The 72,089-nt window shown below is 39.7% G+C and overlaps 1 protein-coding gene across 11 annotated transcripts; it reads right to left on the reverse strand.

Annotated features, from left to right (window-relative positions):
* Positions 1-15,366: 15,366 nt before the first annotated feature.
* Positions 15,367-43,006, reverse strand: LOC148022010 (uncharacterized). 11 transcript variants are annotated; one of them, XM_087697582.1, is made up of 17 exons: positions 42,783-43,006; positions 42,599-42,684; positions 41,919-41,954; positions 41,784-41,828; positions 21,276-21,360; positions 21,112-21,185; positions 20,881-21,011; positions 19,722-19,970; positions 19,435-19,624; positions 18,864-19,327; positions 18,499-18,775; positions 18,251-18,414; positions 18,070-18,134; positions 17,932-17,953; positions 16,155-16,239; positions 15,823-16,054; positions 15,367-15,737 (listed from the first exon to the last, which is right to left on the reverse strand). In XM_087697582.1, exons 2-15 carry the CDS (start codon positions 42,621-42,623, stop codon positions 16,213-16,215), a joined length of 1,854 nt encoding a protein of 617 aa, XP_087553708.1. In that variant the 5' UTR covers positions 42,624-42,684; positions 42,783-43,006; the 3' UTR covers positions 15,367-15,737; positions 15,823-16,054; positions 16,155-16,212. The 11 variants fall into 11 exon arrangements, with proteins under 11 accessions (XP_087553708.1, XP_087553703.1, XP_087553702.1 ...); XM_087697577.1 differs by having other exon boundaries at positions 15,823-15,859; positions 15,949-16,009; positions 18,251-18,775; XM_087697576.1 differs by having other exon boundaries at positions 15,823-15,859; positions 15,949-16,054; positions 18,251-18,775.
* Positions 43,007-72,089: the final 29,083 nt, after the last annotated feature.

Raw genomic sequence — 72,089 nt, forward strand, 5'->3', positions numbered from 1 at the left:
CTCAATGTTTTAGTTGTGGCATGAATGATTTTCCTAAAATAAGCATTGAGGTTTCTTTTTTCCATAGGTCTTATCATTACATTGTATGTCATTCCCACCTAGATTCTTATCATTGTAGACTTATACCTAGTGCTAGAGAGAATACCATGTGTATTAGCTTTTCTTGGGTTTTTAGAACATGATCCAAGATGTCCTCTCTCCATATGTATCATTGGTAAGAACTCTTTATATAATCATCCCTAATCTAGTGTAAACATCTACTTTGCTTCTCGACAAAAGGCCATGTGTACCACATCTAGTTGTAGCAATACTTTGACCTACCATTGGCCATTGATATCCTCCACCATGATTACTCAGTTGTGCTTCAAGGTCGTAGGTTGTGAGGAACTCAATGCACTTATTATAGTCCCCTTAAGACTTCTCCATATATGTCTTCAATCTACATCGATGCATTGGCTCTTTTTCTTTTGGATATTTGGCCACTACTTCCACCAAGGTTATGAATACAATGGTACTAGAAGTGGTAATACCTCGTGATTTCTATCTTCAATTTGTATTTGGCATCTTCTCATTCCATAAATGGTAGCTAGGGATTGATGATTCTCTCCTACACAACCTTCTCTCCTTGTGTTCTACCATTTCAAATAACCTAACACATCACATGATTGTGAGATATCAAGAAAATGTATCTCTCATTAATAGTATTTTTATTCTACATTTGGTTTTATTTTGAGTTTGAGGAGTCCCTTCCCTACCTAATTGAACACAATACTTCCTAGGATTGTGAGGGGTGACTTGTGGATGTATTGATTTCAAGATGTATGGATTTTTACTTCCAATGTGCTTGCATACTTATTTATCTACATTGTGGTATAATACATGTTCAATGAGGCAAAAACCAATCATAAAAGTCAATTGCCCATAACGATCCATATCACGTGGGCGCATGTCGATATGCATGATGTAGGCAAGGATATCCACCGTTAGGAAATCACCTGAACCTTCTGCTAGCAACATGAAGCTCCTCCCAAATGATTTGGTTCCCAAATAAGTGTGGAGCACAATATTATCCTCCAACAATCAATTATGGATCAAGGCAAGCACTTGCAAGGTTGTAGATGTGATGCAGGTTAGGTCATATTAGGTAGTCTTGATTGTATAACATTGTTCAACATTGGTCATAATACCCTTCCTATCGTGTATGCAAAGTTAATCATTTTTATAAAAGCATGGACTTTGATTTTGCAACACAATCTAAGTCGAAAGATCTTCTGGCATCCTTTTCTATGCAATTGTGTTTGAAGGAGCTTATGAGATATCTTGAGTAGCAATGAGCTCTTTGGCAATAAAGGGATGCTTACTGAAGATAAAGTGAAACTCTTCCCACAAGAGCAGGGTAGAGATCTCACATCACCAGCTATAATTTCATTTAGGAGGCCTAGATCAAGTTTATTGTAGTTGTGAGAAAATAAAGTGAAGGTGTTATCAAGCCATTTAATGAATGTGATAATATCCTCACCTATATCAATGGCCATATTAGTAGTTAATCCTAGCATGGTTGGCCTCTTGTTCGAAGATTTTGGTTTGTGAGGTAGATCTAGCCTTGTGTAGCTGATTTGGTTTATGCAAGTAATTCAAGTGTGTGGGACAACGGGTGTGACTTAAGCTTGTGATGTTTTGGAGTCAGTGGTGCAAAAGACAGTGTTAACCACAAAATAGATATAATAGCAAATGGAATAGAAACCAATATCAAGTGATCAACAATCACAAAGGTGAAAGGTGCAATGTGTCACCATTATTTTAAAACTTAATCCTTTGTGATATATGCACAACGAATGTAGGGAGAAAAGCAAAGGAATAGTTGGGCGTAGTGCTTGTAATTTAGTGTTAATTATTTGTAATATTATTTTGAGAGTTGGGCATAGTGCTTGTGGAAGTTGTAATAACTTCTACCAAGAAGAAATACCTTAGCTCAACACAGGCATGGGCACTATCTTTCATTCACTTCTGCAATGATCAATGTGCTGTAAATGTGTATGCACAAATCAACAAAGCCCAACCAAGAGCCAAATCGGAGAGACAAGAACCCAACTTAAGAGAAATCCCAACTCAAAGCCCATGTATGAAAGTCAAAAAGTGAATGGATAAGCTATTCTCATTATGTGCAAACTTGGGAACATGCTTCTTCTTCTTACCTCTACTTTATCTACTTATGCCACATCTTGAGAGTGACAGAGAGTGAGAGTATGAGAGTGAGGGAGAGAGTGAGGGGGACTCAAGATGTGAAGCTTCTTCCTTGCATACACTCTTCTCTTCTTCCCCTTCTTGGGTTATAGACCAAGACCCCTTGCTATACTGAAGATATTGTTATAGACCAATACCCCTTGCTATAGGAAAGTGGAGTGCTCACATAATCATGGTGCCTCACACTTCCTGCCAGGAGTGTCTCAACTTTTCCAAGCTTTAAGAGATTGGATTGGGTTAAAGACACTCACAATAGCTTGGTTTTCTTTCACAAATCACAATAGCAGTTTGATCCATTCTTTGAACAAAAGCTCTAGGATGCCTAGCTAATTGAGCCAATGATGCACATTGTTGGCTTTAAGAGGCCATCCTTATCTACTATCCAGAATCATTGGTGTAAGGGTTATGACTAGGGCATGAAGTTTGTGAGTAACCATAATCTCTGCAAACTCATTTGAACCAAGGCACATTTGAGTGAGCATACACTATTAGAAGCATCAATAGCTAGGGGATAATTGGATCATGTAGTGCCTAGTAAGATCCTTGGAGCAGAGATGCATAAAATAGAGGACAACAACCACAACATACATTGCTGAAACTTTGTTTGTTCATAACACAATATTGATAAAAAAAATGAGAACTTAGGGCAATGGAACTATAACTCAAAGGATTTGGTTAAGAAATACAAAAAACATTTTTGTACACACACTCATTTATCATAAGAATTGGGGGAGAAAGAACTATGAACAAAGACCATAGAGCTTAAAGGACCATGTAGCCATCAAGGGTAACTAAACCACACAAGGACTTCTATATATAGTATTGAAACTACACATGAACAACTCTATGCTTGAATACACTACGAGAAGCATTGTGCAAATGAGCTATTATTCCAATACACAAATTGTATCTAATGGTGTAGCTAGAAGTTCAAACATTTACATTCAAAAGATTGGGTTAGTGGACCTCGACTCAAAAGATGATGAACTCATATCTCCTGCCTACTGCAAGGTCAAACTTACTACAAAAAGAGAGCATGTTGTTGATGCTCTTATCAATGAAGGAGTACACTTACAACATTTTAACCTATGAAGCATGAACTAAAATAATCCAACTAAAACTTACACTAGTTAATGAAATCCTCAATCCCCATGGGGCAAAACCGTACTCTCTCCTAGGAAAATGCAAAACCCTCACAACTATCGAGACTAAGAGCTTGCCCATCTTATTCCATGTACTCCCAAAACTAGGAGGGCGTGGGAAAGGAAATGCTTGCCAGTAGATCCTTCAAGTGAGCAAAAAAATGCAAGGTGATTATCTAGTGCAATGGATACATCTGATACTCTTAAATGTCAAGATAATTGCAACTTCTAGCAAGGGTAATCTCTCCAATCCTCAAGGGGAAGGCATGGAGTAAATCCTTGACTCAAAAGAAATACTAGCTAGTGAGAGAAGCACAAAAACATTGAGGAGTTGCTTCAAGCACACAATTAAGAAAGAAAACATGTTAGCATAACCATTCTTCAAACTAGGGAGTGATGCCAAGGATACAAGATGGACTTATAAAACTTGTAGAAAACTGGAAAAAAAAGGCCCAAACATCATAGACAATGACTTGATGGAGAGCTAGTATGCAAATGAATTCCACATCCCCTCCTTCTCACTCAAGTGTACTATGTAGGAAATCACTGGTTGTGGCTACCCAAGCCACCTACAAGACCACCTCTATCATGCCGCATACAAATGCCTCCCCAATGGGAAGAAAAACAAACCTAAATTTGAAAAGACCGCCTCTATCACACCACATAAAAATGCCTCCCCATTGGAAGAAAAATAAACCTAAATGTGAAAAGAATCCTAAAAGGAATAGCTAAGGAAGGCAATGTTGAAAGAAATCCCCAAGGAAAAGCCATCCACAATCAACCAAGATAAAGTCCTAGGGTAAGCAATTAAGAGCAATCACCAACAACCATAGTTAATGTGCCTAATAAAGGAGAATCTCTTGAAAAGTTGGACTTACCAAAAAAAAAAAGTCGACTAAATCATTGTAGCCTAACAATATTGCTCAACATGCCCCTGGGGAACCCCCACAAGAAGACAAGAAAAAGAGATAATTGATGTGAGCAACCCAATGACACAATGGCCAAAATAATTGAAGGTTTTAAAATGTCCTAAGTTCATACCTTCATTACCCAAGAGAAAGAAACATAAGCGAAGGAAACAATAGCAAGATATCTTCCTAAGGGAAAAATCGAGAAGCCAATAACCTTGTTACACAACCAACATCTGGACATTTCCAAGCCGACTTCTTCCAAAAGAACTAAGCCTATGAATGCTTCCATAAGATCCAAGGATTCCAAGAAATACATGCCTCCAATTGTTGTATAGACAAATCTTGATCCACTAATAATGAAGCACATGATACCGAATCAAATGTGGAAAGAGAATAGTCACAACCATTGGTTGTGACTATACCTATCACATCTAACAAGGAACAATACATGGTAGCAATGGAGCCTTAGGATAAACATAAAAACCTTGAAAGCATAAGTAATCATGTGCTTGTTTGTCCATCTCACCGTGAACCTCCCATTGTGCAAAAGTTGTGAACCTCCCACTGTGCAAAAGCCCAAAGCAATGGTAAAAAATCCCTAGACAAAATGGCAATAGAGAAAGTTCACTTAGAAAATAGGAATGTCACATAGTGTCTTATGAAATTGGATGCTAGGTTGAAGTGACTTGCATGTATCTACATCCACAATGACATGGGTATGTTACCTAAATAACATAAGGAATACCTAGAATATCTGCTAACGTCAAAGGAGCAAGAATATCTTTGCAAGCACTATGATGAGCTTTTAGACAATCTTTTGTGGCATATCTCATATGAGGAAGCTAAAGAGCACCATTATTAACATTTATATTCAATGAAATGCTTTGTCAACATGACTTTTTGAGATAGAGTTCAAACAATAAGGTGAGAGATGAAACCAATTCAAGAAATGTTAGTTTAACAATCAAGCTTCAATGGCTATCTCAAAGGAGTGATGAGCTATATGGTAGTCTCAAAGACATCTAAGTTATGTATGCTCTACATCCTTTCACATACTAGCTATTGTTTGAGGTACGGATTTAATGGGACCCATCCTAGAATATCCCTTTCTTGAAAAAATTCTAATAGAAGATGAGCTGCATATTGGTAGTAGGCTAGGACAAGGAACAGTGCTCCTCGACATTGCCTGATAATTATCCTTTCTAGTAAAGTTCCCACTGCTCTTTGATTCTTGCACTATATTGGAGTATAATCTTGAGTTCTACAATTGGCTTTAATCATCTTGGAGTAACACAGAATTGTAGAATCTAAATGTGCACATAAATCAAACATGTATTCAATTATATAGATGAAACTAGACGAGAAAACATGTATTCAATAATTATGTATAGATCAAACTAGACGAGGGAAAAAAAAAACCTTGCACACCCTACGAGCAATGATTGTCAAGTGTATACAATAATTATGTATAGATCAAACTGTGTTAAGTAGAGGTAACCAAAATCAAGGTCAACACAAACTAAAATCAAGTAAGTGCTACTTCTTTTGACACTAGGTGCACCACTTGAGGGCACCTAGGTGTCCTTAAGTTAGGTATGCTAAGTGGCCTCAATCAATTGGCTCTATCCCTAACCCCCTATCCCCACTTCCTATTTCCCCATATAAACTCAAGGCACATTAAGAGCAAGACACACTTAGGAAGTCTCGGATTGCCCTATCTCCTTAAGTCACTCACACAAGTTCTTCCAATCTTCTCCAAACTTGGTACTACCATGACAATAATAGAAAATGCATGGCAATCAGCAAGTCAATCATGAATCATGTAATCTTGTAGCCCCACTCAGCAATGTCATCTCTATTGATTGTTAAATAGGAAAATAACCTTTGTCTCATCGCATCCATCATTGTGAACCCCCATGGACCTCACAGCAACTTAAAGTTCTCCTTATGATCCCCCTTGACTCCTCTATCCCTTCAACAATGACAATACTTCCCGTCAATTGGTGCCCTACTTCAAATGGAAACCATAACAATGTCTTCTAACTATGTAGTAGCCTATGGAAGCACATGCATTTGCATAACTACACCATAACCTATACACGAATTGGTTCCTCTAGTGTGACACAACACTAGATATTTCTTGGAGTTTGACCCTTCTCCCAACCCATCCATATGTCCTATGCATTCAAAACAAACTAGCTCCCTTCTAGGGACAAAGTAGGGGAGGTTTTCCCTTGAAATAGGTACAAGCAAATTTGGTAGCTTGAAATTTCTACCTTGAGCCAACATCCTCCATGGTGACCAAAGTCAACTAGTCCATTTGATTCTTAATGGCCTTCCACTAGAAGATCCTAATCTCATAAACCCCATAACCACTTCTTGTCTGACATCCAATGTCATGCAAAACAACTCCAATTTCCAAACTGAGATTCCAACAACTTTAACATCCAAATCAAGCTCCAATAACAGTCACTACTCTCCTTCCAATGATCCCAAAACTGTTCCCAACATTCCTTGTCTTCAAGAGGCAAGCTATGTATGCTACCTTTGGTGTAGAGTGCCATGTGACTTGCACTCCACTAGGAAGGGGTAATGTTAACAACAAAATGAATGTAACATCAATTGGAAGAGGGAATTGATATCAAGTGATTGATAATGGCAAAGGTGAATGAAAGAAGAAGGCGGAAGGCATCACAATGATCTGACAATTAATTTTTGGGGATGCACCTTCCTTGAACTAATCTCCTTCCTTCTCCCAAGTCTACCAATCTTTCATCCACTCTCATGGTGTTGACTAGATTTGCAAGTTCTCACCTCTTCACATCCCTTTTGGCCCATCCTTGCATGCCAAAAAGCAATCCACGTAGCAATGTGTCTCCATCCATGTGTGGAATTTGAAGTGTCCATTGGTAATACTTATGGATATACTTCTTTGTCTTCCCTTTTCCTTTGTTGAGGTTCCTTCACTCATCCCTGACTTTGAATCATTCCATCTTTGAGATAAAGTAGTCCTTTAGTTATTCTTATATTTCCTCCCATGAGAAGATTATCTAGCTTCGCTCCTATTCCAACATGTACCAATGGGCTGCATCCTCATCTAGGTAGATAGCTATTTCTACTCCTTTTGTCTTGTCAGACACCCTATAATACTTCAAATACTTGTCAACCTTTTCTTCGGCCCACTTTTTTTAAGATCATCCCATCTCTCTCTCCCTATCATTTGGTAGGTTGAAGCATCTTCAATCTTTGGTATTTGTCTTCTAAACTCTCTCACTAGCTTCACTATTATTTGTTGTGTAGTCCTTCATCATCATCATCATCTCCTCCTCCTCCTCCTCCTCCTCCTCCTCCTCCTCCTCCTTCTTCTTGGAGAACTCCGACTGCTCCACCTTCTCTTTCTTCTTCGCTCTCTCTCTCCTCTCTAGCTTATTCTTCTTCTACCTTTGGTAATTCTCTTTTTGCTTCCTCTTGCCATCTTAGTCATTCTCCATGAGCTTCTTCTTCAACCTTCCTTTGGACTTCATTTTCTTTGTCCTTCTTCTACATGTTCTTCTACATATTGTTTAGGAGGGTTGCCATGACTCCCATTTTTTTCTCCAAGTTGGGACATCTTCTCTCCTTAGGCTTCTTTCCATTCATGTTTGCATCTCTTCTTCACTTTTTTGCTTTAACATTTGCCATGTTAGGTGTAAGGGAAGCTTCATTGTTGCTTTAGGTGGTATGCTATGGAGAATGTTGCTCAAGTACTAGTACTAGATCTTCACTCCTGCTTTCATTAGCATGCCTTAGCTTTGAGCAAGAGTCGCTCTAATACCAAGTGTAATGCACCTACACTCAACTCACTCACTCACTCACTCACCCATGCACTCAACACAACAAAAAAATAACATGAAATGTAAGAACAAAGGTATGCTATTGCATGACTCAAATTAAAGAAAGGTACAACATAGCCATATGTCTAGACTACACCCTCATGACATCACTAATGTGAGGGTTCACCACAAAATATAGAGCTCACATGTAGAGGCCTCAATTGAGCCCAACACTACTTCCATATAGGTGCATTTGGCTCTAACACTAAAGAATAGCTACAAAGCCCCAAAGGGGGGAGTGGAACCTCACCAAGGGGAAGAGATTTGGCTCTAACACTAAAGAATAGCTACAAAGCCCCAAAGGGGGGAGTGGAACCTCACCAGGGGGAAGAGATGTTTCTCTTTTTTCCAAAAAGAGAAAAATACATCGATTTTTATTAGTTTGCTTTCTTACAACGAATAAATGGTGTTAATGATAAGATCCACTTGGGACCATCCCTTCTTTTGTTTGGCTTGCTGAAAGTTGAAAGTCTTCAAAAGATAGGAAATGCATTCACTCTATATGATAGGCAGCTTCAAAGAAATCTAAGTTCAACACAAATGTAAATTTTATAAGAATGAGAAAAGAAAGGATGTTTTGTTCAAACCATAAATTCATTTTCAATAAAGGATAAAAGTATCAAGGTTATATTCAACCAAATGATATTTCTCATTCCTTGTAACCGTAAAGATTTTGGATGAAGATAGAGCACCAACATTTTTATCTCAAATCACCACATACATCCACATATGCATAATTAAGAGCTATGTCTTATTAGGTTAGCAAATTGTTGTTCAATCTCAAAACATAATTTTCCCTCTCTAACTAGGACTTTGAAGTATAAAAGATGGGTAATGTACTCAAAATGCTAGAAAAGTTAATGGTGAAAACTTTAAAAAGCAGTTGACTAGAGAGTGAGCTTCTAATGGCTTTTTGGCCTCTAGGAGCATCTCCATGGTTCCTTTCATTCTGGACCTCTTCAAAGGAGCAACACTTGTACATGATGTAAAGAATTGTTGATCCAAGCATTCAAAATCTATGTTAGCATATCCCCCCTTGATGATGCCTCTTAAACCCACCTACAAGTTCCAAGCCATCCACAAATGGCATGCATACTTTGATGTTGATAGAGACTTGGATTAATATATGTAACAAAACGCACTTACAAACTGGGTATTTGAATAATGTATCACAATAAAATAAATTCACAAAAATGATAAAAGCATATATCTAGAGCAATATAACCCAATGATCCAATCACTGCATTGATGCTCCTTTGTATTTTTGGATGAGTTGAGAAGCTTGGCAACCTGAATAACTCCTAGTTTAACCTCAAGACCAAGACCTAGAAAGATCATTTTTGAAGAGTCATCCATGTGCAGAATTTAAGATTGGGCATGATGAGAAAAATGTAAACATTTTGTAGCTCCAATAACTATGTCAAACTTGGATAAAGACTTTCCAAGCTTCAATGCAACTGTTATCACAAGTTACATAGTGGCAAAAATAACAAAGAATGGTGTTTATATGTCAATCTATAGGATATGCCTATCATATTCAAGCCATGTACCAATTGCCATAGGAAGAGAAATTCTTCTAAGCCTAAAGTTGTCATCCAACCTCCTCCAAAATTCTAACAAGAAAGGATCTAAGATACCTTGTATTTCCAATGAGGAGTGGTTTTCAAACTATAGGAGCAGCTAGGTGAAAGGTAGAATCCCTTTCAATCCCATATATTCAAGCAATCATCTCTCCTCATCATCTAAAACCATTCTACAACATTTTCCATCCCTTGTAGAAAGTATCGATGATCTATATCTAAATACTTAAAAACGTCTCTATAAAGGAATGATCTTGGACATCTATAGCATTGCTACACCTTGCAATCCAAATGTACCAAGCAATGATACTAGCAATCAAGTCCCATTTGTCCTTGAATCCATTGTATCTATGAGTAATTTAGAATGCAGAACCTGCTCAAATGCTAGCCCCAATTATAAGGAAAGAGCGGCTCCCCTAAACATCCTCAAATCTACATGTTGGACCTCTATTCATAATCCAACCCATATCTCCCCAACAAAAAGAAGATTCCTTGAATAAAAAAGTATGAGGTGCATTAGCATTACAAGGAGGTAGAGGGCCACCATAAAGCCCAAACCTAGAGTCAAGGTCAATTGACTTGTAGAACAAGAACTTTCAACTCCATGTAGATGAAGCTCCACATGTTGGTTGAGACTTCACTACACCCCATATTTTCCAAATGGTACTAAAAGAGAGGAGGGCCATTCAAGAAGAGCGCTCACTACCACCATCATGAGGAGAGAGACCATTCTCATGAAGTGAGAGTAAAAGGCAAGCGAATGTACATTTGCCACCTTATCTTTAGTCCCATGAGTCATCCAAGTATCCCCCTATTTAGAGGATACTCTTTTGAACCTCATTCATCCCCAAATTGTGGAGCTAGCTCAATATAACTTGGCCATATGTTGCCTATGTTCATTGCCATGACTAACACATGTGAATTTTACCTATGTGTGGCATGGCTCTTATTAAGATAGTTGCTTCCATATATACTAGATGAACTCTTGATGGTGGACAAACCAATCTATGATATTGGCCCACTTAATGAGTTTTTAGAGAAATTCCAATCTAGCAAGCCTTTAATAAGCCAAATCATTTTAAGTAAGGTTGTATTCAATGATGTGTGACCACAAAGGGGAAGAGGCTAAAGATCTAGCTTTCATGGAGGGTCTTGCATCCTAAACTATGTCACTTTGCAACACAAAGAAAAAAGGGGCTAGGTATGACATCATATAGAGCAACACTGTGCGATTGCCTCCCCTCTCCAAAATTAGAATAATCTTCAATCTCCAGTTTATGAGGGCCAACATCACTAGTCCATCTACCATCAACAACACACAACCACTCAATCAAAGCAAGGTAAATTTTTGAATGGGGAGGCAAGGAACTCTAAAAGACTCTATCCATGGTTGTAGGAGGGAGAAACTTTGAAGGAACAATGCTCTAATGTTGTGAGAGAGAAAGAATGGCCTATGAGACAGAAAAATGAGTACATCTGACCATGTCAAGAACAACTATGAAAATGAAAAACAACTAAAAATGCTAACACTTACAATCCTAGTGATTGCAAGTATAGACTACCATCATGTACAAAATGATCTATCGATGATCCTTCAACTAACTTGTAGTATCCCACCTTGACCAATAGGACTCTCTACAGACATATTGTACTCCCCTCGAGGCAAGAATCTCTATTGTGGGATGGTCAAAGACAACAAGTCCATTGGGAGGAGGCACGTGTCTCTGATGGTGAGTGATGATGGCTTGAATTTGCCAAAGGTAAGGATGTTGCACACAACAATGGTGTGGTGGGTGTCATGCTCTACGAAGTGTAGATGTTGTCTATTGTGACCACTCGTACTCATGGAAGGAATGGAAATGTTGTTGTAGTGGTAGTGTCTAATGAATTAGCTCTAGAGCTAGCATCAAAGAAATATATAAGAACCTGCTAGCTATCTGAATCTACCTCTATCTTTGTCTTGCTCCCCAAAAGTATATTTGTGAATCAATTGAGGCTCTAATAAGACAATCCTAGGCATCTTTGATCCTGATACTCCATCACCTTACGGAGAGGCTCAAACTCATCTCGAAAAAGATAATTGAACCTCCCTTTGATCTCATAATACGTAGTACATCTTCAAATTAAGTGCTTCTCACATTTAAGTTCCTAATGGCATATATGGCAATTGCATGTATTCTCAAGCATGTGTGTATATCATCTTGTCTCAATCCTTAGTTGGTGCCGTGTGTGTGTGTGTGTGTGTGTGTGTGTGTGTGTGTGTGTGTGTGTGTGTGTGACACAACTACATGCAAGAGCCTTCACATCCAAGGAGTCATCTATCATGCTAATTTGGGATCATGCAAGAGCCTTCACATCCAAGGAGTCATCTATCATGCTAATTTAGGATGTGTGTGTGTGTGTGTGTGTGTGTGTGTGTGTGTGTGTGTGTGTGTGTGTGTGTGTGTGTGTGTGTGTGTGTGTGTGTGTGTGTGTGTGTGTGTGTGTGTGTGTGTGTGTGTGTGTGTGTGTGTGTGTGTGTGTGTGTGTGTGTGTGTGTGTGTGTGTGTGTGTGTGTGTGTGTGTGTGTGTGTGTGTGTGTGTGTGAGGCTGCATATTAAGCATTTGGACTAGTAAGATCATGCACATCTGCAACATGTATAAGCAACATTAATCCAACCCTTCTCATCTATTGCACAAATAACTCTGCCAATGTGTTTTTTTAAATGGGAAAGAAAGGAAAAACTTTGTGGAATATAGACTTCACACAGTTTCAAAGCAAAACTTTGATAAAATAACAATTCAATTTTTAAAGAAAGTAGAGCCAAACTAAGGATAATTAATGACATTATTGCTCATGTTTTAAGTCCTAACAATTTAAACCTACTTTAAGAAGTTTGATTAATACCCTCCTTTTAGATCATTAACAACATCATAAAGAATGGGTGTCATTGTGTAGTTCCTGCTTATATAAACCTAAGCTTTGGACATCTAGTTGTCTCTTGCTATTGATTTTCTCACCCTTGGATTTAGCTTCAACCTTTGATAGAACTTTCTTTTTCTCTCTACCCAAGAGGCTTTCTTGGTAGTATGATGGTTGTACATGCTTAATCTGCACATTAATGGAAGAAACATAATAAATAGGCAAAAAAACAACTCACTTTGACACTAATGGTGTGCTTATTGACATTCCAAGTGATGCTAATGTGGATAGCATAGAACTCGTGTGGCATATCTCTATGGATGGCTCCATTCACCTTGATGTCAACGGTCATTGATTGTGTAGTATGCATGTAAATGGACAAGGAGATATAGACATTTCTCTTGTTCAAATGGAGAGAAGAGATTGTGCATGCATGGCCAACAAGCATTGTTGCACTCATGCAATGAACCTACACTACTCACCTACTTCTGAAATACCATACAAACAAATTCAGAAGCCCCATGGTGATATGCATACTAATGGAGGAGATGTAATACAAAGACAAAAGAATGTCATTTTAACACTAATGGTGTGCTTGTTGACATTCTCTGGAACGTGAATGCGGCCATCATAATACTCATGTAACATGCTCTATGGATGGCTCCATTCACCTTATGTCAACATAGTTGCTAATAGCGTAGGTGTACAAGTAAGTGGAGCTGGAGATGTAGACCTTGGGCCCTTTTAAACAGAGAAAAGAGATTGTGCATGCATGGCCAACAAACATTATTACACTCATGCAATACACCTACGCTACTCCTCTACTTGTGAAATTATTGTTTGCTTCAAGGTAATGCTACAAAGAGAGAGAGAGAGAGAGAGAGAGAGAGAGAGAGAGAGAGAGAGAGAGAGAGAGAGAGAGAGAGAGAACAACCTTTTTCTTTAACTAAAAGTTAACCAACATGTTTTTTTTTGGCAACATCCACCACCTTGTCACCACACCATTGTATAAACAAATGCCCTAAAGGGCAATGCTAAGAAAGTTTTGAAATTAATACAAATATTGAAGGATAAGCATATGCCCTAAAGGACAATGCTAACAAACTTTTAACAACAATACAAATATTGAAGAGTACACCAATGGCTTGCTACCATACTAGCATTTTCTTGAATTTGTTCCAAAGCAAGGCATTTATTTCACCTCACCTTAAGAGTATATAGTGTTTCACAGCTATGCTTCATCCTTCAATGTGACACCAAACTAATAGTCATTACTACTTCCTTTCCTCCAACTTCAACCATGAAAATACTTCCAAACAATCATGCAGTGGTGAGACCATAGTAATCAAACCCACAATGCGGTGGTTAAAAACCTTGCACTCTATCGACTGAGCTAGGTCAACCACATCACTATTTCTATGTGTACTTTAACTACGCTTTAAGTCTACAAAAATTTAGCATTATAACCCAAAAATGTTGTAGCACCAATGGACAAACAATTGTTTTGAATGAAATCTATGGATGACATGTCACTAAATGTAAACAATGTCACATTGATGGTGGGATGAACAAGTATGAACCTAAAAGTAAATCCTCTTACTCTACGAGTGTATACGTTTTCCTTGCTTGGATGATGAAGACGAAGGCCATTGCAATCTTTATTGGGAAGCCTCTTATAGAGAAAAAACACTAAATTTGATCAAATTCTTCATTAGAAAGGAAATAGACCCTTGAAAAATGTGATAAGAGGCAAATACGATGACTTTGTGCATTTGCCCTCCTTTCTTAACACCTCTCTCTCTCTCTCTCTCTCTCTCTCTCTCTCTCTCTCTCTCTCGTTCATGTTCTCATAGAGCCGATGCATTTTCTTCTTTACAAAATGCATGGCACATGACTTTAAACCATCTAATTATAGATGATTTCAACATTCACCTAGACAAACCTGGGTGCCTTTTTAAATACCTTGCATTTAACAACACACTCATCCATTCCCACATACTTGCACATACACTATGCATACATACATGCACACATTTATACATAGGTACCTTGCCTACTATATGCATGGTTGGATATATTTACACCAATGTCTCAAAACTACATATGATGATATACATATATAAAAACCACAGATTTACAATCATGAATACACATATCTACATACAGAAAGAAATTATTGCTATGTAGAATATACAAGTCAAAACCTCAATAGCTCTTTTAGTACCTTCTTCGCTACTTAATACTACATTCCTACATGTGTGCATGGGCACACACACACGCACACATCTAGCTCACGGAGTAAATATTTCTTGGCCTTATTGTGTAATCTACTATTTCTAGTCTGCTCAAAGATGAGTGCAGCCCTTAATATATCACTTGATATCTTAGTAGGTACTAGGACTGTCACGAAATTGACAGTTTATCCTAGCCATTATATAGCGTCAATGTTTTATTTTGTGAATCTTCCTCTAGTTGTTATATTTGGCATTCGTACTTTAGTAGGTAAAATCAATTTCAGGTTTTAGCTTTCCCATTCATTTTTGTCTCTGGCCATTAGTATCTTACCTTTCTTAAGCCTTTGAACCTATCCTTTGCTCGTACCTTGGCAAAGTCTTGTGATTACATCACCATGTTTTAGTGTATTTCAGTCATGTTTGCATGTGAGTTTATGATATTTCAGGAACCAGACATAGACATACTCTTTACTTTAAGAGGTTAAATAGTGGAATTCAATTGCATTAAATGGATGGATCCCGAATACAGTTTGTATGATGTAAAGGTACGAGGAAGTTATCTAAATTGAAAACTTCACTTGGTAAAATAATAGAATGACACTGGTTTACAAGAAGAGTACAGCTGGAGAACATTGAAAACTTCACTCGGCAAAATGATGGAATGACACTGGTTTACAAAAAGAGTACAAATGGACAAGAATGTTAAGACGAGTGAAGTATTTCTCTCAATAGATTTGCAGGATATTTTGTTCAGAATTTTGGTAGTATTAAAGCAAGTTTTCTTGCATTTCCAAAAATCTAGTTGCACCGAGACCCTGATTGTAACTGCTTACTCCAATTTCACTGAGCCACCTATGGATATAGTAAATGCACATTCAGTGGTGTACGTATCACAATCTAACAAAAATACAGATGCATGACACATCACTCTGCTTACCAGCACCATAATGCCAACTTTGAACTGCTATCAAGCACTGCCACAAAACCAAGCATTGACATGCACGTCATTCAAGTTATGGGGAAAATACAGGTCGGTAATGACACCAAAATCAAGCTCGCATACAGTAGCTGAATCTTTCTCAGAGCCCAAATATTTGCTGTACAGCTTTACTGCTACTTGTAATCTGAAAAGGATTCCCTTGATGAGCCAGCTCACTCAACACAGCATTCTGAAGCATAATCAACATGCCTAGAGACGTCAAAATTTAAACCGTATTGCTTCTCACTACAAAGCCATTGTAACATTAAAATATTTTTGTAGGGCATTACCAGTAAATAAAACTGCTGAAGTGAATTAAGACCATTGTCTAGTCCATCAGACAGTTGGCTATCTTCTCTTCTTCACTTTGAATACCTGTTGGAGTAAAAACTGTCAGATAATGCTGCATAAGAGCATTCCAGACAACCCATTTGTTTTATGAATTCTGTTGCATCTCAGATTGAGCCCCCATTCACTCATCTATACGTAGCTTTCACAAGACCAAACATCCCATAATTAAAAGCAAGAGATGAAAACTTGATCCTTGAGAGCAGTGATGTGTAACAGGAAAAGCAGATTCCAGCTATGCTCAGTGTTCCTCATTAGCCCTCTCATTCTGCCTATTCTGGACAGGAAACTGGAATTACCATTCCTGGAAGGAAGTCAGTGAGGTGTTCTGGTGTATTGGAGATGATTGTATCCTCTCTCTCTTCTGAAGTGTAGCAGGATATTAAAGATACATGGTGTTTAGATAGGTGTGCATACAGTTTCACACATATATGCATAACATGGAAAGTTTCTTCTCCAAACACAAACTAGGTCGCATACTGCAAGGTTCTACAGCCCATTCCTTAAGCAACTTTCCAGTATAAGGACAGCAGGGCAAGTAAATAGTGGCGACTCAGATAAGATGATTATTAAGTCCCTTCTCCATTCTGAAGTGTAGCAGGATATTAAAGATAGATGGTGTTTAGTTTGCTGTGCATACAGTGCAAGCAGATATATGCATAACCTGGAAAGTTTCTTCTCCAACAGAGACTCTATCTCGTACTGCAAGTCACTCCCAAGCACAAGGACAGCAGGGCAAGGAAACAGGAGTGACTTGGATAAGGTGATTGTAAGCACTAAGATCACTAGGAGCCTAGGTTTGAGGTCCACAAGTTTAAACATAGGATTTGCACTCTTAACATGTGGCCAACTCTAAGCCTGATTCTTATTTGAAAAACTAGATACAGTGACAGTAATAGTGACATGTGGGTAAAGAATGGCCAGTAGAGGTGATTAAAAATTTCTCAAGGCTACACTTCAGTGTTGTCCCTTCTTGTTTCATGTGTGTTCCACATGTCCCCCACATGATTGATGTGGGTATCAAACCTGTAAGTTGCCACATCTGCAGCCCGTCATACATCATGTAAGCCTCTGTGTAGTTCATCTCTAACAGCCTCTGGCTAAAATGCATGGACTGCATCTTGAGGTGCATTGTACTGCCATGACATGGCAAATACAGACCTCCACCATGGTTAGGAAACATGTCACCTGCAGCATGTACTGTCAAGGTTGTATCAACAGACTTCATTCATATAGCAGCTGCATTTCTTAGGCAATCAAGCAGCCAGCACAGTCTCAGCATTGTCTACAAAACACACAGCTATGCCTGGTCCAAACCACCTTGTTACAGCTTGTATCAGCTTTAAACACCTACAAACATCTAGAAACTATCCACTAGCAACACCTTGCTTATTTTGCCTTTCTCACTTGCCATACTTCACCCAGGCTCCAAGTTTTAGTACCTAAGGTGACATAACCTCAACCTAAGTCTTATGCATTGCTAAACACCAATCACAGTTCTCACAAATGACATGAAAAGAGACAAATTAGAGTCTCAGACAAGTTACACACCCCACTAGTTCTCCACAAACACAACCAACTCAAAAACCTTTAACATTACTCAAGTTTCCTAAACTGCATTCCAAAAACACAAGCTTGCTGCTTAAGAGAGGAAACACCAATCTCACATACAGATGGGAAATTCAAGGTGTAATACTCAGAAAAATGATGAGTTCGTACCTGGCTGGTCCTTGACCTCCTCCTGCACAAAAAAGATTTCATTCAGGCAAAGCAACTCCGTGTCGGTAAAAAGGCATGACCATCTTATGCATCCAAATTTTTTGCACTTGTAAACAGTAAACCAAGGATCAGTTTTACCTTTTGTTAGATTCTGAAACCCATAGAAACACCCCAGTTGCTATTATGGTAGCTCCCACAATAACCTGGAGAAAGAGAAACGAGCTTTGAGCAGACACACTCTTCCTCTTTCAAAAAGTTCATACATAGCAAGCTTCTCCAAATTTCCAGACTATGAGACCCGAAAAGCAGGTATCATCACCTTCCCTGTCGCCTGTAAGACATTCCATGAGTTTCTACCATCATCCTTGTCTTCCCTACTAGCTGTCCCACAATGTTGACTATCAGAAAGCTCCAGAGGGTTTTTAAGTGCAGATGTACCATCCCCATGACCAGCATCAGACAAGCATTGTGACTTATCATCACCTGCAGTTCCACTATGAGCTGCCTCTGCGGAAAGACTTGAGGGGCTTACAGAGAATTCCAGATGATTTTCAAGTGCAGGTTTACCATCCATGTGACAGGCCTCAGACAAGCACTGTGCCTTATCAGCATCTGATGATCCATTACGGTCGACCCCTGCAGAAAGACTTGAAGAGCTTACAGATACAAATCCAGGAAGAGAGTTCCCTTCCAGAAAAGCTTTAGGAGCTTCTCTTCCTTCTTCTCTGGAATTCATATCTCCTTCCAAATTCCTATTTGGAGCAACCCTCACTTTCTCAATTGAATTATGTGTCTGCAGCTTGCCACCTTGGGCAGGAAAAAGTGGGCTAGCATTAGCAACGTCCTGCAGCAACAAATCAAGCAACCATCACTGTGAGCCTGAGCGTCTAGATCCGTTTTAGTTGGCTCAATTACAGGAGACTGGTTGATACCTGAGCCAATGATTTCTCAAAAGCTTTTATTTTATCTTTAACACTTTTAGTTGTTCCATTTGAAGTGTCTAAGTTGTCAAAGCTTTGGGATACAGACTCCAGAGACCCTGTGTGTAGATCAGACAATTGTGACTCTTTTCCAGCCTCAAAGACTTCACAAACATCTATTGGAATTGCAGTTTCATCATGGCCCTTGTTACTATTGTCTTTCGATTGAACTTCCCCTGGCCCATCCAAATTAAGAGGCATAGCTGTCGAAGTAGTTTCATTTGAAAGTGGAACCAAAGGTGTTGGCGAGATTGATCCCTCCCTAGAGACTGAGAGACTCCCAATATTAGGGTCCTCGTGGGACACCTTTTCAGCTGTACCTAGTGGAGGGGTCTGCTTGTCATATTCAGCAATAGCATGCGCACCAGGGGAGGAAACAGGAGGTGACAAAACAGGATGGAAGGAATTACTAACACCTGGAAAGCACAATATGTAACTGTCACTAGGAAAGGTTCAGCTGATTCATGACATTTCCACTGGTTATTGAATTTATAAGCATACAAACTTGGATCGTTATTTAAACCTGGATCATCATTTAAACCAGCTTCTGTTTCAGTTGATTTGCCAGAAAATTTTCCTCTTGTGATTTCATCAGCACCAGGATCTCTTCCGGTGTCCAAAGCAGTGGATGTGGATGACTTTTCTGACTCCATGATGCCATCTGGGACCAGTACAGAAGCACTTGCAAACTGTCCTGGCAAACCAGGTGTATCCTAACCATCATTAAAACACATCCAAAATTACAAGTTCTATCTTTAGAAGACTTTCTTTTTACATCATGTATGCTATTGAAATCAGACTGTCCAGTACCTTTCCACTTGTTTCATCAGCGGGTTCTTGCTGTTCAATGCTTGTTTGATGTAGGAACTCAGGTAGCGTTGATGCACTGTCAGTTTCTGAGCTTCCTGTTTTGTCATCATGAGTCTCTACTGATGTCTTTTCATTTTCTGGTGGAGAGAGGATAGATGACTGGGTTCCATCATCTTCCATCAGATGTGGTAATTTCTGCTTTGTCTGCTTTGAGACTTCCTGCTCTCTCCTTTTCAAAGCTGCTGCTCTCTGCGATCCATGGGAAGGAAAGTATGAATGGAGCATACATTTACATGTGCATTTACAAATGCATACGTGTACAAGTATGAAAGTATGAATGGAGCATGACCAAGTCCCAAGACTGAAACATATGTGGCCCTAAATTTTCCCTTAATTGCCTTAGAACCAAATGTGTTGAATGTAAATACAATAACTTGTAGCTTTAGTACTATGAAGCTATGCAACAGAAAACCATGACATCTTCTTTAATCATGTACCCAAATGTGTTGAATGTAAATACAATAACTTGTAGCTTTAGTACTATGAAGCTATGCAACAGAAAACCATGACATCTTCTTTAATCATGTACCCAAAGTATGATAAGTACAAATTTCAACCAACCATGCAAGTACAATTCCCACTATGATTGAAACAATTAATCATGATAGTACTGCACACACTTTTAAGGCCAAGACCTTTTGCAATGCCAACCATCTTTTAACCTTGCAACAGTTTCGCAGTAAAACAAGTATGCAAGTCCTCCTCTGTATTGCCAACCATACAGATTAGAGAGTAGCATTTAGTCTATCCTGAGCCCTTTTAAGCCATTTATGCAAGGCCTGATTTGGTTTTTTAGTAATGTTCACACTACAAACTCACCACGGTCAAAACCGTACAAACTGGGTAAACTAATCACGGCCTCATTCTAATGGAATCACAAGTGATGTTCCAGCATGTGCTTAGAAGTGCACTTCTAAGCACGAGCCGAAATGTTTAACAACACCATGAGGCTGCTAATGCAAATATTTACCAACAAAAAGTAAATATCATTTACTAAATCATAAGCACAAACCTCACTTAACTATCCATTTCTCTGTCAGAAAACAACAATTCAGCCTACATGCAACTTGCTCAAAGCAATCGAGAATCAGCACAATACCATTACTTCAATCCTTCGACGCTCCTCCTCTGTCAGCACAAAGCTCAACTTAAGATGCACACAACCTCCACCCTTCAAAAGCAGCACTTCATCACAAAAACCCTTCTCAACAATGGAAGGAGTGATGATCTCTGAACATAGTCAAAACAACTCTTACAGCTTACAGTCACAAGCGTTGAAGAAAAATATTTGTTAAGAAGCTAACCAAAAATAAAAGGACTCCCAACTCACCATGCTTGGAAATATCCTCCCCCTTGCTTCCAAGTAGCGCAATCACTAAATTATCCCTTAGGTTAAGAACAGGACTGCAAGAAGGCCAAAAGAGCCCGTCATGATTAGTTACCCCAGAGTGAAAATTTAGCCATACTTCAACACAGGCAGTATCTCCTACATACAAGACAAAATCCGAGTTCCATGGTGGCGTCTTCCCACCATCAGTCTTGCTTGGCTTCGTCTGGAACTCCCTTTTTCCCACTGAGACTGCAAGAGAAAGATGCAGATTTTATACAGCACCATTCAAGGGACTTCATACCCAATTGGCTGATACAGCATGTGCAGATCTTAGAAAACCTTCGTCGTACAATCACAGGTTATGTAACCAACTCAAATCAATAGTGATCAATGCACATATGATGGGACGTTTCAAATAACACAGCTAGCAAATGGTTCAGTTAACACCACTAATCGTGCTAAATTACTGCGTGACACAAAGCATTAATATGGTTTGCATTAACAGTAGCATTTCTATAAACCAGGTAAAGGAACAACAAGAACCCTACAGGAGCAGAACTTACTTAAAGATCACAAAATTATTTTCCTTCTACGATATTTATTCATTTCTCTATCACTCCTTGACAAGCTGTCAGAATTAATTCAACCTCTCTCCAGAGTCCCAAAATTTGCAAGATGTTCAGGAGTCAAAAAAATTTCACCCTTTGCACTTGACCAATCACAACAAGGTACTATTAAGCAAAGGCTAAATTAGACCACAAACAATGTTACGTTATGAGTCGTGACAAATTCATGGCCAAATTTATGCCTTTGAGAATAGCCCCAAAATAGTCCAAATTTTAATCAGCTTTAAAAAGTTATTGGTGGGTGGCCCTACATCAGAGCTGAGGGGAGCTGTTCTTCATCTTGCATGATCATCATCATCTCACACATAAGTCACTAGCCCCTCCACACCAGCCATCTGCTACCGACACAAGCTCTTGCTGTTCATGACCACTCTATCAACTTCCACAAGTCTCAGCTGCTGGAGACACTGCTGCTGCCAAGACATCTCCATCTGCAGCCAAGACAGTCCCTGCCATCAAAACACAGCATCTGCTGCCTTCGATTGCTTCCATGACTGCTGCAGACTTCAAGCAACATCTGTGAAAGGGTTTGCAGAGAAAATACTGCATGTAATATCGCAACTAACACATAGTGAACTCACCCAACAACATAAAAGAAGAAGAACTTGAAGGATGAATGAATTAATGGAAATGCTCGACGAGCAGATTTTGTCCAGCAACCATTGTCTTTTATTGGAGCAGACTGAGGGAGAGAACTAGAGAGTACTGTCCTCTCCAAACAGATCCCAAGTGCAACAAACCATCAATGTCAGGATGTCAAGGGAGAAATCTGATTCAGATGGCTAAAGACAGTAGAGCAGCAGGCTGGATGTCGAAATGCAACAATCTCTGGAGCTGGAACAATGGAAATGCAGCAATGTACTGCTTGGCAACAGTCTCTGCTGCAGAAGGGCAGCTGGTCTGAAAATGCAGCAACCTGGAGATATCCCACAGTCAACAGCAGCACCAGCAATCCAAAACGCAGCAGCATGAAACCCACAGAGCAGGCTGGATGCAGGTAAGCTGAATGAAAACATAGCTGTCCAAGACCATAAAACAGTAGCCAGGCACCACCAAAAGGGCAGGCGTCAGCACCAACTAGATGGGCATTCAATGGAGGAGAATGATGACGATATTGAAAATGGAAAGCTCGCAGAGTGTGGGAATGTGGGATGAGGAATGGATGCCCACAACATGTTTAAGGAGATTTTTGGGCATCTATCCTATTGTCACAAATAAAATGCCTTTCTCCTAAATAGGTCTTGTGGGGCTGTTTTTGTAGAGTTGATGTAACCGACCTTTTATATATCAACTACTATCAAGATATAATTGGCTCAATTGCTCGAATTAATTTGATTCTAATAGAGCTTGAATATAATTTGTATATTTGTTAAGTATTTTTAAATTAGGGTTAATTCGTAGGTGATCGATGGACAGAATGCCCTATGTTACAATTGGATCATCATGGACAAGATGCCCGAGAGAACTAAAAGCTTAGTCAAGTGGTCAAATTGACCAAAGGAAGGGGGCGGTCACATTAACTAAAAGCCCACTTTTGGTAAAGGCAAGGGTGCCCTATAAAGAACAATCGCATGGCAAGGTTGCCAACGTAAAAGTATGAAGAGATAATAAGGGTAGATGAGGGTTGTAAACAAAGCACGGGCTGATAATAGAACTCAGTAGGGTTAGGGTAACTCAAGGACAATGAACACTGAAGAATGAATGAATAGATACAATGCTCAATGTAATAAACACACTATGCAAAGTGAATGCAAAACCTCATACTCCCATGTCTCTAAAGGACCAAGGCAGAGAGTACGAGCTGGAGAATGTGTCGTACTCCATATGGATCCTGAAAGGCAGCAAATAGTCTATAAATGATCAGTAGCAACACAGATCAGGGTGATGAACCTATCCAGATCAAACTCACCAATGGCAGCAGCAACAGGGTGGCCTGAATAGAGTGAAGTCGGACAGACCAGCAGCCTAAAATGCAGGACTAGCCTGCACTGGCGACTGCTCCAAAGGAGACGAAATACGTTTAATGTCAATAGACAGCTGAAAACACAGTCTTTTGGCTGCTAAATCTGGTGGGTGTTTGCAATAGAATCCTCCGAGCTGATCCTGGCATAGTTGTCTCCATACATAGTGCAGACTGATCCATACGGTATGATCCATACGATACTTTAGTATGAATAAACTGCCCCTTTTTATGATCATCGATATATGATGTATGATGTATCCACTCCCATCTATCTACTTGTAAGTTGTAGCGCATGTTGCACATGTGCATATGTAAATTAAGTTTTAGCTTGTTACCCTCATGTAGCATTGCTATTTTGGCTTTAAACATGTATTCTATCATCTATAGTCCAAAATAATCAAGTTAGTTTTTTTTTGTACTAGTATCATACCGTATCTTATAAATTCTCAAGGTACCAGTTTTATCATACTATACAATATTATACCTTTGGTTCCTGAAAACTATGGATCACAATGATTGTGTGCAACAATAAACACAAATATGGAACAACTCCTCGATGAAGAAGACAATATGGGGGTTATGTGTATAGAGCTAGACCTAAGAGACTACCATGTGAGCTGCCGCACATATGATGGATTTAAAGTCAACCTCTCTCTAACTGAGAAGGGATAAATATGCACAAGCGCATGTTTACAAGAGTAGAATGTCAATGCATGGAGTAATGCAAAGGACAATGGTATGACTGAAATGCTACCATAGAGACTACCATGCAAATGTTACAAATTTATTCATCCCCTAGATAGGCATTGTCAAGCTACTCTTGTAGAATTAGCACTCTTGGGCACAGCTACCCATTTCCTTTTTATCAAGTAGGACAGTTCTATGCAGTCTACAGGCGTTTATCAGCTTTAACGGGTAGTTGAGCAGACTCAGCGTGTTGCATAAGTTGCCACGTGGCAACTAACAGTGCTGCAAACATTTTTCTCATTATTTTATTCAACACTTGCAGTTTTACAGCAGTCGGCCAGTTTAAAATTTGGCCGACCTGATTATTTTTATCGTATTTCTTTATGCCTATTTATAGGCAGCCTGCATAGTTCACCACACTTGTCTGTTTTCAGGTGAAGAGAGAGATCGGCTCATGCAGATACTTAGACAGTCTCTTTATATATCTGTCTTCTTCATTTCAACATTCATTTGCTGCAGATTTTTGCATTCTACTGTCTATTTTCTCTCTCCCTCTTCTCTTATGTTCATCGGCTTACTGCACATTGCTGGTTTTTGCTGTTCATGAAGGAGAAAAGGCTGTGTTTTCAGCCTTTTGGAGTAGATTTTGAGTTTTCATCACCTTGGGCAATTGAAATACATTTGGGACGAGCGGAAGAAGCCCTAGCAAGCATTGTTTGCGAAGTCAAAGGGGGCTGCCCTTGTTTTTGTGTAGGTTATTCATGTGACAACGTCTTCCAAGATCGGCATGGGGCTTCATACTATTATGGACAATAAGATCCTCGTGTGATCAACTCTTCCTTCAAATTAGAAGCTCGTCGGGGAGAATCGCTACATTTGGCGGGTAATGAAGATATCCATCCTTATATGGGCTATGTGTTGCTATTAAGGCACATAAAGGACCAAATGGTAATGAAAATGCCAAATTTTATATAGTTGTACAAATTATTTTAGGCCATTCATTGAACTCATTGACAAGTGGGGATAGCATTGAACTCATTGACAAGTGTATACTCACAACTCGTGATCCTTCCAAGCTTTCTGCTTAAAGAAAGTGTTGCTCAAGGTATAGGCACATTGGGATAAACTAAATGCCTACATCCATTCTTTTCTCTTTCTCTCTTGCACTCCAAAGGTTATTGCTCACATCGAGCACTTGACCGTGGCTTAGGAGATATGGTTGGAGTAGGATCAAATGTAAAATTAGATGACCGTTATGAGGCGGGTGTCTCTAGAGGTTCAAATGCGGACTCTAAGTCCTAACAAGCCTTCTTCTATACAGGAGCATATCAATAAGCTTCAACAATTGCAAACACAAGTCCAAAACGCAGGCAAGGTGATTATCTCGGAGGACATGATGATAACTCTTCTTTCCTAGTTACTACCCCGATTCATAGCATTCTATTCCGCCTTAATTACTTCACGGTGGACAAATACCCTTAAGTGGGGAGGCGGTAGTTCCGATGGTCTTGGACCAAGAGGAACAACTCAAAGGTCAAAACACTCCCAAGTCGGAGCCATTGATAGGTCAATCTTCCCAACAAAAAGGGGCAAGTCACATCACTGGAAGAGGGATTCACCCGACAAGGACAAGGACACCAAGAAGGAGAAAACTACAAAGGACTCAAGAACGGTGGTTACTTCTTCATAGGCCGCCTTCCTCCATTTGGAGGTGGCTAAGGATGCTCCTCCGTTAGCCACTAACGCAGCTATGTTGGCCCCCCAATCTTATGAGTGGATTGTGGATAGTTGCACTTCTTACCACATGACTTCTTCTTTTGATGGTCGTATGCATCCAATGCACGGGTAAATTCTCACAGCAGGCAATAGCTCTTTAGTCCCTGATCAAAGGCAAAGATGATATGCAATTCATTCCAATTGGCAAGGTAATGCCCATACATCAAAAGTCCTCCATGTGCCAGGCTTGGGATATCATCTTCTTTTAGTGAGCAAGATTTGTACTCTTGGCCTTACAATCGAGTTTGATAAGGACTCCTTCCGAGTTCTTGATGGAGCTTCTCAACGAGTTCTTTGAGCAAGTCATGAGGAGAATGGAGTCTATAAGATGCGGACTTCATCAGCTTTTACTTCTCTTCTTCTTTCTTCACAAACTTAGACTAAGCTATTGCATGCTCAATTTAGCCACCTCAAGTACCAGTACCTTCAGAAAGCCGCTCATGGTCAACTTGTGAGTGGATTGCCAGAGATTGGGATGAGCCACCCACCATGTATATCTTGCATCATGGCAAGCAGTATAGAGATGCTATTCCTAGCAAGGTTTCACATAGGGCTAAGGAGCCCTTGAAGCTTGTTTCAACGAACTTATGCGGACCGATGAGGATAACGTTTCTTAAGGGGATTTTATACTTCATGCTAATTCTTGATGACTTTAGCAAGATGACTTGGGCACATTTCTTGGAACTAAAGTCTGAAGCTTTCTTACACTTTAAGGATTGGTTGATCTTCAAGGAGAACAGGTCTAGCAGGAAACTCAAGTCCTTGCATTCCAATAAGGGAGGAGAGTTTGTCTCCAAAGAGCTAGCCATGTTTCGTGCAGATCATGGCAAGCACCAAGAGTTTGCCAACACAAACACCTCTCAAGAGAATGGCATATTGGAGTAAAAGTATCCCAGTGTGATCGAGATGGCGCAAACATGATGAAGCATTGGCATACACCTCCGTGTCTATTTCTTGAAGCAATGGCCACCGCTGTCTACATCCTTAATCGATTCCCTACATCGACCGTGGTTGGTATAACACCTTTTGAGGCTTACTTTGGTCAAAAGCTGAACGTGTCTTATTTCAAGGTGTTCCAGTGTGATGCTTAACTTTGGAGCCACTGCCTATTAAGGCTCCAGCATCAATAGAGGAGGAGATTGCTTCACTATCGAATTCACCCGTTGAGCCAGCCCTAGTGGACATTCCAAAGACTTCGACAAAGACAAAGCGGCAAGAAGAGTATTGGCCTCCTCCTCATTGGGCACGTGATACATGCCATGATTCACGGATTGAGGAAGTCCCTAAGAAGTGGTAGCCATAGGATGCCCCACGACGATCTCTAAGGAACCAGGCACACTCCACCAAGCTTGTTTGTACTAACTATTGTTTGATGTCTCGTGCCATGCATGATAGAGAGCCCACCTCCGTGAAGGAGACCTTGCGTTCACAGCATTGGAAGAAGGCTATGGAGCAAAAGTTAGATGTGATTGAGCAAAATAGCACTTGGGATCTTGTGCCTCGGCCTGCCCATAGAAAGGTGAATGGAGTCAAATGAATCTTTAAGACCAAGTACCATAGTGATGGCACTCTAGGTAAGCACAAGACACGGCTCATTTGGCAAGGGCTTTGCACAATTGTCAAGGGTAGATTTTCATGATATCTTTGCACCTACAGCTTGGATGGCTATCAATAGGGGCGTTATTGCCTTAGCTTTATTAACTTGATGTGACGTCTGCTTTCAAACAGGCTCCACATGCTTGGAGCAAGAAGATAGACTTGTCTTCAAGGGAAGTTAGGGTATCGACATTTTGCTTCCAATCCCCGGTTGTATGTCCACACCTTCACAAGAGGGCACGCATTAGTGCTTTATGCGGATAATCTCAATGTCTCATCTTGATAGGTGACCGTGCCAAAAGGACAAGCAAACAAAGGAGGCACTACACAAGGTATTCAAGATGATGGATATGGACCTTCTCCACTTCTTTCTAGGTCATGAGATTTAGTAGACTCCGGGGGGGGGTTTCATCTCCTAACAGCAATACATACAAGAGCTTTTGACTACGTTTGAGATGGAGGGGTACAAGGCTATTTCTACTCCTATGGATCCAAACTGGAAGGCTATAACCCATGTCGATTCACCAGCCGTAGATGCTACTCGCTACAAGCAGTCGATTGGGTCATTGATATGGCTCCTTAATATTCAGATTGATTTGTGTTTTCCTTTAGGTTTGCCTACAGGGTTCATTAGTGTTCGTTCATTGGAAGGCTGCTATGAGGATTTTATGATTCCTAAGGGAGCCTCGTGTCAAAAGTGGATGTAGTGATGGAAGCATGGAAAACTATTTTAATAGACTATTGAACACGAGAGAAAGGAAAAGAGAAACACAACAAAAGAAAAAAACACTACACAAAGAACTCTAAAGCAAAGAGATGCTCGAGAAATGGAATCCATATACCAAGATATGAGACAATACAAATCCAACATGAGTCACTGGCTATGAAGGCATCAGCACTAGCTCCCTCTCTCCACGAAAACCTCAGGAGGTGAAGGACACATGATGATACAAACTGTTGAGAAAAAGTGCCTAATAAATAGGCCAAATCAATGCTATAAATGATGTCAGGCTGGCCAGTAATAAATGTTGGTCAGCCAACAATAAATGCCCTAAACACCATTAGAATAACAAATATAAAATGTCTAAAATATCTAGAATGTGCCCAACTCTCTCTAACATGAACAAACTCACCCATGATCTGAGAGAGTATTAGCGGACATGTTAGTTCATGTGTGAGTTTGTGCATGTTAGAGAGGGCTGACCTACCAGACTTTTATCAATGCATCGGGAAAAACCCTCTATATAGATTAGGTTCACCGACCCTATCTCACCACCCTCTCACACTCCCTCTCTAGCACTGGAGAGTTGTGAGGGATGACCACATCACCTGTACTAGCAAACATGAAGAGAGGCCCCTACAGCCATTGTTGGGGCCACAGAGCTGGAGCCTAAACCTGGACCTAGAGATAAGGAAGACGCACCGAGAGGCGTCACCCTTTGTCATAGTCCGCTCTTGCTCCTGCCGGAAAGCGGCTAATGTCATGCAGTCCTTCTGGAGATGTCCCTTCTTGCCACAATAATAGCACTTAAGACTTTTTCTTCTTCCGCTATATGGCACCCCTCTCTGAAATTGGAACATCTCAAGCACCAAGAGATAGCATCCTCATAGAAACCTGAAGCTGAACGCATCAAGTTTCCAACATAACACTTGTAGATGAGTAAAGAATATCTACATGCTGACTATCAGGAGAAGATGCCGGAGGAGCCATGATGAGGGGGATACAAAGAAGAGGAAGAAAAACAAGGGATTCTCACTACCAAAAGATAAGCATACTAAAGATATGGGAAAGTAAGAGGAGGAATGTGCTAGAGTGTGCCCTACAAGAATCTACAAATATGCAAGTGGGAGGTACTGATGTAAAGAAGACATTTAATCCAGTCATCTGTCAGGCACCTCCAAAATGTTGTCACCTAATCAACAATGCTGTTGCCAACCCTTGGAAGGTGACTCCTTGCTGTCCCCTACCTGTTGAGGCCCCCAAATGGCTATATTCTACAACAAATTGCTACTCTTTGATTAGAAAATGGACTAGCAGCTCTCCCTTTCCCTCTTCCAAGATTTAAATTGATTAAATGGCTTAGACACAGCCCCCAAAAACGTTTTCTCGGTTTGCATGGGCGTTTTCGCCAAATGGCACCCTTCTAAACCCATTTTTCAGCATTATCTAACCATTTAATCAATTTTAGAATTAAACAATCTTGAAAATTAATTTCAGCCCTTCTAACCCTGCCTAAAATTAAATGTGCCCATCCATAATTAAATTGGCTAGGCCATTTGTAACCTGGAGTGGTCCCCGACCTGTGTTGACCCTTAGACTGGCATTAGTTAATTAATTAATGCTAGTCCCTATGGTCACCACCAACACTTATTGGCCAAATAATTGTCCCGGGGTTAAAATTGACACCAACTAACCCCCAAAGCCTACCTAGCATAACTTATCACAACTTTTGCCTTGACACCCACTGTATCCTTGGGTCCTTAGCCTCTTACCATGAAATAACTACCATGTGCATCACACGTGATAAACAACCTTGCATATTTGATTAATAACTTAAGCAAATGTTATCAATAAGATTAAAACATCTCAAAATTTCACATCCGTCCGTGACAGACCTCCCTCTTGAAATCCTTGCAATCATCCTTAATTGCATTGCATTGTGCCAAAATGAAAAGCATACTATACTGTAATTTCCATAAGGCATCACAATCACAACATTGCACGCTATTGTCCAACCATGCTATATGCCCCAAACTTGTTGAAAATTTCCAACCAGCATATACATAACATAAAACTAAAAATCATTCTAAAATTGTTGCTAGAAACTCATTGGATGCACATAGCTCATGTTTCTCAATTGTTCTGACTATCAACCATAGAAAAGCATCAATTCAGCATAAACCATGGCTGAAACTATCAATGGCATTTACTAACATACTGTTGTCCATGGAACTAGCTCTAAACCATTGAAAAGTAAGCATAATTTGATCATAAACTGGTCACTTGCTGATCTAAGAACTCATCACAAACTACTACAAATGTGACCCAAAACTGCTCACAGACTGATTGCGAAAACTAACCAATAATCAATGCAAAAAGTGATACAAAACTGATCCCAAAGGTGACCATAAATAGTTCTCAAACTGATCAAAAACTAGGTTGAAACTAATCAAAATTTTTGTCTCAAAATTGAGGCAAAATTCATGCCAAACTAATCATAAAGTATAGTTTCAGTGCCCAAGTGAAACTCATACTCATCTGCATACATCTCATAGTGACTAGTACACTGAGTAATGACCTCATGGCAAACATACTATCAGCACAGTGCCTTGGATGCATACTGAACACATCCAAGATCCACTACATACGAGAGTTGTCCAAAACTGGTGGAGTGGAAGTGCTACCTCCCCCTTGAGCAACAGGCAATGCTCCAGACCCCTGTTTTGCTAAACCTGGCTGAGCTCGAACTAAAGTCAGCACTAGCTGAAAGGCATCTCAGTAAAGTTGCAACAATTGAGGATGGTCTATCAAGTCATCCTCTTCAATCCACTTTGCATCTATTGGTGAAACAATACTGAAGCTTCAACAAGAAGCATATGGAAACTTTACCTCTAACTTTACTTGCCTCAAAACCTCCACAGGTTATAGGCATTTCTTCCCCATAAGCATTGCCATGCTTTATACTTTCACATTGCTGCAATTCCAACTTAACTAATATGCAACATTGCATCCAGTTGACTAGCCCCTAATCACATGCTAGGAGCACCGAGTGTATTACGAAACATTTTTGTTTGCATACTTTGGATCATTGCGATGTGATTGTACATGGGAATTTGCATACTACCAGCCATACCAAGATACATTTTCCCATATGTTGCATGCATTACTAGCTGCATTTGTCCTCATGATCAACACTGTACGGAGCATTTGCATAACCAGCATTAATACCATGAGTCCCAAACATAGTGGGCTGCATATATGCATTGCCAAACTTGCCACTTTATGCCCCAATATCTTGCCAATGCTGCCATAAATAGGGCTTTGCATATCCCCAGCCATACCTGAATACATTGGACCTTGCACACCATGCATTGGCTGCTGCATACCATGGGGATTTGTGCCATACATTTCCGTATGCGGTTCCTATCCAACCATAGCATGAAAAATCATGCTTCTACCGAAATATCCCAATTGCCTCATCATAGCATGCATGCCCAGGTGTCCAAAATCCATTGAATTGGCACTTTCATGATGGCCTTGTATTTGCATTCCTTGCCCTATGGGTACCAATTGTTTCACTTCATTAGAATATTTGGGAGCTTCAAATGAAGAGTTTGGTATTACCTTCAGTGCACCTTGCTATCCCGAAGGTGTAGAAGATGTCTTCTTCTTCTTGCCTTTACTATCCCTCTTTAAAGCATTCAAACATCGGGTAAATGGAAGATCCTTCGCCAAATCAGTAATGAGATTTGTTGTTGTCCTCATCCGATTCTTAAACTGGTCATCAAATTTCTCTTCACTTTGCTAGTTATCAATTTCATTATGCCTTGAAGGCCCTATAACTTACCCAACAGCAATATTTTCAGCTTGTTGTCCATGATCCATGGTTTGAGCCTTGTCCAAGATCAAGCACTGCATTTTCTTCATTTCCATGTGAATGTTCATTTTGAGAGGTATCATCACTGCTTGATTGCATCTCACTGTATGAAGGCATACTGCTGTAATTTCTCAGCTAAGAGAAAAAATCAACACTAGCACAAAGTTGTGGCTTGCAATCAGGTGCCTCGGGCACACCAAATCAAGGGATTTGATGGTATCCTAATAATGGAACCATGAAACCAGACTTTCTCCTCAGATAGGGTCGTAAATAACCTGATTAAGTACTAATTGCAACAAGCATAAAAGTCACATAAATTAAAAATGTACCCTTTACTCTTGGACATTGGACAGTCTGTTGGCCCCAAAACTAGCGCCCGTTGTGGTACTTCTTCAACTTTTATTGCAAATGGATGGAGTACAATTGAGATCCTCTGATCTCCTCCACTAATCCAAGTGCCTCTTGCTGTTAAAACTAACCAGCAAGCCTCCAAACCAATTTGCCCCTTGGTTTGCTAGGGATTAGCCTTCACCTTGCTCCTTGAAAGACAAATTCAACCCCAAAACTGATATTGGATAGCTAGCCTCTTGAATCTCCCTAAAATTCCTCCATTTTAGATTTTGGAATTCAAGTCCTAGACCCTCAATTCTAAGCATGCATCCCGAGGTGGCTGTCAAAACCCTAATATTTGTTGCAAATTAGTGTTTACAACAGAGATTGACTGAAATCTCTTCCTCTGATGGCTCAAACTACTAGAAAATGCCAAGATTGTCAGAAGTGGAGCAGCGGTGGAAGCATAAACATGTGCTGAAATAAACTGTTGAAACACAAGACAAAAAGAGAAAAGAAAAGAACACGATACAGATGAGAACTCAGATGTATGCACGGGAAATGGAATCCATATATCTGAACACGAGACAGTCGCATACAACAGTGAGTCACTGGCTGCGTGGGCACTGGCACTGGCACTGGCTCCTCTCTCCACAGAGTCTGCAGATGGTGAAGATGAAGTTACTGACTGAGGAGGAGCCACTGAGTATAAATAGGCTAAAAAAGTGGGGAGCAATAATGCTGGTCGGACAGCATTAAAGCTGGCCGACTGGTGCATAAAATGCCCCAATGGCATAAAATGCCACACCAGAAAAATACCTAAAATACCTAATAAAAATGCCCAGCCCAGATCAAGCTCAGACTCACACATGAGCTGACAAATACTCTGCTAACACCCTCTCTCAGATCATGGGTGATCTGATACAATACAATAGTACAATGAAAAGGGATCAGAAACTATATAACATAGAACCACCAAGTAGAACCATGGATACCCAAGCAGTGGGTGATCAAGCCACCACCAAGGTGCCTCGGAGAGAACCTGATATCGATGTCGATCGTACCAAACACCTGAAAATAGAGAAGATCATAGCATGTCTCTGTGTCCATCATCAATGTCTCGCAGTAGCATACAAGACCATCCTGTCAAAAATGCCCCTGAACATAGGTGACCATGGATTCCCCGCCTTTGGCCAGACCGCCAAAGTGTCCCCTCATGTGAGCTCCAGACGAAAGCCTCCCGCTCTCTGTCAGATAACTAGCTCAGCATGAACCTGGATGTCAATCCCAGCTCTAGGATTTGATTCTGCCAGACTGAAGTCGATGCGTCAGGGACGTCCCTCTCTGGAACCTGTGCACCTGTATAAAAGTATAGATGAGGCGCGGCTGCCCCATCTGAACACCCGCTCACACTCCCTCTCTGGCACAAGAAAGTCGTGAGGGATGACCTCATCACCACCACTAGAAAGCAGCCGAGGAAGGGGCCACCAAGCCCTTCCCGCGATCCGAAGAAGAGGATCCCTTCCGCGCCTTGGACTTCACCTTGGTCGGAGGATCGGAGTCGGAGTCTGATGAAGGAGAGGACTCATCGGTAGAGTCAGCATCCCGCTTCGTCTTCTGCTCCTCCTTCCTGGAAGCTGCTAACTTCTTGCAGTCCTTCCGCAAATGTCCCTTCTTGCCACAGTGGTAACACTGGGCCTTCGACTTCTTCTTCCCGTCACCCCTCTCTGAAGCTACATAAGCCTCACCTCCATAATGTGCCGGAAGCCGCCCCTGTAATCTCAAGGATGCCTCATGCTCAAGAAGCATCGAGGTCATATGTGTAAAACTGACAGGAGTCGATAATGTCTGCGCCCGCAAAGCATTGGCCACTCCATCAAACTCCGGGGGGAGCTTGTAGAGGACCGTCCCGACGAGATGCGCCTCGAGAAGAGCAGATTGCATGTGCCGAAGCTGGTCTTGTACCTGCGTAACACGAAGAAGAAAAGACTGAATAGTATCTTTCGGCTCAAACTTCATCTGCTGGAGCGGGCCATAAAGTGTGACGGCCCGCATGGTGGAAGGTGCCTCGTACATCTGCTGCAACTTCTGCCATACTTCAGGAGATGTCCTACAGGAGGTAACCGCCGGTAAGACCGCTTTAGAAATACACCGAAGCAACGCCGAGTAAGCACGGGCATCGTCCGAGTCCCATGTGAGCACCGCTTCCTCATGGTTGTCCTCATCAAAGTCTTCAGGAAGAGGAAAAGGACGGAGAGGTCGAGCAAGAGCTCCACAGACGATGTACCATAGCCGCTTCTGCACAAACCAAGCTTTCATGACAGCACTCCATGTGAGATAATCAGGTCCATGTAACTTATCATCAGTGGAAGTGCACGGAGGAGCCATATGGAGAGGATAAGAAGAGAAGTAGAGAAGAGATGGAATTGAGGGAGGAAACACAGCCAAAACACAAGCACAGACTACAGAAAATGAGAGTTCACAAGCCAGGATAACCCAATATCTGATCAATAGAAGACAAAATCTGCTGCAGAAAGTCAAAAAATCAGTCAAAAACTGCCAAAAACAGCAAAAACGGCCTGAAGGAACAGCCACCCAGCCACGAGAGATGCTGAATCAGCAAAACGCAGACTGTAAACTGGAGAAAACAGGTAGAAAACTGTCGCCAGCAGTTGCAGATGAAAAACGCAGGCAGCAGAGGGTGCGTAGGTAGCAGAGGGTGCGGAGGCAGCAGGTGACGGCAAAACTGCAAAAAACGCAGGCTGAAAACAGCCCCAAAACAGGTCGCCTGGCTGCGACAGCAGTCGTCTGATCAGCAGGGGTACAAAACAGTCCTGAAATCAGCAAGAAAACACAGCAGAAACACAAATCCTGAAAACTGATACCATGTCAGAAGTGGAGCAGCGGTGGAAGCATAAACATGTGCTGAAATAAACTGCTGAAACACAAGACAAAAAGAGAAAAGAAAAGAACACGATACAGATGAGAACTCAAATGTATGCACGGGAAATGGAATCCATATATCTGAACACGAGACAGTCGCATACAACAGTGAGTCACTGGCTGCGTGGGCACTGACACTGGCACTGGCTCCTCTCTCCACAGAGTCTGCAGATGGTGAAGATGAAGTTACTGACTGAGGAGGAGCCACTGAGTATAAATAGGCTAAAAAAGTGGGGAGCAATAATGCTGGTCGGACAGCATTAAAGCTGGCCGACTGGTGCATAAAATGCCCCAATGGCATAAAATGCCACACCAGAAAAATACCTAAAATACCTAATAAAAATGCCCAGCCCAGATCAAGCTCAGACTCACACATGAGCTGACAAATACTCTGCTAACAAAGATAACTTGAGACATGGCTAGGGGATGAGAGAGAATGCTGTAGAGAGAGAAATTTCAGAGTTTCATCGCGAGAAACATTGAAAAACTGCTGTTGCCTTGCTCAAACAGCCATGGAAGCTGTCACCTATAGCTTAGGACCACCAAAAAAACTACTGCCCCATCCTATATGTCGTCATCTGTACCAAAAGGACCTTGGGCTATTGTCATCTGTTCCTAGAGGGCTCCAAATTGTTGTCACATGCTGTAGGATTGATCCCTGGTGGCTACAAATCACATCAATAGACTCTCCTTACTCTCTAATAGCCTCCTCCTCATGAAACCAACCTTCTTTCTTGGAAAGGGCAATAATTCCCTAATTAAATACTTGACTACAGCAATCACCAAATGAATATAACTTAAAATGCACAAATTATCTTAATAATCTCATACATTGGACACCCTGTTAGCCCCAAAACTAGTGCCCCTTTTTGTATTTCTTTAACTTGATTACTAATGGAATGAGTACAAGCTAAGATTCACAATCTCCTTTGCTGTTCCAAAAAGCCTCTTTGCTCTAGCAACAATCAGCAATCAATTCGAGCCAATCGCCCCTTGATTTTTCACCCAGGACTTGCACATTTGAAACATCATCTGGCCAAATGCTGCCCCAAATTACAATGAATGGGCTAGCATTTGAATTCCTTGACAATTACATAAATTTCAGGTGTTGAATTCAATGTACGGTACCTTCACCAATTGGCATAGGTCTCAAGGTGGCTATCAAATACTAATTTCTGCAGAAATTTAGGGTTTACAATAGAGATCTCTTTGCTTTCCACCAAATTTGGATGATATCTGCTCAAAATGATTGAGAAATGCTAAGATCTCTTGAGAAGGGATTGGAGAAGGTGAGAGAAAGCCAAGATGAGAGAGAAATCTGATTTTCTTCACGAGATAACCCTAAATTCTGCATGCTGCCTGTTGCATGCTCCAGCCTGCATTTAATGCAGTCACCTACTGCTAGACACCTCCAAAATGCCATCACCTAATCAACAATGTTGTTGCCAACCCTCGAAGGTGACTCCCTGTTGTCCCCTGCCTATTGAGGCCCCCAGATCGCTGTCTTCTACAGCAAATTGCTATTCTCTGATCAAAAAATGAACCAACAACTCTCTCTTTCCCTCTCCCAAGCTGTAACTGATTGAATGGCTAAGATCCAGCCCCCAAAAACGTTTTCTCAGTTTGCATGGGCATTTTTGCCAAGTGGCAGTCTTCTAAACTCATTTTTCAGCATTATCCATTCATTTAATTAATTTTTAGAATTAAATAATCTTGAAAATTAATTTCAATCCTTCTGACCCTGCCCAAAATTAAATGTATCCAACCATCCATAATTAAATTGGTTAGGCCATTTGCAACCTAGAGTGGTCCCCAAGCTCTATTGACCCTTAGACTGGCATTAATTAATTAATTAATGCTAGTCCCTAGTGTAACTACTGACACTTATTGGCCAAATAATTGTCCCAAGGTCAAAACTAACATCAACTAACCCCAAAGCCTAACTGGCATAATCTATCACAGTATCCTCGGGGTCCTTGGCCTATTACCATGAAATAACTGCCATTCGCATCACATGTACCAAACAACCTTGCATATTTGATTAATAACTTAATCAAATGTTATCAGCAAGATTAAAGCATCTCAAAATTTCACGTCCCTGTGACAAGGTGACAAGCTTCACTCCCCCTGTTTCTCTCTCCTCGATAGTAGCAACACAACCCCTCCCACTCAGTGGGAAGTATTACAGCCCTTGCAATGGCAAGCGGCGGAGCATTGCATCCTTGGATATCCAAATGGGCACTAGCAGCATTGGTCACAATGGTTATTAAAGTGACCTAGTGTGAATGCACTAGGGGCACTATAGGGTTAGGGCAGTCGAGTCCTATTTATAGTACTCAAGGCCTTATTGTGCATATCATTATGGTTTTATTTAGATGATGTGGGCTAGAGGTATGGGATACCAGATCTTAAGAGATGGTCATGGCCCAACACACTACTAGCTTCCAAGTTCGAGGAAAAGCTTATTTGGCTCTATGGCTGGAAGCCTAGGAGGTAAGTATGATGTTCAAGGACGTAACAGAATCTTGCAAGAAGTCAACCACAGACTACAGTTTTCACTTCCTTAAGCTAAACGACAATTAGTGGTTTCTACTCAAAACCGTACATTAATATAAATGGGCTATAACTAATGGCCGAATGCTTAGTACCATTATAAGCAAACTCAATTTATGGAAGATAGCTATTCCAATCAGATTATCTAAGGCAAACATTTGCATGTAGCATATCCTCCATGGTTTGATTTGCCTACTCAATTTGTCCTTAGGATACTCTTAGGATGACATAGACGATCGGGTCTCCAACTTCTGAAAGATTGTCTGTCAAAAATTGCCAGTCAACTTAGGATCACTATCACTAACTACTTCTTTGGGCAAACCATAAAATATAAATGCTTGGCAAAGAGACAAGTCAAACCATAGCTTTTCACTATCATAGACCCGAGCCATCTTCGTCAACTAGTCGACCATAATCTGGATTGCAACATGCCCGTGATTTGTGGAGGGTAATCCTACTGCAAAGTCTATGGAGATACTACAACACTTTTTATCGGGAATTTGTTAAGTATGTGCCATCTCCACTTGTTTGTGCCGTCCAACTTTATCGAGCAAAGACTGGGACACTCATACATGTAAGTCTCAACCAAAGTCTTCATGTGCAACCAATAGAAATATTGGCTAACCAACGCCAAAGTCCGTTGTATGCCAAGCTATCCCACACTCGATACATCATGATACTCATACAAAATCTTTTTGTAGGTATACTTATCATTGGACACACACTTTGCCTTGTTTCAACAAGTAATTCATTTTTAATTAAATATTTTCCACCATCTTTCTCTCGATAGTAGTTAGTTTTTGAGTATCCAAACCACAAAAGCTCCATAGACTACTAGGTCCACTCCAAAAGTAGTGACTCACATAATGATATGTACTATAGGACCTTGAGTCCTATAAATAGGACTTGGCTGCTCTAACCCTAAAGTACCCTTAGTGTATTCATAGAAGAAAGAAGTAGCATGTAAGTCCATTTGCTGTTTGGATTAATGAGCTTGATAAATGTTTTCAAACATTGGAATGATTGGTTACTATTTCACCGTTATTGCAAATTATCAATCCTAATAAATCCTATGAGGTTCATATGGATGTGAGTGATTATGTTGTAGGCGGTGTTGTTTATTGGGATTGTTTATATGATGCTTGGTTTATTATTTGGACTGACCACTATTCATTGAAATACCTCTACGATCATCCCAATCTCCTTGTGGTGGAAAGGCGAGGTGGGCAAAGCTTATGCAAGAGCTTGACTTCGAGATTTGTGGATGTGCACAACCAATATGATTATCGATGCCCATAATCGGATTCTTAAAAGTCAATGCTTTGTTTGTCTTTGAGATTTCTATTGATTTTTATCTCTCAAGGGCCGTTGTGAGAACGATCCTCCCTTTGGTAGGATTTGGCAATCTAGATAGACTGACACATTCATACACTTGGATAGTATGGGTTAGTGATATGGGAAACTGGCTCTTGAAACATGATTGTGGCCTAATACGCTACTAGCTCCCAAGCTTGGGGGTGAGCCCATTTCACTCTGACTGAGAGGTGAGAGGTGAGAGGTAAGTGTGATGTCCATTCCCTTTATGTCCTTTGCCATGGGTATAGCTTGTGTTGTGTTTCATGTGCAAGTTGGATCTTAAAGGGATGTTTCACCGAGCCTTCCCTTGCCATCTTCCCATAGGATTTTGTAGGCCCTGGCCATACATCAGTCTGTCAGGCCACCAGAACTTTCCACTTCCATTGGAAGCGGGAATTTTCATGATCCACAAGTCTCATGCTAATGCTTTCTTTTTGTCCACGAAAACACAAGACTATTTGCATTAAAGTGCTTAATTTTTTATGGCCTACCAAGAAGTTATAGGGGCATAGAGCACATACATAATGTCAATTCCGCCACTTAGAGCATGTCCCTCATCTGTTGAGAAAATGAAGTGAAATAGAAGCTTGAAGTTGAAAGAGCTATGGCTTCTCTATTAGGGTTATAGCAAGCGACTGTTTTTTTGTTGATTGCAGCATGTAGACTTGATCATTTTCCAAACTTTTTATATGGATAGAAAGCCTATCTCATGGGCTTTCAAAGCCCCATGGTGCTCGTCAGGATTCGTGGACTGCAGGCGCGGCGTCAGCAGTACGACAGTTGTAGGCACATTCTGGGCAGGGAACTGATTCAGGCGGAATGCTGGAGCAAGGAGGTGATAATGTCGGGCTTTGAAGTGATAGGGAGGAGCACCTAGAGCAGAGGAAGAGTTCCCTAGAAGAAAGCACGAGCTGAAATGGCTTGGAAAGAGAGATTCAAGTCCTCCACTGAAGGTGGGTGGCTATGGAGGTAGGTGAGAGATTCATGGGAAAGAGAAGGGAGTCAAAAATTCAAACTGGAATAGCCCAATCAGTGGCCAAATGACTCATTAACTTGAAACCCGCTCTGACACCATGTTAAAATATTGAGGATGCATGCTAAGGAGGATCACTGATGAGCAAATAGACATTCATAATGAGGCATACGCATTGACAAAGAAGAATAATTGATATTATCCAAGCATAATGCAAGTGCAACTGATGATAATGGCTGATGAAATGAGTGTGGGGATGAGTGCCTTTTATAGGCTTACAATAGGTGGTATTGGTAGGTGAGGAAAGATGGAAAGTGACTGCGGTATTCACCAACTGTGGTTTTAATAAACCATGCATGCATGACCTAGTCTAAGGCTTTATTTGCAATGTGTTTCTTTGCCTTGTTTGTTCCTTACAAAGAGGCTATGGTGGATGTGATTGCACATTTCTCAACATCATCCTTCATCCACATATCTTTGTTGGGTTGTGTATCTTGGACTCTCACAACAAAGGCATTGAACTTTCTACTATAACCTCTTTTCACATCTTCGTTGGGGTATGTATCAAACGACTCTCTCAAATTTTTTTCTCTCTTCCTAAATCACACCTAAAGTGCTCACTATCTCACACTTCCTTCATATCCATTAGTAGAAAATGCCACCTTTGCATCTTTGTTAGGCTAGAATAAAAACTCTGAGCCTCTCCCTTTCCTAGCACCTACACCCTTTCTAAGCTATAACACAGCTCAGCTCCGCAAGTGAGAAGCCACAAGGTAGTACTGTGTCCAGTAGGTACAAGGCATGTTCTTCAACAGGATTGAAAGCTTGACATTACAGTGAGCTTTTATAAAGATTTGCTTCCTGCAGGGGACAGTCCTAGAATTAAACATGCATGCATATAATGTAATTATCAGATTGACAATCCAATTCTGGCAGTCAAGGCACTCCTAATCACTCTTATGTATAATCTAGCTACCTAGGTATCAATCTGTTTTCTGGCAAACAATGCAGGCTTAAGCACTTTCTTCTCCATGGCCAAAACATGCATGCGCATAGCAGAAAAAATTGTGCAATATTCGCAACAAACCCTGCCTTAGATGTGCACATACAAAGATTGTCAGAATGCAGTCAACATTTTCATTGGCAAAGTATAGATGGACTTTAATCTTTTTACTCTTGGAGTACTTAACCATGCATATTTGCATTTGGACTTTTTTGGCAAAACAAACTAGTTCAACAACAGAAGCTTGGCAAAGCACTGGAAAACTTACTCCAAAAAATGATTTGATTACCTTTGACTGACACGTACTTGCCATCTGCCAAAGACACACATATGGCGTATGAGTAAGCCACTTAACCTAGTTAGTAAGGGACATTTAAATAGGCACTTTAGAAGCAGGACTGACCTTCTACCGCATCAGGCAAATCAAATGCCTCCAGAACTGCACATGGTATGATGGAAATATTACCACAATATGAATATAAAACAGGGAAAACGCGTGAAAGAAGCAGCAAGACAAATATGTCACGTTATGTACAATGACATAATCACGACATAACCATCAGACAAACTCCACAATCAACACTGCCACAGTGAGCTAGGATCCCATTTTGTGGAAAGCTCTCTAAAAATCAGTGGAAGGAACAAAGGTCTAAAGGTGTTCATTTGCCAAATTTCAGTTGCTGAAACCAGATTAACTGGGCTACATTGGTAAGGTGTGCCGGCCCCAGCACACAGGACGAGCAACAAAATCCTACCAAGGGAACTGATTACCAGGTTAACCAGGCTATAGTTGTTGGAACCAGATTAACTGATGCTGCAATAGCAATGAATGCTGGTCACAGCGCATGTGGACGAGCCATGCTGAGGGAACGAGCCACCAGTCCACCAGTACAGATAGGAGACAAAACATGCATAGCTCAATCAAGAGCATGTACAACTTAACTTCCCCCAAACATGCATAAAGTCCGCATGAAGGAATCTAGAAACAATGCGATTCGCCAAGCGCATACTTCCATCAAAATTAGAAGGATACAAAGAGCATAAAAATCTCTTATAGTGCACTAGAAAAATCTTGAGATTCACCTGATACACGAATGCTTCCTGGCATTGCAGAGCTGTTGGTTTAATGTCTGTGAGGAGCAATCAATTGATCGCTTGGCTGCTTCAAGCTGCATCAAAGCCTCATGTACTGAGAATTCGCGGTATCCAGCAGGCTATGGGGCCAATTGCAAGGGTTGTCACTGTGCAATCTTAGAAGCAAGATTACCTGGATAAATCTAGCGACAAATTTGCTACTTTGAATTGGATAAAATTGTTCGATATCAAGCCAGACAGGGGAAGGGGCGGTGGTGCTAGGGATGCGATAGCAGGGAGGAAGCTTTGCATGGGAAGCGGGCCACTCTCCGCGAGAAAAATTTGTGGCACATCACGAAGCCATAGCCAAACCTTCGGATAACAAGCGGACTTCCAAGCCAATTGGAACCCAATGTTGGAACCATATTTATGAGAAGGGAAAAGGCCAAGAGCAAATGGTTTACTCGTTGTCAATTAATCATATTCTCTCTCTTTTTTTTGTAAAGGTCCATTCTTTTGAGAAGGCAGCTTAGTGTCCAAGATGACTTCATGTTGACAAATGCGGGGGTCAAGATCTCAAATCCTGCGGATCGAGCGGCTCAGTGGTGCCATACCTCTAGGAATGCAAAGATTGGGATGAAGCCAACCACAATTGTTTCACATTATTCTTTGCTTTTGCATCAATTCTTCCTAAAAGGACAACTCAATTTGTAGGATGGCTACATGAAAAATGCAAGGTCAAGAGTTCAAATCCTACGATTGAGCAACTCAGTAGTGCTATAGCATTAGGCATGCAAAGATTGGGATGAAGCCCAATCACAATCACTTCAAATTAACCATATTTCCTTACTTTTGGCCCTACCATGAGAGCCATAATATGTGCATACCAAATCAACTTGTTCTTGTCATGGTAATTGATGTAGAAAACATGTGCACAAAGGTAACACGACTAAACTAACATTAGCATTTCCAATTAGTGGGAGTAGATGGAGTACCCCCTAAAAGGGCATGTACCCTTCCCTTCCTAGAGCTATTGCAAACAGATCATCATTAATCGAAGGCTTTCTCCACCTCTCTCTTTTGTGCATCCATCTCTTTCTTTCTCTTTCATTTATGCAAGTGGAACTCGCATTAAGGTAAACAATAAGGGATCCCCCATGATCTCTACATTGTAAATAGTTGGGCAAATGTTTTGTCGATCAAAGCCCAAGAGTGTAGGAAATGGGATAAAATGTTACTTAAAATCTTTTTTTTTAAAACTCTTTTGGGGTGAATTTTGGGTAGAAATGTTTGATCTTTAATATGTGCATGCTGTTTTTCACATCTTTAAGCCTAAAAATTTTAGCCCTCACTCAAAAAGGCCTCTAAGAAATAGCCATTGGGCTAGAATTTGCCCTAAATTTTTACCCTTACCCACATGTTGTTTACTTTTGTGTGTATAACACAAGTATAAGTAGCTTCAATGTAGATGACCTTTGAGGGGAGGACATATGTATTGTATGCCCCCTAGAGAGCCCATGCATGTGATTTTATCATTTATCCCTGCCTCCATCCACACACAAGTCAAATACAATGGACCATATTAAGGCTAGGTTCAAACGGAGGCGGCAGCACTGCAAACTATGACCAACCTTCCGCCTCCTTTGTGTGAATAATAAAGTCGGAGGCACAATGTGCTACAAGAAGGTAAAGAGAGGTTTTTTCTTAGTGCCAAGGCTCTTCCGAGGGTGAGGGGTTGGTAGAAAGAGGGTAGGTCCAACGGAAAGAGAAGGAAAGTCTCAACCATTTGGGAGATGCCACATCAAATGCATGCCCCTTTGATATATCTCTGCCGCCACTCGTCTCAACCCAGCCTAAGAGAGGAAGGAGCACTTGCAAAGCAAGCTTTCTTTCTCCTCTTGACATAGTCTTGGCTTATGTGGGGTCCATCGTATTTGATTTGTGTGTGGATGAAGATCAAGATTATTCATTTGATTTGACTTATCAAGGAGTCATAGCTTGATTGGTCGAAACAAGGGTGTGCGTGTTTCGACTATATGGCACTTGCCATCCCTTGAGATGGTGCCCTTCGAGGTCTTCAGATGATCTCCCATAATAAAAAATCCATATGGCAACACATAAAAAGAATAAAGTAATAAAGGATTTGGTGTAATCAAATTATTTACCATCTTGGACCATTCACAAAATTCAAGGTTTGCTCCCATGTCCACAAGCGAATTAGCACAATTAAGAAAAACTTCTTTGAGTAAATTGGACTTACTCATGCCATGGCTCTTATTCAATAAGAAGTTATTGATATTAAATTAGATTCATCATTGCATGCATGAATGGTAATATGTTTTGCTTGGTTACGCTATTGAATATATAATAAGATGGTTGCAATCATCACATGTAAGGTCTTACCATTACTATTCAACTATCTTACAAGAAAGATCTTACATTGTATTCTTTTTAGCCTCCTTTTTCATTCAATGCTTTTTTGACATAAGGGCATATGCTTGTAAAGTAGTTACAATGCACTAAAGTTTCAACTCTTTTAAAAATTAGTTCAACTTAGTGGTTTAGTTCTTTAAAACAATTTGTTCACTAAACTCCAATTCACACGCATGTGCGCGTGCACATACACACATGCTCTCTCTCTCTCTCTCTCTCTCTCTCTCTCTCTCTCTCTCTCTCTCTCTCTCTCTCTCTCTCTCTCTCTCTCTCTCTCTCTCTCTCTCTCTCTCTCTCTCTCTCTCTCTCTCTCTCTCTCTCTCTCTCTCTCTCTCTCTCTCTCTCTCTCTCTCTCTCTCTCTCTCTCTCTCTCTCTCTCTCTACTTTCCATCATCATGCTTGGAGACGGCTTAAATATTGAACACTAAAATGCCTAGTTTTGTCGTTCTTTTGGAGGAAACAAATCAAATTAACTTAATCTTAGCAATGCTTCTAGACTCTAATAAAGCTTTTTTTTCCCCTTTTTGAATAATCTTTTCTCTAGTTAATCAAGGCCAATATACACAAGGAGACATTTGTTAAATAAACATCAACATTTTGTTCTTTTCAAGAATGACAAATGGATGAAAGCATTAGTGGGCAAGGAAATGATAGTCTTAATGTTTCTACACTCAACCTTTCAAATGGATGATAAAGACAATGAATGTCATATTTTCTTGCAAAATTTTGGTACGTGTCAATAACAAGAGCTTCATTTGGTTGGCCTCCATGAATCTAAAAGTGGACCTCATATTTTCTTCTTACACCTATGTTAAGTTAGGAGAACCGCAAGTGACCTACATGAGGTTAATCTATCCTGATATTTATAGAAAAATGCAACAATGATCAAAATATAGCAAGCCATCAAGATCTTCTCTAGCATGTCCAATCATGGCAATGTTAGCAAAATGGTTCCATCTTTTTTGCAAGCAATTCCAATGAGCAACGTTTTGAGAATGATGAGTGAGGCACCTCCTTTTGAGAGGTAGAGGGAGATAGAGGTAGCAACATGGAGGGTTTAAAGAAAGGTTGTGGTAGGTAAAGGTAAGATGACCACTGGATGAATGGTTGAAAGGTAAAGGGAGGTAAAGCATTAGATGAATGGTTAAGAGAGGTAGATGAAGGTAGAGGAATGTATATAGATAGAGTCTAATAGAGAAAGGGGGAAGGGCTCAAGGTAAAGGAAGGCAAAAAGGGAGTATAGAGATAGTGTTAGAGAGAAGTAGAGGAGGATAAAGAGAGATAGAGAGAGTTAGACAAAGGTAGAGCAAGCTAGAAAGGCTTAGAGAAATGGCATGAAGTAGAGGGAGGTACAATGAAGTAGAGAGAGATGAGTGATGTACAATGAGGTAGAGAGAGATAGAGCAAGGTTTCGAGGATGGAAATGAGGTAAGCCAATGATAGATGCATGTGGAAAGTTCACCTCAACTTACTATCCATGTCAGATTGACCCGTTGACCAGTACACATGTATATGACATATTGTAATATTCCATATATTATTGAAACCAAGTGCTTGGCCCTAGCAACCTTCCCTGGACCCCCTAGTCATGGTCAAACTTGGAATGCATAGGTAGGTGCACTTGATAACTTGCCACTTGATGCAATGTGCCACATGTATAAACTCTATTATCTTCATTAACTCTTTGCCACTCATGACATCTCACAGTCAAGTCCACATAGGCCATCTCACAACTATCTAATTTACAAATATTAGACCCCTTCAAAGTCTAATTTGGGAATCCTACTAGTGTCCAACATGCATCGTGATTTCTCCTCACATGGGGGCCTTTCAACATTTGGCCTTTAGTAGATAAACAAGGACTACTTGATTGGCATCTTAGTGACCTCCAACATCACCATCCATCCACATCAAATTATATGTGTGCCAAGTTCTATGGACCTTAGTGTCTTTACCTCCTAATTCTTGTTTATCAATGCCAAAACCTCACTATTATATTCATATATTGGACATAAAGCTTCATCATTGGTGGTGATTAGTCTCCTATTCTTTATAACTCATCACTGTTGAAACAACCACCCTCTTTATTGTGCAATGGCTTTAAAACACCATTTAGTTCTCTACTATCTATAACAATGAGAAGATGCTTTCATTGATGTAGCTAAGAGCAATACACTTCATTGCATAAACTCATGCAAATACAAAATTAGAACTTTATGGTACCTTTTTCCATTACATTATTTTTGGCAATACTTACTTTTCCTAGTACATAATCCATGAAAGTACAAAATTAGAACTTTCTACCCCTTTTCACTAACTTTTTCAAGTATATATTGTTTTTACACACAATATATTATGGAGATATTTAGAACTTTGCATTAGTTACTTTTTCAATGCAAAAATTTCCATAACATATTACACAAATGTGTTGCATTATATGATTCTATCATGGTATTTTATGAGGTAAAGAGAAATGCATTCCTTTCCACAAAACCATGCATCAATACAAAAAGTTAAAAAAGGAAGTTTGTCAGTAAAGATATTGCACAATATGATAGTTTGAATTGCCCTGAGGGTTTGGTTGGGAGCTAGAAAAGGGTGTCCTTTACTAATAAGAGCATTGATGTCCTCTACCAAGAAGACCATGGTGGCAAGCTAGGAGAGGTGGTGGTGGTGACCTCATTATAGATAGTAGCAAAGGTTTACAAGCTATAGTTTGTATATGTACACCTAGTGTGGGGGTTTAGATGGCCTTGGTGGGTGTGGCACATCAAATAGTACTCATGTTGCACACCCATGAACTCATGTTATTGAGGCTTCTAATGCTATCCACTTGTAGGTTGAATCATATCAATTTGGACAACTTTGCTTGCATGGCTTGGAGCATATTCAACATTAATTGTAGCTCTGGTGGTCCCTCACATACTTTGCTCTTCCCTCAACTAGATATTTCACCTTGCTCAGCTTGTTGTGTATTGGTTTTGTTGATCCTATTGCCTCTTGTACAAGTCTTATTCTTTCCTATGTAACTATTTTTCCTTTTGCGTAGGTCTATTCGATAGGATAGATGTGTGCCTGTAAAGAAATCCTCGTGTTCTTTCAAACAAGCTACCTACTTTTGTTGCAAATTCTTTAGAGCCTCCCTTATGGTTGGGATAAAGTTTGGCTCTTCCTTGTTTTGCCCAACCCCCATCACTAATTTTGCCCTTGCAAGTGATCCACCACATTATCTATCCAAAAATTGTTTGGATTTTGCTTGATGATAGTTCCAAATAGTATGTCCTCCATGAGCCCTTTGGAATTTGACTGGCTTATGTGCCAAGCTTAGACTATGTGAACATAGAGTGGAGTAATTGAGCCGTGACTCTCAATTCTTCATTTTGGATTGTGCTAAACAACATCCCATTATTGTTTAACCCTCTTATTTTTTCATTCCATCTAGCACCACCATTGTGGCTTTCTTTATTGGCTCATATTTCTCATCATTCTTTAGCAATCCTAAGGCAACATCCACTAGTTCAGGTGTGAGGATTATTGAACAAAGTTTCCTTTTGGTCCCTTCTCTGATGTTGATCAGTCCTTTCTTGGCTTCCACATCAAAGATTTGTATGAAGGTTAGGCATCCACTAGTCCATACATTGCTTTGACATAAGTGTCCAACTTACAATATGAAATGAGTTTCTTTGCTTATATTATCTTGTCTAGGTTTCCTAGGAGATGGAATTTCAACACTTGAACCTTGAACTACTGAGGACAAAAATTAAACCTCTGTTGTTGTTTGAGGGTGAAGATGCTATCCCTTTCATTGTACTTGGTATCTTTGAGGACTTCCACTCCCTACTGGGTGCTTTAGTAGCCATCAGCACAACAAAAACATCTATGTGAGGGCTTGTTTACTCATATTGACTATGAATGTTGACAATGAAAGCTTGATTTTAGAGACATGAAAAGATGATTGTCATACATATTTAGTCTTGGTCAAAATTGATATTTCTACTTCAAGTGTTGCATTTTTTGTGTTTTTGTGTCTTGTCTCTAATTTGTCCTTGATGTGTCCCCCCACCCTTATGGATGTGCAATACTTCCTAAGATTGTGAGTGTTGTAGTTGGGGCAATTCAAGATGTGCTCATTTTTCAATTAAAACAACTAAAGTAAATAAAATAAATTACATGTGATTGTGCATGTTATTTATGTACAAGGTGTATGTTACACTACTAGGTTTGTAGGAGCCATCAGTAAAAATGAGGATTATATTCCAATGTTGTGAAATGATCCATGTCATGTGGGCATATGCCAACATGCGTTATGTAGGTTAGGATATCTACTAAAAAGTCCCTCGAGTTCATCTTGCTTTGACTCCTCCTCATTGAGAATTCTATTGAGGTAGGGATGTCGCATGATGTTCTCCTCAAGTGGTCTATTGCAAGTCATTACAAGGATTTGGAATGAGGTGGGGATAATGTAAGTTGGATCATATCCTGAAGTCTTAATAGCCTGACATTGTTTGACATTGGCTATGATTTCTTACCCAATAGCTCCCATTGGACACGCATCATGAATCATTTTTACAAGAATCCAAACTCAGATTTAGCTAGTTGATCCAAGTGTGCGAGATCTTCAGGCATGGTTTCTATACATCTTCACTTGAAGGAGGTAATGAGGTGGACTTTAAGAGCTTTTTCATGCAAATTTTGAGTGGCAATAAATTCTTTAGCAATTGAGGGGGCCTTTGTGAAAATGAATTCAAATTCCTCTCGTGAGCATGGTAGAGAAGTGATGGCTTGAGTTGTGGTCTCATCCAAGAGACCAATGTTTAGCCTATTGTAGCTACGCACAAATAGGGTGAAGGTTATCTAGGTTCCAAATGCATGAGACTATATCTTCACCTATTTCAAAAGCCAAGCTAGCAGCTAGTTCTAAAATGGATGATCGCTTGTAGGTAGGCTTAAACCCAAGTGGGGGGTTAGGCCCTTTTTGGCTACACTAATTCATAGTTGTTTGGCTGGAGTGACCAAGTTGGTAGATTGAGCTATAACGAAAGTGTTGTTAGAGGTGGTTTGTGTGACCTGCAATTCATGGTTAGCTTTTGGTTTCGAGTGAGAGGGGATGGCATCATTCATAGTCATCAGATCTCCTTCGATGGCCTTTCATTAATAGGGAGCCATGTGGGCCTTGTGACACCTTGTGTAGGTCTCTTGTGTTGTTTGTTTGGTTTGTGTGTGTAAAAGAGTATTATGACCTTAGATTTTCTGTTAGATTTTGCTGGTTTTTTGTCATAGGTGGGCCATTGGGCATAGAGGGCAAGGGAGACATTTTTCATTTGTAGACTAGTTGGGGTTTAGCAAATTTAGGTAGTCCTCAATTTTGGGGTGACTTATGGAACACCCACTTCTTATAATGATATAATGCCCTCTAATATGCCCACTAGTAAATGAAGATAGTAAATCTACCCTTTTACCTACAAAGAGACCATTCAATTGTAAAGTCTGTTTCTCCATTGCTCCAACCATATCTTCCAAGCCTTCAAAAACTTTTGAACATAGAATAGATTGGTTTTGATAACACCAAGCTAAGCTACATTGCTCTATGCTAGCATCAACAATAAATCATTGCAATAGTCAACCGCCACGTAGCATGCATGCTTTAGTATCTTCATGTACTTGAAGTTGAAACACATATAATTGCATTTGACAAATGCAATCCTTATTGAGTAATTCATATATGCATGCATTGGAACATTGGCATAACTACACAAAACTTTTCTATGCCACCCATCATCATCTTCGGGGAAAAGAAGGACATATAACATCAACATATATGCTCTGTGTAAGTTTGCAATAGAAACACAATGACTATGAATATCACAACGATCAAGAGTTTCCTCATCGCCTTGCCATGCCATGATAGTTGCAACCTTTGTTCCAATAGGAGCAGAGTATTGTCTATTGGTTTTTTGAATACTAAGAATAGTCATTCTCAATTCCATCATGGGATTATGTTGCAATTGCATATCCATAGATTTAAAGGCTTGTGTGCATATATTTTGTGATGATGCATCATAGATTGAAGCTCTTCAAGTAAATCTAGCAAGAGATCTAGCATAACCTATAATTTATTGATCAACTTGTGTCCTGTATCATAGACATATAGTTAAGCAAATCTTGGTCTCTCTTGACGTTACATATTAGATAAAAGAGAATCTATACAGTGGTAAATTGAGCCATGTACTTTGAAGGTGTAAGCATTACTAGCAACACTTAAAAGCTCATCAAAAGTTGCACCAAGTGATAACATGCAAGAGCACTATTATAAGCTTGTATATTACTTTCAAATGCTCTATTTTGAGGATGAACGTTGTGATGTATGTTGCAATGGTGCTAACGTTCCTTTCCCATTTTGGCAACATGTTTACAAAAAAAATAATTTGACTTTTGCATTTATGTTTCACTTCTCCATAGTTTGGTTGGACATCACCCACATACTTCAGAAAGACTCCCAATGGAATGCACATCAGGGTCTTTAAATAACAATATTGTAGTTGTAGGATGAATATCCATTGTGGGAAGAGTATGTAGAATGGAGCAAAATTCTCCATTTTGGGGTTTAAAAATGGAAATATTATTACCATTGGTCACCAATCATTGGATTTTATAAACTTTAGTTGTCTTAAGCATTGCCACCAAATACTAACAATGAAGGTTCTTGTATAAGAATGATTGGTTCAATATTAGCCTTTGAAATTTCGGAATGATAAGACATATTTTGAATAGAAAATGGCATCATATCAACCAACCTATGATGTCTCATTAGAGAGGCTTCTCTTCTTTGTGAAAATATAATTTGGCAAGTACATCAACAATGACCATTTTATAGAACAAACATAAGATTCAAGCCTTGGAAGTATAGTTTTACTATCATGTTTAATACATGTCATCTAATCATTTCTAAATTGAGGTATTAAATTTGGTTGTAAGTAGCCAATCAAGAAAAAGAATTATGTTTAGTACAACCTAGAAAGTTTTGAGGCTTTAATTACAATAAGCAAACTAAATAAGTTTCATATTGAATTTCAGATTTATTTACTAGAGAAGGCTAAAGTAAAATTGGCAGTCTTAGCCCCTATTTCAAAAACCTCTAATGGATAACTAAAGAATGCAAACACTATGTCAAAGTAAATGCCTAAGTGTTGCTCTTGGCAGATGTGCTACAACATAGTTGCAACGAATCTTAATAGAACTGAGTTGCTCTTGAAGGTTAATGTGTTATAATATATGAGCTACTTAAGTTAAAGGGTAAACTAGAGTTGCAGTTAGTCAAGATATTTACAATTCCACATATGAAAATGTATATCAATTTTTATACTATTTGATTAATTGTAGAGCAATACAACACATACATCTAATGTTTGAAAACTTTCAATATTACTATCCAACTATATGGAACCTAATGTAGTCACTACAACACAATGCAACCATTGCTTGTTCTTATACGAGAACCATAGATAGAACTTTGAATATCTTAGACAAAAACTAATAGAAGAGGGACATATATCACTCAACTATAATATATCCACATCATCTCATAATCACACAGTACTATTGCTATCCCAACTAGTATTAGCAATAGAGTCTGGATGAGCAAGGGCCTTAGTTTGTATGAGCTATATAAAATATGGGGACTAGAGAGAAGACTATGAATACCTTAGGTATACGAGACCATAGGTTTATTCATGATTACAAAGCACAAGAAGTCTAAATAGGGATAGGTATTAGTCAAATCCAATATATCCACATCATCCCATAATCTACTGCGATAATAGGTAGTATGAGCAACAGAGTCAACACGAGTTGGTTTTATTGTTTGATCAATACACTTAAGAAAAATTAGTTAACTATAATACATCCACAACAACCCAAAATAGCACAGTACTACTATAGTAGACTAGTAGTATGAGAATGACATTTGGAAGATTATAGATCTCAATTAGTCTATATGGGGTTCTTATATACTAGCATAGAGATATAGCCCAGCTTCTTAGTATTACTGTAGTAGTTAACTTTTATGAATGCCTTTTTGAGGATATTCAGTCCTCATGGAATTATATCACAGACTAGTTCTTAGTATAGCATCTCACAATATTTGTGCTACAACATACTATCATGATTCCCATTTTGAGGATACACATGAGTTGTACGAGTCAAACCATAATAGCAGACAAATACTATCATCATACCAAATAAAATTCCAAATCCAATTAATGCCAATAAATCATCCATAAAACTAGTGCAATAAGTTACATGATTCAACAAAGTTTGGGAAAGCATATGCTTATTGATTTAGTATATTAGCCAAAACACATAGGCCAATATCTCATATTATTACTTTTGCATCAAAATATTGATTCATTCGGGCTTGGTGGGCCTCAAGGAAAGTTGCAGATTGCAATATACCAGTAATGGATTGTTGGTTTAGTTGGTGGCATATCAGATATCCATGTTGGAGGCAACACTTTGTCAAGGTAAGACTAATTTGTAAAAGTAGAATGTGATGTGTGTTGCATTTTTTTTCTCATGCTCCATACCCTCTCGTACTATATTTTTGTCCAGGTGGTGGAGGACATTTCTCATATGCCAACCATGAACCTAGCAGAGCCAATGCATGCAAGTTGGTTGGCAGGGGAGGAATTCAAGGGATCTATCAGCTTGTACAATGCATGTGTTAATGATTTGGCCAATACTCTACTATAGAGCACAAAATGGCATGCATTCATTGGTGGAGAGTTCCATGGTGTAGGACCCAATGCAGATAAGCTTTTGAGTTGGCTACAACAAGAATTAGCCCTACACATCAAGCAATGGCAAGGATGGTTGAGGAGGTGGCATGAGAAATTGAATTGCATCAATGTCCTGATTTTCAAGGGGACAATGTGATTGTAGCAAGAAAATGTAAGATTGATGGAAAAGTGAGGTCTAAGAAAGCCAACGCCTCTCACAGGCCTAAGTATGTGACCAAAAACCTACCTAGAAGAAAGGGTACAAGAAAACTAAACTTTGAGGACCCTTTTTCTTCTGACTAATCAAGAGCTATATCACCAAATTCTTCGGAGGAAATGGTGGTGGAGACAGTCCTTCATGACACGATTTGGGCTATGAGAAGAATTCTAGCTCACAGTCATGTGCAATGTTAAGGATGGTTAGGAGCTAGAGAGGGAAAATGCAAAAAACCTATAAAAAATACGACGCATGGGGTGCCTACACCTTAGTTTTCGGGCATCATGGAGTGGTCTAGCTCAAGAGGAGAAGCTAGCAATCAATATGAAATGTGGCCCAGTCCATGTGGTTTTGTAATGATAGTGTGAGCATACATGGAACATTTGTTCTTCCATTCATCGTGCACCACCCAAGGTTCCACAAGTATGGCCAATGGCACATGGCACAAATTTGACGGCAGAAGAAATCCATATGTTGGAGAGTGGTGGGTTTGTTTTGCAAAAGGCGGCATAAGAGATAATAATAAGGGCTCATATAGATATTGAAGAGGTGTTTTATAGATTGTAGGGAAAAGGATAGACTTAGCATTGGCTCTAGATGCAACTATGAAGAGCCACACAGTGGTGAGCCCCTTGAAACATGAGGTTTTCAAACTAGAGACACCTAACTCAAGTGTCGTGCAGGAGTGTTATGATGTGCACATTGCAAAGAATCCAACACGTAATTGCCAGGATTTCATGGACCGTGTCACAGAAGGAAAAGCATATTTGGCATGCAAGCACCTATACTATTATGTGTACCTCTGAGTGTTTGGAATGGATGCAAGTACCAACATGTTTATATACCAACCCACACTCACTGAAGAAAACTTGCACAGTATTTGGAAGCAGAACTTTTCCAACACCACCTACACTGTGACTAGCAATGCAACAGCAACACTACCTCTTAGTACAACTGCATTTTATTTTGTCAAGAAAGTACTGTTATACAATTCAATTGGATGGCTTGTGTCAAAATTTTGACAAACCTTTGGTGACCTTGTCTCTCATAATTTGTCAAGTAAAAGTAGTATTTCTAGAGTTAACACAATATAAATGTACATTTGGATTGCTTGTATGAATCATCTTGTGTCAAATTCGTTGGGGGGAGGGGAAAAAGGAGAGAGGGGGAGGGGAGGGAGCTATCTATCTATTGCAATTAAAGTTTTAAAAACAGAGAGTAACTGCATAAGCTTTCACATTATGAGAGATATGTATATAGGAGAGAGAGAGAGAGAGAGAGAGAGAGAGAGAGAGAGAGAGAGAGAGAGAGAGAGAGAGAGAGAGAGAGAGAGAGAGAGAGGTGGCCATGGTGTTTCTTTTTGGGGTGATGACATGAATGTATCCATGTTACATACTAGATAGAGAGAAATTGTTTGCACGAGATAGATTGCTATTTGATCAAGTGCACTAGAAAGAGAAAAAGAGAATATACACATAGAGAGAGAAATTGAGAAACTAAGAATGAGAGACGAGAGAGAGAAAGAGAGGTACACAAAGTGAAGGTAGTGGTGGCGATCATGGAGGTGGTGAGCACAATGGTAGTGGTGGTAAAGGTGGCAGCAGTGGTGGCAATAGAGATGGTGGAAGTGGTGGTGCACGTAGTTGTGGTGGTGGTGGCAACACTGGCAATGGTGGTGGTGGTGGTGGAAAAATCTAGGGGTGGAATAAGTGGACTATGTGGAATAAGAAATGGATGTTGCCTAGAATTGCTTAAATGCTTGCTCAAAAATCTCACTTCTTGCCCTTCCCCCAATCCGTCGAGACCCACGAACTGCTTGTTGCTTCAAGCCTTTCAAGTCAAGAGCTATGGCTACCTCTCACATAGCCATGTACACTCTTCCACACACAACTGTAGTGAACTTACCTTTGAATTTGATTGAGTTTCCTCCTCCCACAAATCCACTGGTAGCTCCACAATCCAAGATGTGCTCTCAAACAAGCTTCATCTCCAAGCTCCAAGCTTTATCCCCCATAACCATGTGTGTGAGAAAGGAGAAAAGAAGAAGATGACGATGAAGAGAGGAGAAGCAAAGCTTCAACCCCCATAACCACGTGTGTGAGAAAGGAGAAAAGAAGAAGATGATGATGAAGAGAGGAGAAGCAAAGCTTCTCCACAATCCCTCACTCTCTCACATACACACTCTCCCTCTCTTCCTCTCTCATGCATAAGAAGGAAGAAAGAGCAAGAAGCAAGAAGAGAACAAGTTTGATCACACACCAAGAATGAGCTTCTTCATTCATTTTTTTGACTTTTATACATGCCCTATCCCTTCCTTGGGTGGCCATCCCCTTTTGAAGGTTGCCGATGTTGGAGATAGATGGTTGGTTGAAGAAGGTCTCCGTAGTCATTAGCTTATTGCGCTATCGTACAGTGTACCTGAAAAAAAAAGTGTGCACTTCCTAGGGGGTTGTGTTTACTTACTGTGTAGTGCGCTGTGCAAGTGTTGGTGGAACTAGGAGATGGTTAGTCTAAGGTGTTGCCCCACTCTTGAGGACCTAGTTCATGTAAAGGAAGATGCTCTGAGTGACTTAGGGAGATAGGTCTATCAAAATGTCCTACCCTTGATGTGTCCTAAGTTGTGAAGTGGGGGAGGGCTAGGGTGGTCTCTAGGTATAGTGATTATGATGCTTATAGAGTACAGATGGACAGATTTTACTTTTGTGTTCCTTTCCTTTTCCACTTCTTTATCTTCTTTTATTTTCTTTTTCTTTTTCTTCTCTTTTCTTCTTCTTCTTCTCTTTTCTTTTTTGATTACAAACGGAGCACATTAAGTGGCATCCCATTCATGGACAGGAGCCAACCTACATGGAGGCTTAAGGGATTTGCTTAGGAAGGCACTAGTTTGCATATAGCCATTCAAGTTAACTTTTACATTGAGGGACGTAGATGATAAAAATGAGTGGTTGCACCTAGCGAACCTACTGTTACTCATATCCTCTAATAGGCTCATACAAAATGCTGGCAAGAGGGTGGCTCTCATCATGAGACAAACTATTGCACATCTATTTATTCCTACATTAATATAAAAAAAGAGGAGTGGTAACCACTCTTCGTTTGCATTAGGCTTTGGTTTTAGTAGTATTCACAAAAGGCAAATATAATTACAGGTAGTAATGAAAGCAGGATCTTTGCATGAGGAGAAATCTTAGATAAAGCTTGCTATTGATGGGTGGAGGTTCCTTTCAGTGAAGGTTAGGCATTCTTCAAGAGACATGGCATTCACATTGTAAATCATAGGAAAGTCATACCTACCATACACCTCCCAATTGAAGTCAACTCCAATCCTCTGTGGGTAGGGTAGGTAGATAGGATCATCCCTCTCATGTGGTAGGATGCCATAGAAATACATCTAGGCCTCTAAGTTAGAGTCCCATATATTTCTACACCACTTAGGTTAAGCCTCATACCCTTCCAATATCTTGGGTACCTCCACTGCCTTTTCTTCCCAATAATCTATAGGTTCTAATTGCCACCTCATGGGGTCTCATTCTTTCCTCCAACCATCTCCACCCCAGCCTCGCCAAGAGCTTTATTACATCCTCCACCACCCTTGGAGATAGTACCCTATCGAGCATTTGAGAGAAGGTGAAGGCGAATTCAAAAGGGCAGTTTTGATTTTTCCACTACTCCCACACTGTAGGTTCCTAGTACCCTATCGAGCATTTGAGAGAAGGTGAAGGCGAATTCAAAAGGGCAGTTTTGATTTCTCCACTACTCCCACACTGCAGGTTCCTAGGCCTAGTTTACAAGGTCACACTCCTCTCGTTGAGGGATGGCCACATGTGGAACTTGTAGTGGCTTGGCTCAGAGTTTTGTGTGTATTAGTTCTATTTGCTCTCTCCACCTATGCCTCATCTTCAACATTCTTTTGGGTGGTATGGCTTCCTCCCCTTGCTCTTTTGGTTGTGCTTATGGTTGCAGAGGGAGGCTCAGTTCATGTAGTTATTTTTCCTCCACCTAGTCATGCTCAAAGTATGGCCCTTCTTAATGGATTGGCTCTGTTGGCTCTTGTGGAAGAGGCTATGCTCGTTGCTGCAGCTCCCCAAACCCTAACAATTTAAGTTCTTGCATGGCTAATCCAGCAGTGATCAAATGGGCTCTTTGCTCCTCCACCCCTAAGTTAATGCTAGGTTTGGGTACCTTGGCATGGAGGCCATGTTGAAGCACTCTCCTTGTTGCCAGCTCTAATTTCCTATTGACTTCCTCAAGGGTTTCTTCTTCTCTTGACTGGGTTACATTTAGCATTGTGTTTAAAAAGACTTGTTGTTGCTCTAATGTTCCCGTCTCTACTGCTACAACTTTTCTCTCTACGAGGCATTCACTCTCTGAATGGGCCAGCCGATAAGCTAAGTCTTTAATTCTGTCCTCATTCTTGGTTGTCCTTTCTTCCGCCTTCCCTTTCATCTCCTCCAAACCTTGATTCTGATATTGGGCTAGAGTGGCGATTACATGATCTTGCTCCAATCATAATATAAGATTGCCTACTCATGGAGAGCTACTTAATATTGGTTATACAGCTCTACGAACTTCTTTGTGGCCTCTTCATCTTTTTGTGATTTTCCTACTTGTAGCTCTTTTCTTGCCTCCTCTCTTTGCCTCTCCAACTCCTCATTTTCTAGCTCTAGGCATCTATTTTTCCTGGAGTTGAAGGCACACATTTCCTCTAAAGCCATATGGTTATCCCTTTACTCATCATACATGTCTTTTAGGCTTTCTTCTCCTTGCCTTGCCTTTAAGGCCTCTTTTAATGCAATCATTTCCCTATTTATGATGGTCATTACCCTCGTTTTTCTAGCCTATATGTTGCAAAGCCATTCTTTTCTTCTTCTAGCTTTGCAAGTGCTGCCTTTTTCTCTTCTATTATCTTGTCAAGTTGGTTTTGAAGTTATTTTACCAACTTGTAGTATTCTTTTGCATTGCACATGGCTAAGGGCATCGAAGTAGTTGATCCTTCCAAGTGGGGTACCTTCGGCCCTTGGCACTATTCAGCATCAGCTGCTATACTGGCCTTTTAGTTCCTGCAAGGGGAGCTCCTTCACTTGGTATAGATGCAAGTTCTTACACTTTGCTCACCAGGTATTGCACCCAAGCCATGACATTGCTTTCATTGATTGCCCCTTTGGTGGTTCCCTGCATTGGGGTGATTGTCGAGGTGACCATGATTGGCAAGGTTCCATGTAGAGGGGCCTTTCCTCTTCTATTGTTGTACTTGTCCTTGGCACGTCCTCCCGTGTGGGGCTCATCATAGCCAACTCTTGAGATCAGGAGGGTTGCTTCACTTATCTTCTAATGGCCAATGCTATCTGCTCCTCCTCCTCTTATGGTTGAGCATAGGGTTGCTAATGTGGAAACCATCTTGGCAATTGACAATGCATAGCGTCATGCCCGAATCTTTCGCAATTGGCACAATGTCAAAATCTGGGATCAAGACATTTAGATGGCAAGTTCCCTCCACAATGCACACACTACACGTGAGGTTGTACTAGCCTTCGTTTTGATTCCCACAGTTTGGCCAGCTCAGACTTAAGCTCAGTTATTGCTTGGGTCTACTGGTCAACACTCTTTCCTTTATCTTGCTTGTTGGGGGAGTACTTGTTCCGTAAGTGCTACAGTTCTCTTGGCATTTCTAAACCTCTTGCTCCTTGCTACATAGCCCTAGAGCTTCTCTCTCTGAGCAAGTCATTTGCCTGTATGGCCTCCTTAAAGACTCTTGTAAGCATATTCCTTTGCAGGTTCAAGTTGCTTGCTAAAGCCTTATAGAGTTCTCCGTTGTTGCCGATCCCAATAATGAATATGGTGGAGACTGCTCTCTCATTGGGCCACTTAGCTGCAAGTATCCTCTTGTGTGGATACTCCTCATATGTGTAATGTAGTCTCGTATATCCTCTTTGTCTGTTTGGCTGACATTCATTAGCATGACAATGAGATTATCAAAGTATCTTGCCTCCGAGAATCTCTTAACAAAGAGATCCTTCAAATCATTGAAATTATTGCATTCAGCATTATCTAGGCTAGTAAACCAAGTTCGTCTCTTGTCTCCTAAGCTAGGACCGAATGCTTGTGCTTGTTGAGTGGGATCCATGAGGTTGTTAGCCTCACACACCTCCTCAAATTGCGACGAAGCTATAGAGGTCATTTCTTGCTTGATATTTATCGAGTTGTTTGGCAATTATGAATATCTTTGTTTGGATTCTAGTATTTGGGGTGACTTCCAACCCAGTGAGTATTGATGTTGCCAAGGTCGCCCCACTTTGCTCAGTGCTGGTGTTGTCCAACAATTGCTTTGTGAGTAGCTCGTTCATTGTAAGGTCTACCTCTAAGGCTCTCTCCCCATTGATGTTTCCTCCCATTCTGTTTCTACCTAAGATGGCTAGGATCCTGTGAACTTCATTGAGCTCTCTCTCCTCTTGGTGCAACCTCTGAGCCCTTTGCTTTGGCTATGGTTCATTATGCATTGCAGTGCAATTTGTCCTAGCCTCCTCTCCTCCTCAAGGCTAGCTATGATATCAGCAGCAGGTCTTCCTTGATGTGTTATCCTTGTTTGGTGGTCATAATGAGTGATAAGTCAGCGGATGTCATTTGGGTACCTTGCCATGTTAAGGTCAAGATCGAGGTCATTCTTGTTTGAATTGGTACCTGCCATAGTGGGGTTCTCTTGACTAGGCTGGCTAAAGATGTGTCTCTAATCTTGGCCAATCCTTCCTTCCCTTAGTGGTCTAATGGTTGCCTTCCCCAGATCTTTGTTTCTAGTGTCTTGGGTCACTTGTTTGGTTCCCTGGGGTTGTACTCCTACTGGTGGATTCATTTTAGCTTAATCTCCTTTAGTGTGTTCCTTGTTAATCCAATTAGTCTACAAATGTATACATATGCTTGAGTGGTGCAACTCAATGAGAATTTTACGAAACCAAGCTTTCCAACTTTCACATGTAGTTAAGTGTCTACAATGCAGAGTGTAACCTTTGATGGAGTCAATCATATCCAATCAGTTTCATGTTGTTGCAACTCTTTCGCATGGATCATGATTACTCCTAGCATTCAATTTTGGGTCCTTCGTGGGTCTTGATAGGTGATCTGATGGGTGTTCAACCCAAACGATCAAATTGAGTCTCTATCAAGGGTAAGCGACCGGTGGTAAAAAAATTAGTCACTCTTGGATGATTAGGTTAGAGATTTGTGTACAAAAAACTCCATGGTCTCATCTACTAGTTTGGATACCACCTCGGGTTGCTAGAAAGCTAGCGGTAGGTCCTAACAGGTCTTGGAATGATAAAAAATGGTTAAAAATTGGTGTTCTAGATAGCTCATCCGAGTCCCAGATTCGGTCATTTGAGTGGGCTCCTAAACAAAAGTGGCCATCTTTGAGTGGTCGGCTCAAATGACTTAGACGAGGGGTACCCATCTGAGTGTTCGAGTTGGCCGTGAAGTTTGACCATTCGAGGCCCAGAAATTGGTTTGAGTCTGATTGGATATTCCAGTGGACTTAACTAGTTCGAACATCTGAGCTTGGTCATCTAAGGCTTGTGTCACCATCTAAGTGATGCAAGAAAAGCACCGAATGACAAAAATATTGATTTTACTGATTTAATGCACAACCTACAATGCACCCAGGATGTTGATTCAATACCACAAACATAAGTGAAGACTTAGTGCATACCTAGAGTGTTCGAAATGTGACAATGCCAAGGATTGCTACTGTTGCATGCTGCCTCTAGACATGTAGCTCTCTATCTCTTTCTCAATAGCTCTCTCTCAAGCTCACAGTGTGTAAATGAGCTCTCTCTTCTCCTTTTTGTCTTTTTGTGTTCTGTGTTTCTCTCCTTACTCTTTATTTTCCTTCCCAGGTATTAAAAAACTTTTTCTTTTCTTTCTCTATTTCCTTGTTTCTTCATTATACAAAGACTTATCTTTTCCCTCTTTTTCCTTATTTTCCAAACATTAATGTCTCAATTCTGATCAAACACAATTCTTCTACTCTAACTAATGCATAGAAAGCTTTCTAAATCTAAACTAATCCACAAGAGAGATCGAATGGCCACTGACTCCCTCGCTTCCTACCCAAAACCAAGTGCCATTTTAAAGAGGAACTCCTACTTCATTACTTGATTTGAATTTGAAGTGTGCAAGCACTCAAGCTTGAATCTGTTGGTCTTGGCAAGGAAACCAAAATGTCATCGCTCTTGCGAGAAAACCGTCAAGACCTAGGAACCACTTATTGCTTCAAGCATTTCAACCCGAGAGCTATGTCTACCTCTCACATAATTGTGCGCACTCTTCTACACACAAATGTAGTGAACTTACCTCAAGCTCCAAGCTTTGACCTCCATAACCATGCATGCATGAAAGGAGAAGAGAAGAAGAAGAATATAAAGAGAGGAGAAGAAGAGCTTCTCCACAGTCCCTCACTCACCATAGACACACACACTCTCCCTCTCTCACACTCACTCTCTTCCTCTTTCATGCACAAGAAGGAAGCAAGAGCAAGAAGCAAGAAGAGAACAAGTTTGGCCACACACAAAGAATGAGCTTCTTCATTCACTTTTTAAACTTTTATACATGTTGAGAAGTAAGGATGTGAACTCTCCTTATACTAGAGGGGATAAGGGTAGCTAAGTGTGTAAATGAACTAGAGGATAGGGGAGCAAGGGGAAACCCTAACCCTAACTTCTCTACAGGCTATATAAACCGCCTAAAGGTCACTCTCATTGTAGAGGAGAGTGTACCAGCTGTACCTTTGAACAACTTAGCAATATCTTCTTCTTGTACTTGAGCTCTCTCTCTCCCTCTTATGCACACTCTCATGCTTCCACTTTGATTTTCCACATGGTATCAAAGCCAAATCTGATCCAATAAGCTTCCTTCAGCCATATCCTAACCTAAGTGCACAAGAAGTTCTTTTGCCTTCTCAATTATCTTCTTTTCCACTAGAGCCAGCCTGACCCCCTGACCTTGGAGGAGTTGGTATGTGCAAAGGAGATAGTATTAGCTCTTGATTCCTTCTGGAGTCTTCATCCTCAGCTTGTTGCACGAGCACATGGCACATTAACCCACATAATTTTCTAAAAATAAATCCATCGTGCATGTACACATGTGCTACAGACACAATTTATTTGTATTTAAAATAAACCCCGGCCGTCATGCATGCATACGCTTTGCGCCACATATCATGTAAGTTGTAACAATGAATTGCATTTTTAGAAAACCCTAGTCAGTTAAGTCAGTCTAGGTAGGGATTGGAATTACGAAATCGACTCACTATTAACACCATATTGGGGAATATGGGAATTTCCCATAACTTTGGGACATGTGGTCAAATCTTTAGATTTTTCATAACTTGAACACCATAACTCCAAAAGGAGTGCTCTATAGCTCAATAGATTCTATTTTTCAAGCGCTTTCCAATGATAGGTCACATCATATAGTTTTGAGAAACTTATAGGCATGTTATCCAGGTGCCACCTTTTTAGTTTTCAAAAAATGGGAATTGGGAGATTCCCAAACTCACTAATATTGTGTTTATTCATTAATGGTTAATTAATAACGAACTACAATCTAATTTGTACATGGTTAAAACGAATTCGATAGCATGGTGCATCTCTCGCTGACATTGGACGACGTGGAGGGTAGCATTGCAACAGACACAAAAATAAGTGTAGATCTGTAGGCGACATGTCCTAGAGCTCGGCGCGACTTGTAGACTGTGCAATCCTCCTAGCTACCATGGGGCTTTGTTAGCTCCCCTAGTGGGCAATCTCCACCTAATAGGGTTTGCACTAATTTCTCCTCTACTGGCTTTGTGAGCAAAACCCTAATTGTGGGTTTCTGGCAGCCATAGCCAAGAGGCTTCAAGCTTCTTATTTTCCATTTTTTTTCAATCTGGAATCATTAACAATGATTCTAATCACTAATGCATATGCTCTAAAGTGTGTTCCTGATCTATGAGTAGCTCTAACACTCGAGGGACATAATAAGTTCACTGAGAAGCGTGCTTTCAACATCGGTAATGAGTCAAGTATCTCACCAAGCTTGACAAGGTAAATACTTGAACATCTCAATCTTGAGATGAGTGCTTCTAAGCACTGAAAAAGGCATTTAGTGACATTAGTGCTACTACCTTATATTGAAACATGAATATTGATGTGATTGAAATCTCCTCGGACTCTTCACCAAGTGTCGAAGTCATTAATCGACCTTACTCAACCAAATGCTCGTACACTAAACCACAAGGTGGGGAGGAGCCAGAAGTCGAGTCAACGTTCATCTCATTGAAGCCTAGGAAAATAGTAAAACTTAAATCAAGGGTTGTTCGAAGGACAGGACCGCCAAAATCTTACCTTGAGATATTACATATGTATGATTTCCAACCTTTTTCATCCTTACAGTTTTAAAGCTGGTTATTATTTGTAGGGCTATCAATTTTCTTATTTGGTTTGTACTTGGCCACCTGTAAAGGACTAGACACTACCATTGCCTAAGGCAATAGGTAAGACCTTCCTATAATGGCCATGTCCTATGCAGATGTAAGGTCTCAAATTCACAAGTTTAATGGAAAAGATTTCCATCCTTGGCAAGTCTTGGTAAAATATAAAATGATGGAACGAGGCTACTGGCCCTTCATAAAAGGGGCTAAAGTTATTGACCCATCAAATTCCCTTGATGTAGAAGATGATGAAAGAGCTCAGGCCATCATCATGCTTCATTTGGATGAATATTTAATTCATCATATTGACCAACTCTCCACTGCCAAGGAGAAGTGGGATGAGCTTGAAAGGCTCCATGGCACTATAGGGAAGAACTCCACGATTTTTTTAAAGATTGAGTTTTTTAGCGTGAAGTATAAACAAGGAGAAGATCTAAGTAAGTTTATTTCACATATGAAGGGGCTCATAGCACAACTAGCCTCCGTTCAAACGCCAATTCATGATGAAGATGCCATTGCTATCCTTTTTGTAAAGAAGGTCTTTCCAAACCTTGTTACTACCCTTACTAATATCTCAAACCCAACTTTGGCAAGTACCATCCAGTCATGCCTGGATGAAGAGAAGAGGAACCATAATGAAGGCACTTTAGCATTTACTTCCCGTGAGCAAATGTTAGTCCATACAGCTTCTACAAAGTGCTTCTTTTGTCATAAAAAAGGGCATATTGTAAGTAATTGCTGGAAGAAGTACCTCGAAAAAATGAAGTGCAATAAATGCAAAAAGACTAGGCATATCACTTGTAAGTGTCCCAGTGTTCAAGAAGTACGTAAGGAATTGGAGGCCAACTTTGCCTCCCAATCCACAGATGATCAACTCTTTTGAGTCTTGTAGCTTTGTCCTTTGTCTTCCTCTTGCCTTGGGACAGTCTTGTGCTTCCAATTTTTCAAATTTCTTATCTTGGTCTTCCAAGGGTTAACATTTCTATAATCCACACATACACACACACACGGATTTTGCTTGACTTCTTAGGCACTATTACAATTGGTGACAACCACTCCGCCTGGTTTATTGGTCTAATGAAATTGACTTTCAGAAGTTTATCCAACTTCTCCTTGACTTGTTAGGCATTCATCCGATACCACTGTTGAATTATTACATTGCATCCTCCAAATTTATCAAATGCTTGTACACTTTAGGATCCATACCCCTCAAATTAGAATAATCGCAAGCAAACACATCCATCAATTCCTATAACAATTTCTTCAAATCCTCCTTGAATTCCTCATCCAAATGGACACTAACTTCGACTGCTTTCAAATTTTCCTCAGATCCTAGATTTAGGTCCTACAGATCTTTGACTCTTGAAACTTTGTCCATCAGTTTGTTATACAGAAACTCTGCTCTAGTGATTGTCTCCTTTTGGTGCAACATCTACATCCAAACAAACGGTATCCTCCTTCACATTTTTGACATCCTGCTTTGACTTCTATGTCTAATCTTGTGCTTGTTAAATATGTGGGATCTAGAGCATGGAAGATGAGGAAGCTATGGAGGTTGAAAGAGGAAGAAAAAACTCATGAAGACATTGACCCTGACAAGACAAATTGTCACACAAGTGAATTAGGTTCCAAGATTGAGACTTGGACTCATAAACACAATCTTGTGCGTGGATAGTGATATAGACTCTTTATTGGAAAGAAAAGAGAACTATTATTGGGTTAGAAAAGAGTGCAAGTACAATGCTTTATAGGAATTGAATGGTAGCATTCTCCTACCATGCATATGGGATTCTGGTCCTGAGCCCTCATTGCTCCTTACAAAGAGACTGAAGTAGGTTTTATTGCAAATATCTCAACAGTGCTGAACTGTCTTCCATAGGTTTACTAGACACCATCTTGGATTCCTCCTACAAAACATATCGGTCAATAATCCATTCCACATCTACTTCAAATATAGGAACTACAGTTGGATTAGCTGCCAAGAAACATGCCTCTTCATTATCCTCAACTTCTTCTCCCCATGCCAATGCTAGTCCACCAAGATCCTATGAAATATCGGCCATGGGTAGCAGATTTGCATGCAATCATTAAATAATGAAGGTCATTAATCTTGGAAGGCAGCATGCTTGGTAGGTTATTTTTTAAGTTTATGTAGTCAATCTAGTCCAACCTATTTAGCAACTTATAGTGCTTACCATTCCATTTATCTAAACATGAGTCTATAATGATTATCACAATCTACGTATAGCAACTAGCATATACACTCTTGTCTCACTTGAATCAACTAATTCCACGTTCTATACTAATAGAATTTTAGTGGTAATTTCAGCACTTGGAAGAGAATAAGCCCTACTCAATTATGTTTATTGACTACCTCAAAGTATGCCAAAAACCATAGGATAATAACTTGACATGCAATAGTCAAATCTCTCTTCTAGAGAAATTAATTAAGTAATTATACTTCCCCCTTGACTATTTACCTCTATACAATCAATATTTTGTCTAGTAAATATAAATTTACTAGACCCAAGTGGATCCCATGAGATTTAGACCACGAAGCATTTAGTGAAAACTTGATATAGTAGAGGAATCTAGCATTAAAAACCAGACTATAAACTATGTGAAAATTTAATAGAAGGATGCTCAAACTTGAGAACTTGAAGACAAGCGCACCAAAGCCATTAAGATTAGAAGTCCAAGAAGGCTGATGAAGACCAAACCTAGTACTTAGCACACAAAAAGATGTATGAGGCACAATGTGACTAAAAGTGAACATGGCACTTCCATTTTTATAGTCAAATTCCCTACAAACATATACATATATTGAGGAATTAAAATAGGGAATCAAGGGGAAGAGAGTTGCATCATGGGGATCATTGTTGATGAGAGGCAAAGGAGAGAACATTTCTGTGCATGTTAAAAAAGAAAAATAGAATTTTTCAATAGACATAGGAGACTAATGTGTGCTTTGATACCCTTATGAGATAATGTGTGCGCGCGCACATGCACGCGTGTGCAAACATGTACATGCATCTCTCTCTCTCTCTCTCTCTCTCTCTCTCTCTCTCTCTCTCTCTCTCTCTCTCTCTCTCTCTCTCTCTCTCTCTCTCTCTCTCTCTCTCTCTCTCTCTCTCTCTCATAATGACAATAGCCTTTAGACAAAGAAAATTTGGCCTAAGGGTAATTAGGCAACCAAAGGAACCATGTCATTTGAGGAGAAGTTATTATTAAAAAGAATAAAAAACAAGATTATTGAGGAGAGAGCATAGCAAATTATTGTAAAAGCTTAAATCTTAAACTATCACACATGTAGAATGTCCTAAATCTACATGAATCCTTATACTCACATCCATGTAGCACATACTCACATGATACACTACACAATCTCATTTTCTCTTATATAGGCAAAGTTTTGTGTGTGTGTGTGAGAGAGAGAGAGAGAGAGAGAGAGAGAGAGAGAGAGAGAGAGAGAGAGAGAGAGAAGTCCTAGGCACCTATAGCCCTCATCCTTATGCCATGTAACTCTAAAACCTTATAAGATAGGGTCGTAGAGTTATGTGGCATAAGGGCAAGGCAATAGAAGCCTAGGACTCTCCTTTCACACACACACACACACACACACACACATTGTGTGTGTGAGAGAGAGAGAGAATTTTCATGCATATAAGTATATTATAATTATTGCAAACACAAATATGTAAAAGTTATTGCCTCAAGTATTATCTAAATGAAAATTTAAAACTATCTTTGAAAAGTTATATAGAAAACAAAACTTCGATGCAATGTACCACTTTGCATTTGTTTATCTTCACACACACGCATGCATGCATGCACGCACGCATCAATACATTAAGTATCATTTTTTTTAGAAATTAAATTTTGAATGTCTTATTCTCTTAATTATTTTGTAAATATAAATAAAATGATAAATAAATATAAGTGAGAGATTACGATTTATTTTGTGGTATAAGAGTACTAAAATCTACGTACATCCTTATGTGCAAAGAGACATCGATGAACACATGCCTCACATGGGTTTGTAGGGGTGAAAAGGGCCATGCATAATAATGTCAGTAATTCTAATGATAAAATAAGAGTTTATTGTAATTCACTGTAGAACTTCAATTGTGGTGGCAAGTATATCCATATATCTACCTTAGAACCTAAATTTCAAATGTGTGTGTGTGTGTGTGTGTGTGCGCATCACCTGCGTGCAATGTCCTAAATCCACATCCACCCTTTGGCACAAAGAGGCTTCCATGTAATGCACACTCACACCACACACACTCATTTTCTCACACGCATATATATATCATGTGTGTCACACACACACGTGAAATTTGAGAGAGAGAGAGAGAGAGAGAGAGAGAGAGAGAGAGAGAGAGAGAGAGAGAGAGAGAGAGAGAGAGAGAGAGAGAGAGAGAGAGAGAGTCCCCTAGTGTGGAAGGGTCATAAACAATCTTTGGCTCTTACTTTGTCTTCTTATTTGCCTTCTTTTTTTGCTTTCCTTTAATTTCCTTCTTTGCATTTTACTTATTTTAGTTTTCATTGAAAGTATTAGAACCATTGTCCACATAATGCTCTCTATTTTTTATTTCTCACATTGCGAGTTACCTTAAAACTTATATATATCTAAATTATTACCATAAGTATCATTTTCCTTAGAGCTTAAATTTTTATTATCTTCTTCTCTTACATTATATGCTTGATATGTTACAATTTATTTTGTGGTATAAGAGTACTAAAATCTACATGCATCCTTATGCACACAGATAATTCCATGAACACGTCTCACACGAGTGTGTGGAGTGAAATAGGGCCATGAATGATAATATCACTTATCAAAATGATAAGCTAAGAGTTTAGTGTAATTCAACTTAGAACTTCAATTTGGGTGGCAAGTATATCCACATATCTATCTTAGAACTTAAATTTCAAATGTGTGTGTATGTGTGTGCGCATGCGTATGCCACATATGTACAATGTCCTAAATCTACATTCACCCTTTGGCGCAAAGAGACTTCCATGTAATGCACACTCACACCATACACACTCATTTTCTCACATATACAGATTTGTAGCTTCATGTGTGTCTCACATGTGCAATGTTAGAGAGAGAGAGAGAGAGAGAGAGAGAGAGAGAGAGAGAGAGAGAGGAGAGGAGAGAGAGAATCCTAGGAATGTATTCCCTTGGTCCCTATGCCACAAAAGTATAGACCCTAAGAGAATAGAGCCCTAGAGTTATGTTACATAAGGCCCGAAGCAATAGTAGGTGCCTAGGATTGTGTATGTGTGTGTGTTAAGTCACTTTCTGAAGTAATGTACCTTAAAAAGTATCAGAAATACACAAAAAAATATTTATAATCAGAATTGATTCAAAACTAAATGTTGAAAAATATATTGAGTATGAAAATATTCTAAATTAATTTTGGACACTAGTATAATAAAAATATGATTTTAATATGAATGATTTTTTAAGGCAAGTACAAACTCAAAGTATAATTTAAATAATAAAGTTCATTTACAAATCAAGTATTTAGATTTTCTATTTATAATCTAAATTATTTCTTTTCATAATCTATTCAGGTATTTCTTTATGCAACTAAATATTAAGCTATTTTCATCTTAACCTTCCATATAGCATTAGATATTCTCTCTCTCTCTCTCTCTCTCTCTCTCTCTCTCTCTCTCTCTCTCTCTCTCTCTCTCTCTCTCTCTCTCTCTCTCTCTCTCTCTCTCTCTCTCTCTCTCTCTCTCTCTCTCTCTCTCTCTCTCTCTCTCTTTGTGTACATGTGTACATGTGCACGTGCAAATATGTTTTAAGTTACCCTCCAAGTTAATGTACCTTAAAAGGTATCATAAATACATTAACAATATTTTTAATTTGTTTTTATTTTAAATTAAATGTTAATAAAAATATGATTTAAATATGAATGATATTTTTTAAGGCAAGTACAAACTCAAAGTATGATTTAAATAATAAAATTCATTTACAAATCAAGTATTTAGATTTTCTATTTATAATCTAAATTATTTTCTATTCATAATCTATTCAAGTATTTCTTTATGCAACTAAATATTAAGCTATTTTAATCTCAACCTTCCATATAGCATTAGATATTCTCTCTCTCTCTCTCTCTCTCTCTCTCTCTCTCTCTCTCTCTCTCTCTCTCTCTCTCTCTCTCTCTCTCTCTCTCTCTCTCTCTCTCTCTCTCTCTCTCTATATATATATATATATATATATATATATATGCATATGTACGTGCGCACATGCAAATATGTTTTAAGTTACCCTCCAAGTTAATGTACCTTAAAAGGTATCATAAATACATTAACAATATTTTTAATTTATTTTTATTAAATATTTAAAAAAATATTATGAGTTTGAAAATATTCTTAATTTATTTTGAATGCTAGTATAATCAAAGTATGATTTTATTATAAATTAATTTTAAATGTAGCTACAATTTAAATTATACTTTAAATAAGAAAATTGATCTAAAACTCGACAATTTGAATAATTTTAATTAAAAGTTTAATTAAAATTAAAATTAATTCAACTATTCCTATATCTAACTTAAACATTACTACCTTTGAAAATTACTTTCAATAAGAAATAAAAATTCAAATTCAACTTAAATCTATTCAAGTATTTCTATATTAAAGTGTGTTTAACTTTAATATTCACATCTTAAGATATTCTAATCCTAATCTTACATATAACACCAATTTCTAACTTGACAATATTCAAAACTTGAATATTTGAGGGTTAAGATGTTTTTTCAAGCTGTGTGTGTGTGTAAACCGTGATTTAAAACTTAAATGGAAACTATCTCATACACTTATATTTTAAACTAGTATAATTTTAAACCTTAGGTTTTCTAAAAGACATATAAATTGCTTTTGGAAGTCAATGATTTTGCATCTTAATCTTCATATATTTTATAAAGTTAAAACGTTAAACATATTACTATTATATTATTTTCATTGTAGGTTCAAATTGATCCCTGAATATCCAAAGGGCTTCCTAAACCTACCCCCTTTTCCAAACCTCACTTTTTCAATCAAATCCCCCTGCCCTGCCCTACCATGCCCTCCCCTCTTTCTCACGTGTAATCTCTCATTTCCCCTTCCACCTCCCTTTTTTTTATGAAACCTCCCTCACCTCCCCTCTCTCTCACTTATAATCTCTCTCTTTCTTTCCCCCCCTCTCTCTCTCTCTCTCTCTCTCTCTCTCTCTCTCTCTCTCTCTCTCTCCTTTAATTAAATCAAACTTCTTTTTAAATTAAAAGTCTCTCTCTCTCTCTCTCTCTCTCTCTCTGTGTTAGATTAAAATTTTTAATTAAGTATTTTTGAAAGCTTTTTTTAATTAAAAAATTTTCAAACATAGTTTTTCACACACTTTGAGAGGGAGATAAAAGAAAAGATAGAAGAGAGAGAGATGAAAAAGAATTAGGATAAAAAGAAGAAGACGTATAGAGGGGGTGGGGGGAGAAAGAGGAAAGAGAATAGTCTTTTTTTCATCAAACATTTTTCTTCCCCCCCTCCCCCCTCTCTCTCATATGTAGGGCTTAGGTTCTCTCTCTTTCTCTCTCTCACAGTTAGATTAAACTTTTT

Source organism: Lygodium microphyllum, chromosome 17 (assembly GCF_053477565.2).
Source record: "Lygodium microphyllum isolate KBCC chromosome 17, Lygodium_microphyllum_v1.1.10, whole genome shotgun sequence".
Classification (NCBI taxonomy): domain Eukaryota; kingdom Viridiplantae; phylum Streptophyta; class Polypodiopsida; order Schizaeales; family Lygodiaceae; genus Lygodium; species Lygodium microphyllum.

Bases quoted from the DNA above. Each gene is read 5' to 3' on its own strand.
- LOC148022010 (XM_087697577.1), bottom strand. From the start codon at position 42,623: ATGCCAGGAAGCATTCGTGTATCAG. The intron at 21,186-21,275 runs GTATGTAGGAGA...GCCTTCTTGCAG, and splicing joins TGGAACTCGGATTTTGTCTT to TCCTGTTCTTAACCTAAGGG. The intron at 16,240-17,931 runs GTACGAACTCAT...TTACTCCAACAG, and splicing joins GGAGGTCAAGGACCAGCCAG to GTATTCAAAGTGAAGAAGAG.